This window comes from Oreochromis niloticus, linkage group LG19, assembly GCF_001858045.2.
Source record: "Oreochromis niloticus isolate F11D_XX linkage group LG19, O_niloticus_UMD_NMBU, whole genome shotgun sequence".
NCBI classification, from domain to species: domain Eukaryota; kingdom Metazoa; phylum Chordata; class Actinopteri; order Cichliformes; family Cichlidae; genus Oreochromis; species Oreochromis niloticus.
Window position 1 is genome coordinate 14,800,679 of NC_031983.2, and position 72,089 is coordinate 14,872,767.

The window sequence follows — 72,089 nt, forward strand, 5'->3', positions numbered from 1 at the left end:
ACCCAAAAAGCAAACAAGAATATAATGAAATAACAAAACTCAAAGAACCAAAACATAACCCACTGGGTCGATGACCCAGGGATCCTAACAGAAAAGTTCTGGAAAAATTCTCTCTTATGTTGTTTTACTTACAAGCACCATTCTGTTAATGCCAGTTATATTTTTCATTAAAAGAAACTGTTCATCCCTTGTTTACCCTCCAGAGAGATGGCTTAGAGACCCTGGCTTATTTGAACAAAGTTTGATATATTGATCTTACAATGACATATTCACTTTAGCTCTGCTAAAGGCATATTTATAATTATGTATTGTCTTCAAGGCATATATCAAAATCTAACTGCAGCTTCAGTGGAAATGGTACAACTCATAGATAGGGATGGCAGTTGAGAACAGGTTCTCTACTAGAACCGGTTCCCAGTAGACCAATTCCTTGGTATTATTAGTCTGCTTGACTGTCGATCTCACTTATCGGTTCTTGTGCTTGTGCTACATTCAGTTCAGGTGCCAGAGCAGGAAATTAGCAGTGCAGTCTACAGCGTTGATATGGAGATTAGTTTAACTTTTAGTGCACAAAGGGATGAGACTGCAATGGTAAAGTACAAATCTGCAACCAGAACACAACTTCGGCTCTTTGCGAGCATCTGCACAAATGACAATGAAGACAGCATGCCAACGCTAAGCTAGCCAAGAAGCCAGACTGATGTTAAAGCTGAGTGAATGCTAACCCCAGTCCGGCAGCCACACTGAACTTCAGCAGGTAACTAAAGCAGTGATGAATAGGCAGGCTGCAGCCTCCATTTGTTCCTGTTCATGTAGAATCATTGTGGTTATCAGCTTTGTGTTCATACCTAAATACTATGAGAAAGATCATATGTGTGTCTTTATTAGGATAGGGATTTGTGTTGGTATGTGGGGCTGTAGCCTATAGGTTTATATTGTTAAATAGTTATTATGTGACAATGGGTTTTAGGACATTTTACAGAGTAACATGGATGTAATTTAACAAGTTTTATAATTAATATTTCCTGGGAGTTATTAAGTAACATATTCCATTACTTTTAAGATAACTGTTCTGTGTATAATAAGTAATACATTTTTTTTTTTGTGACGACCCCAACACTGACCACAATAAAGAGGGGATATACCTCCAACATGTCCAAACATTTGACCGTGGTGACTCTTAAAGCTGAGCCAGTGAGAACCCAATGAGAATCAATACACACAAATTATACACTCTTTAATCTGTGTGTCATGACTGGGGCAGCAGTCGTGTGATGTAGTGAAGGAGGACCCAAGTTGCAGACAAAGGCGGTGGTGCGAGTGAGTTTATTTACAGTGAACGAGAATGAACAGAAGTGAGGACAAAACTAAGGTACAAAACTAAAAACTGGGAAAAACTAGTGAACAAACCTGAAATCATACCAAAATATGGGAAAAGGGCACAGAGAATAGGCCTGAGAGACACAGACATCCACAGACAAACCGACGATAAGCACAGACTGACACACACTACATACACATACACAAGGTAATTAGGAAATGACACACAGGAGGGAAGCACAGCTGATCCTAATCACAAGATGACGGGGAAACACAAGCTAAACACAGTTAAGTCACACACGGATCTACAAAATAAAACAGGAAGTTCCCAGACAGAATACAAAATCAGAATAAAACTAGAACACGAGAAAATAATCAAAACAAAACCACTGAGTCTGCAGACTCAGGACCATGACACTTTGTGCTTTTCCTGCTAGACCTCAATACAGCAATCAATACTGTGGACCATAATTTTTTACTACAAAGATCTCAGCTAGAGCTGGACTATTGTAATTCATCAGGATGTCCTAAAAACTGTCTGTAAAGCCTTTAGTTGATTCAAAATTTTGCAGTGAGAGTACTGACAGGGAAGAGAGTGTGTTCTAGTGGGAGGGTACATTATTGGCTAACAGGCAAATTTAAAATCCTTTCCCTTACATCCAAAGTCTTGAATAATCAGGAGCTATCTTATCTTATAGACCTCATAGTGCCTTATCACCCCAATAGAGGATTTTGCTTTCAGACTGCTAGCTTATTTGTAGTTCCCAGATTATAAAGTGTAAAAGTAAAATGAGAGGCAGAGCCTTCCAACGGATCTATCTCCCATTATGGATGTGGGAGACAGACACCCTCTGTACTTTAACGATTAAGGTTAAAACCTTCTTTTTTGACAAAGCTTACAGTTAGGGCTGGATCAGGTGAATTGTCCATTAATTATGACTAGGCCCACAGCAGCCTGGGCCTTCCCATGATGAACTGAAACATTTCTTCTTCACTTAGTGCTTCTCTTACCGCATTTAATGATTAGTTGGTATTCATCTCTGTCTCTCTTCCACAGTGTGTCTTTATCCTATCTTCCTCCCCTCACCCCCAACCAGTCATAGCAGATAGTCTTCCTCTCAGCAGGTGGAGATGACTTAAACCCTTTTTGTAGAGTGCATTTGTGTTCGTGGACCAGTCCAGTTTGCTATTGAGGTGAACACCCAGGTATTTGTACTCCTCCACCGTTTCAGTGTCCAAACCCTGGATGTTCACTGGTGTAATAGGGGGTGGCTTCTTGCTGAAGTCAATCACCAGCTCCTTCGTCTTGCTGACATTGATGCGAAGATGGTTCTGTTTAAACCAGCTGACAAAGTCATTGATGACCCACCTGTATTCCAGGACATTTCCCTCCGACACCCGGCCCACAACGGCGGTATCGTCTGAGAACTTCTGGAGATGGCAAGTGTTCATGTTATAACTGAAGTCCGCAGTGTACAGGGTGAAGAGGAAAGGGGCGAATACTGTTCCTTGTGGGGCCCCCGTGCTACAGACTATCACCTCGGACACACAGTCCCGCAGCCTCACATACTGGGGTCTACTGGTGACAGCTGATGGTCCACTCGCGCTCCCTGCAGCTTATAGTTAATAAGAACAGCTTGTTAACTCTGTTGTGTTCCAATTTGGGTTTGCATATGAATAAAAAAAAGTATTTCACTGGAATTTTTCTTCATTCACATGAACTGAAGTTTTTGTAGTTCTCTCACTGTGTTTGTGAAAGAAAAAAGGTAAAACATCAATTTTAACTTGGCACCATCTTTATAATGTCAAATAGCCCTATGTGCTGCAATGTTTGCTGGTGTTTTTTATTTTCCTTTTAACTGGTATAGGGAGAACGAGAAGAAACAATGGAAAGCAAGGGTTTTGGAAGGTCACTGGAGGCTAGAAACCCATGTAACATGAGGTTTTCTTTTTTTTAAAAGCACTTTCTAAGCTTCATTTGCTAGGCACAGGGAAGAAAGGACAGGAAAGTGGGAGCAGAGAGGGAAGGGAGAAGACATGCGGCAAAGGCCAGTGGGTCAGATTCAAACCCAGGACAGCCGCTCTCAGCCGTTTGGCATGTGGTTGCCTGCTCAATGCACTGAGCTAAACCGGTGCCCATGAAAGAGCATTTTAAAATACTACAGTGATGGCTTTTACATCTTATGGCAACTCGGGTGTCAACATTTAGACTAAGTATACTTCAGCAAAAGAAAAGAAGAAGCTGAGGACAGATCCACCAACCTTAAATTTGGAAATCAACTAAATTAAAATTTAGTTTTATTAACCACAAAAATACCAACTTCCACAAAATGACTAGCTTAAGCAAGCCAAAATACCTTGCATAAACAAGATTGATGAAATGCTATTTTTTATGAAATAGCATTAATGAAATGTTATTTCATTAGCCTTAAACACACTGGCTTCCTCAAATGCCTTGCTTGTGTATGGGCAGAACTTTGTGGCATCAGAAACTGAATTTGAATAAGTTGAATTTGAATTGCTCAGATTAAATCTGAATTGCTCAAAGTGAATAAAAGCTTCTAAAACTGAATTTGAATTAGCCTAATTTGAAATCCAATGTACTGGTTTGAAAATGATCATCACTAAATTGAAACTGAATTTTATATTTTGAAAATGAATGTATTCCATCCTTTAAATTTAGCTCTTGAATGCCTTCAGTTTCACTGCTTACCATTCAATTTCAGTTCTACAATTCAGTTTTGGGGTCATACATCCGGGTCCTTTGTGAAAGCTGCAGAGTAATCGAGTGCCGTTTAATAGAGCTACGTTGTACCTGCGAACCCAGTGTTACTGAGCAGACCTACAGCATCTTGAGCTGGAGCGGGGCACAGATTAAGTATTCAGAAGTCATTCTTCATGTCAAATGACCGGCGAATATACTCTCAGGTTGGTAATAAATGTATTACCTGTATGTAACCCAGCTGGAGAAACGGGTTAAAATAAGATAAGCTTTGTAAGTGATTTGTTTAGTTATGGATTGTTCTTTTATTTGTTTTATTTTATTGTCACAAGAAGTGATGATGTAAAAAAATGTGTTTTAGTTCAACACTTCCCCTGCTGTGGAAGGTTTACCAGAAGTTGTATGTTAACATGGTGTGTTGTGTAGGAATGTTTAGCTTATTTTAGAGTTTAGGAATGTGTTAGATAGGATAGAACTATTGTAGAGACACTGACACTGCCCTGGATGTAATAAAGGCCTGACTGTGTCACAAACTTAGGAGTAGATTTTAGGAGACCCTCCCCCAGTTGAACTGTGAATGTAAGACCAAGAAGAGTTAATGCTGAGTGGAAATTCACCAGGAGATACCTGAGTGGGGGTCTCAATATTGTAACTGGATAACTGTGGTCTGGAAGGGAGATGGACTTTTATGACCCCCAGGAAGTCACGTATACAGAGACACACAAACAGTGCTTTAACTGTTACGCACCCACACCCACATGCACATTCACTCACGTGCACACACATACACACAGGTATGCGCACATGTAGGCATTCACGTGCTCGCACACACAAACATGTAAACATGGTGCTTAGTTTTATGGCACCTCGTAGAGGGATTAGAAGGGGGGTCACTTATACAAAACTGCATGTAACAGACAAAGGAGTTGAGATCTGCAGAGAAAGTCCGGGGTTCTGTACATCTCCCTTCTAGAAGGTATAAACAATAAGTGTGTATTAATAAAGGTATTGTTAATTGACTACTGAGTCCCGGTGTTCTTTCTGGTAGCCTGACGAATATACGAACCAGGGTGAAACTGCTTTTGCAACAGTTGTTACCAGCCATTCGAAGGAAAAAGAAAAAGCAGACACTATCTTGATTAGCAGCAGAAACTGCCTCGGTTATGGAAGCAAAGCTTCGTAAAAGTGTCATAATCCGGCTGTGTGGCAGGCAGGAATTGGACCCAATCGCAAACTCACAGGAAACAGGACTGAACTCAAAATACAGCTTTATTGTTGAAAGAAAGAAAAGGCGATACAAAGTAATGCAAAACTAAACTGGGAGATTCTAAAGGAACTAACTCACTAGGAAACACACGGAGGGGCACACAGTCATGAGGGAGGATGCGACACAGAACTGAGGGAGACGCGGACATAAATACACAGAAGCATAATGAGAGATGTGGGAGCACACAGGAAACACAGCTGATACTAATAATTATAACAAGACAGGGCAGGAGCAACACAACGTGATGTACACTTACGGGAGACTATCAAAGTAAAACAGGAAGTACACAGAGATGTGGACAGGAGAGAGAGAGAGAACACGGGGAGAGCACAGACATAACTGGCTGGGGAAAACATGGAATAAAACACAAGGAGGAGAAACGAGGCATGGGAACTCACAGATACACGGAGAGGGACACAGGGGGTAAATACACGAGGGGAAATCTAATAAACTAAACTGAATAACCTAGGAACCATGGAGTAAATAATGAACAAAATACAAAAACACGAGAGAAGTAAGAACACTGGGTCAAAATGACCCAGGACCATGACAAAAAGTTGTTAAAAAGCTGCCGAAATCAGCAGAGGTTCCACGTGTCTCGGTCAGGCCTTTTAGTGAGCTATAAGCGCCATGAGGAAAGACCAGTGATTCCAATTGTTGGCAAGCCTCCCAGTGTGATCTTCAGGATCCAGATCTACACAACCAGTCAGACGGCCAATGGTTTATCTGATTTCTGGTAGGATTCCACCAGTCATCCCGACTGGCAACAGTGAACCGACAAAAAGAGTGCATTCTAGACTATAAATACACCAGGCGTGAAACTTCACTAGACTTGTGAGCAGAGATGGGCAGTATACAAGTAACACGTTACTGTAATCTGATTACTTTTTTCAAGTAACGAGTAAAGCAAGGGATTACTATTGCAAAAAAGGTAATTAGATTACTGTTACTTTCCCGTAAGCATGCTGCGTTACCACGTTACTAAAACCGTGATTTTTTTGCGAGAGTGTCTCATGACAATGACGTAAGCGAGTGCGACGTTGGTGGCAACAGGTGTGGGCAGATCAACAATGGATAATATATTGAGTGCGGGAGAGCATATGACCGTGCAGCGTTTAAAGTGTGGAAGTACTGACCTTACTTTGAGTTTGATTCCGTAAAAAGTGATAAAAAATTAGCGTCCGCTGTTCACTGCGTGGGAAGAAAACTTCTTTTTACTGCGAAAAAAACCCCAAAACTTCTGAGCAAGCACCGAGTACGCTGCCACGGGAATGTGAAATTCACACAGAAACTCCCGGATCCTTCCAATGACATGACGGCTGCGACACACCTTCACCAGGGTAAACCTCCACCTGCCCCACTCCTGCTATACAGGTGAAAATAGAGCAACAGGACCGCTGAGTCTTTGATTTTATTTATTTTCTGCTGTGTTTTACTTGCATCTATTTGAAAGAGTGAGTGTAAACACAAACACTATTTTATTTTATATGCTGGAATGTGCAGAAAATAGGTTTAAATGTTAAACAAATTTCTTCCAGTCAGAGAATGTTGCAAATAATTTAATCTTTGCTTGATGCATTAAGTTAAAAGATTAAAAAAAATGAAACAAGTTTTAAAAAGAGACTTTTTCATTTGATTAAATTTTATATGATGGATTATGCAGAAAAAGTAGAATTGGGCTGAAAGATCTATTGCTTTATTACCTATTCAGGTTGTAAATCGTGTTTTAAAAAGTAACTAAGTAACTAATTACTTAGTTACTTTGAAAATCAGTCATCACGGGATTGCTTTTTGGGGGAAGTAATCAGTAATTAGTTACTGATTACTTTTTTCAAGTTACTTGACCAACACTGCTTGTGAGTTGCTGACTGACAGATCATTACAGATCATTCCCTCACCTGATCTGTGCTTTGACTTGACTGACCCTCTACTCTAGAAAACTCAGAACAAAGGAACTAGGAACAAACTAAAATATAAGGTTTGCAATCTAACAAAATACCTTCAAAGGGACAATTCCAATAATTAAGGACAATGCATTTTATTTTATTTCATTTTATTTTGTAAAGGGCCCTGGTTGTTATTTTTGTTTTGAAACTGTTAACTGTTTAAAACTAAAGTCACAATTAACTGAAATTTCTGTGTGTTATGATTATTTGCACTCATGTCCAGCTCCTCCCTAGAGGGAGGTGTACTTACCCAGGAGTGGGTTACATGTATGAGAAAAAGCATCATGTAAATAAATGATAGCCTAACAGTAACTGTTGTGCTAATTGTAGCTGTTAGCTGAAAACGCTAATTTAGCTTAGTTTGCCCTGGGTTCAGCTTTGACAAACAAATATGATCGACTCTTTCTAGTAGTATTTCACAGTTGTCATCTTGTACTCTCTCAGAGCCACATATGCTTGCAGACACCCCTACAGTAGGGAAATGTGCAAAAGCATGTCCAAACCATTGTATTTTAGCTTTATTTATGTCTTACACAGCATCCCAACTCTTTAGCTAACTTAATAACTTTAGCTAAATTTAATAGTCTAATTCATTAGTGCAGCATTACTGGATCGCCTCTGTTTGAAATTATATGATATTAGCATTTTTAGCTAACAATAAGCATAAGAGTTATTATTAGGGTATCATTTGTTTACATGCTGCTTTTTCTTATACAGGTAATACATTTATTGCCAACCTAAAAGTTGATCTGCCCGTCATTTGACATGATGAATGACATCTAAATACTTAATCTGTTCCCTGCTCCAGCTCAAGATGCTGTAGGTCCGCAGGTACAACGTATCTCTATTAACCGGCACTCGATTACTCTGCGGCTTTCACGAAGGACCCAGATGTATGAACCAAAAACTGAACTGTTGAACTGAAATTGAAAAGTGAGCAGTGAAACTGAAAGCATTCAAAAGCTAAATTTAAAAAAGGATGGAATACAATTTCAAATCAAATCAATTCATTTTCAAAATATAAAATTCAGTTTTAATTTAGTGATGATAATTTTCAAACAAATACATTGAATTTCAAATTAGGCTAATTCAAATTCAGTTTTAGAAGTTTTTATTCAACTTGAGCAATTCAAATTCAAATTTAATTCAGTTTCTGATGGCACAAAGTTCTGGATCATTATTATTATCATTATTATTATTATTTTTATTTATAAGCAGAGTGAATGTGGCATATATTTAAAGCACTTTCGTTATAATTCGTTCGTAATAATAATAATAATAATAATAATAATAATAATAATAATAATAATAAATGGTCATTCACATTCAGTGCATTTATTTGGGTCTTGTTAGAGCTAATGAAAAACCAGACAGCACACCAACAAACTAGTTGTGTAAAAATTTGGGCACCCTTGTAATTTTTAGGATTTGAATGCATGTAACTGTTTCATACTGATTACTTGCGAGGAACATGAGAAAGGCAAAGTACCAGAAACCAAAATCCTAGGACTAAATATATTACAAGCGGAACCAAAACCCATGAATAACAATAATCGTAGATTATAAATAAAACACACAAAAACCCTGGGTCGCAGACCCGCTACCATGACAGTGGGGCTGTGTTGCTAGTTCAGGGACCTGGGCCCTTGTTAGTGTCGAGGGTCAGATCAATTCAACCCAATATCAACAAATTCTTCAGGATAATATTCAAGCATCAGTCACAAAGTTGACGTTATGCAGGGATTGGATATTCCAACAAGACAGTGACCCAAAAAACTAGTGCTGTCAATAGATTTTAAAAAAATTAGCTAATTAATCGCACAATTTTCTGTAACTAATCTTGATTCGCAATTACTTGATCAATAGCCTGGTTGCAATGACATTTTATCAACTTTATATTTAAGCTTGTAACTGACATTTATGTAATATAATGAAGAAAATGCAGAATAAACACAAAGAATGTATGTTTAATTTCAAAGAGAATTTGATTAGTTTTCTTCAACATACACTAATATATAATATATATTAGTGCTGTCAAACAATTAAAATGTTTAATCTGATTCATCACAGGGTTACTGTGGATTAATTTCGATTAATCACGATTAAATGTCATTCATTTTTATTCAGTAATTTCATTTTGCATGAGCAAACAGACTCGAGAAAAAAGGGAAAATATACACACTTAACATGTTTATTGAACATCTTAAACATTCATGTTAACAAAAAAACTGTTTGTTACAAACATTTATCCACTCTCTCTCTCTCTGTCACACTTGGGGAGGCACTTCAAGTCATTGAAACGAGGAACCAAAGCTATGTAAAGCGCGTGTTCTCAACGATACTAATAGGTCTGCAGTTTGTTGCAATCCACTTGGCAATTGTGTCAGTGAATATTTCCCAGGTAGACTTACTGACTCCCCGATGCTCCGTGAGTGGTTTGTCGCAAGCTGGGTGACGTGTTAGCCAAGGTCCTAGCAGCATCCCGGACTAACCTATGCTTCGTGTCAATGTGATATTTTAAGCTGGAAGCGCTTCGGTGAAAATTCCTTCTTGCACAATGTGCATAATATTTTATGTTCGTCAACTGTTCCGTTTTGTTATATTTTTAATACTCAAATTTCCTATCGAGAGGGCCAATGTGCGTTTATCATCTTCCATATTGAGTTGATTGGTTCAGCTGCCCGTCACTACCAGAGCAACTGCCCATTTGCGCATGTGCGAAGGTAACTCTACTTGGACAAACTGCCCGAAATGCATTGACAGAAACATTTCAGGGATTTTGAGTCATTCTGCACTCCAGATGCTTTAATTGCATTAAAAAATGTAATCGCCTTGACCGTGATGGCGGATTAATTTGCGTTAACACGTTAATTTTGACAGCACTACCCAAAACACAATTCAAAGTCTACAAAGGCATTCATGCAGAGAGAGAAGTACAATGTTATGAAATCACTATCACAGTCCCCTGACTTGAATATAATTGAAAATCTATGGGATGATTTGAAGCTGGCCTTCGATGCTCCACAGCCAGCTTGACTGAACTGGAGAGATTTTGTATAGAAGAATGGTCAAACATACCTCCATCCAGACACTCATGAAATGCTATAGGAGGCATCTAGAGGCTCTTATATTTGTAAAAGGAGGCTCAACTAAGTATTGATGTAAAATCTCTGTTTGGGTGCTCAAATGTATGCTCCTGTCCAATTATGTTATAATGCATATTTCATATTTTCTGTTAATCCAAAAAACCTCATGTCTCTGCTGAAATAATACTATTTCCATAAGTCATGACATATATTAAAAGGTTTTAATATATATTTTGTTTAGCGAATGATTAACAAAAATTAAGAGAAGTTCACAAACGTTTTCATATGACTATACATATGTATGTAATTTATAAATACAGATGTAAATATTTATTCTTAATAATATAATTCATAAAATGTTCATGGTATCATTTATAAAGTCTAAGTAAGTAGATATCAAAGTTGGAGCTGCAGCTCAGCTTATTTAGAAAGTGTTATGAATCACTAAAGCGTATGTAGTGGTGTACAGTATTGCAAGATCACTGATCAGCAATCCTGTGGATACTGGACTTTGTGACCAACAGGACTCTGAAAGTTGGGATCAACAACTCCCTTTCCGGTCTCCGTTCCACCTCCACTTGCTGTGTGCTCTCCTCCCTGCTCTTCATCCTCTACACCGATGACTGCAGATCCACACAGCCCAACTGTGTTCTCCTGTCAGTGCTGTCAGGCCCTTCACAACACCACGGGCCAGCTCTTCAGGAGTTTGTTAGAGTGGTGTGACAGCTCCAATCTTGAACTGAACGTGAGCAAATCCAAAGAGTAGTGATGGGATTTCCGGCTCTTTTTAGAGAACCGGCTCTTTCGGCTCGGCTCACTAAAAAGAGCCGGCTCTTTCGGCTCCGAACCGGCTCTTCAGTTTGTTTTGTTGCTTTAATTAATTTATTATTAACAATAATATAAAATTATGCACAAAAGGAATTACTAATGTAAAGAAAAAGTGGTTTTATTTATATATTTTCATATATAAATATATGTGGTGACCCCTATAGAGACAAAGCACGTACAAACTCCAAAAAGCACGTCCAAATTCCAAAGCATGTAAAAACTCCAAAACACATTTCTAGCGTTAACTGAACTTCCAAAACAGAGCTACCTAGATCACTTAAATTACACAATTGAAAGCATATGTGTATGGTTTGTGTATTTATACTAGAGATGGACCGATCCGATATTACGTATCGGTATCAGTCCGATACTGACCTAAATTACTGGATCGGATATCGGCGAGAAATAAAAAATGTAATCCGATCCATTAAATATCAAAAAAACACCTCACAAAACTTGCAACACAGCGTAACTCGGCTCATAACCATAGCACGTAGGAGCAGTGTGCGTCACGTGATAGAGCGCTGCCTGTATTTGTAGCCTCGCTACCAAACCAGCATTTCATCTCCGAGGAAGTTATCCCAGAGAGAAGTAAAGCAAGTGTGTAAGTTCATCTCTGAATGTTTGTAAAGCATTCCCATGTTAAGCTTAACAACCGATACATGGAGCGACTGCCTCTCTCTCTCCCTCACCTTCCTGCTGCTACTTCAATCGTGAAACTGCTTAATGATCAGCTGATCGGCTTTTCTGTCGCGAGTCCGTCTCTTTTCTTTGTTTTTGGCCCACATTGCACCAGAAAGAGGAAACCAGCGGCTGAACAACAGCAGCACGTTTAAGCTTGATAAGCTGTTGTTAGAATTTATTTAATATTACTTTCTAGACCAGGATCCTTTTCTACGTAGCTGACGGCTGGTAACTGTGCAGGGGCGGATCTAGCAAAGTTTAGCCAGGGGGGCCGATAGGGCATGAACAGGGAAAAGGGGGCACAAAGACATACTTTTCTTTCTTATTCTCATTTAAAATATCTAGCTTTTAATAAATAATTATCTGAATCTTACACCCAAAGTTTTAATCTGATGTAAAATGTATAGAAGTCCATTACTGTATATAGTAACTGTTAAGTCTAATATACCCTAGTAAGCTATAGTACTTTTTCCTTTGGGAAAGTACCATCTGTGAATTCTGAAATTCTGTTGAAGAAAGATGTTGAATGTACTTAATTATTCTTGAAAAATAATTTATTTCTGTGCATTTGTTTTCACCCTGCATCAAATTAAAGTTGATTACATAGATTAAGCATCATGAGGTGGAGGGTGGGGGGTGGTTCCCTACTTTTTTTTTTTTTTGCTGGGAGTTGGCAACCCTATTAGTTAGGTTGCTTAATATTTCTGCTAAGTACTCTTTAAAATACCAGAATAGGGAGGATGGAGTAGGTTTAAGTTTATTAGATTGATCAGCGTTGCTAAACTATGAAATATTTTGGGTGCAGTGTATTTTTTACATACAGGTATAACAGAATAGCTTTAGTGTTGTTGTTTATTTAAACTTGAGTATGAACTTATACAAAATGCAGCAAGATATTAAAAAAACAGTTTTATTGATTAAAAAACACTATATCGGATTCATATCGGTATCGGCAGATATCCAAATTTATGATATCGGTATCGGACATAAAAAAGTGGTATCGTGCCATCTCTAATTTATACACAAGATTTCATATATATTCAAATAATTTTACAAAAATGTTCATTTACCTGTTACTACCACACACCAAATCCGGTCGTTGGTACTGGCTTGTGTAGCCACTAGGTAACAAAAGCTCAACACTGCACCTAGCATTCTGGAGCACTTCTGTTGTGTTTTGCACGTGCTTTGGAGTTTTTACGTGCTTCTCCATTTTTACGTGTTTTGGAGTTTGTACGTGCTTCGGGGTTTCTACGTGCTTCGGAGTTTGTACGTGCTATGGAGTTTTTATGTGTTTTGGAGTTTTTACGTGTTTTGGAGTTTGTACGTGCTTCAGGGTTTGTACGTGGTTTGTCTCAAGGGGCCACCGTAAATATACTGTGGCGAGCTCAGTCACGGAGGAGACAAAGGTTTCTTTGGGAGCACCCGTTTATTTACCCGGCCCAGAACACTGCCGCTATCCCCCTCCTCAGCGCTGCAACCAAAACATAAACAACAAAAACAAGGCGCTCTCTCACCGGAAAAACAGTCGCCGAGAGAGCGCGTCACTCATCACCATGACAACAGTAAACAGAACTATAATAACAAAAACCCCAGAACAGCCCTGACCCGCTACATAGCCCCCACCTAAGGGGTCAGTCGTCCCCGACAGCCCCATTACCCCACACAAAGTCCTGTAAGTGTCCGGGTGCCTTCTTCTGGCGCACCGGCCGGTCTCGACCGGCGGGGGAAAAGTCACTCGGATCAGAACCTGGGGTGTCACCAGCATCTCCTGCCCTGGCGTCTGCCGGAGCGTGCGGTCGATACAGTGAAAGCCTGTCTCGGTGCAACACCACCATGCGCCCCGGGCCCGGCGTGCGGATACGGTACACCACTTCCGTTAGCCGCTCCACGACCTCCGCCGGCCCTTGCCAGTGACTGCACAGTTTGGGGGACACTCCTCTCTTGCGAACCGGGCAGTACACCCAAACCTTGTTGCCAGGCACAAAAGCCTCCCCCGGCACTTGGTGTCGTAGGCTCTTTTCTGTCGTACTCCGGCGCTGGCCTGGGCCTGGCGGGTGTAGTCGTGAACCACCTGCAGCCGCTCCCTCAGCCTCCTGTAGTAGTCCATCTCTGGCCCACCGTCAATCTCCGGCTCGGGGGGGACCCAAACACCAGATCCACAGGCGTCCGGAGCTCCCGCCCAAACATCAAAGCGGCAGGCATGCACTGGCTGGACTCCTGAACCGCAGTCCGATACGACCAAAGGACCAGGGCAGATGTCGGTCCCAATCCCGCTGCTGGTGGCGGCTGGTGAGAATGGCGAGCTGAGTAGCCAGTGTGCGGTTGAAACGCTCAACCAAGCCGTCGCTTTGCGGGTGGAGCGGTGTGGTTCTTGTCTTCTCCACCCCCAGCCGCTGGCAAATCTCCCCGAAGACCTTCGATTCGAAGTTGCGCCCCTGGTCACTGTGGAGCTCGGCCGGGACCCCAAAACGGGCGAACATCTCCTCCACCAGCCTCTCTGCCATCGTCGTCGCACTCTGGTCCGGCACCGCGTAGGCCTCCGCCCACTTTGTGAAATAGTCCATCGCCACCAGCACGTACCGGTTCCCTGACTCCGTAACGGGGAAAGGCCCTAGGACGTCCACTCCCACTCGCTCCATCGGGGCCCCCACCAAGTACTGCTGAAGGGGGCAGTGGAGCGTTGAGTGGGCCCTTCTGCGCCGTGCAGGTGTCACAGCAGTGCACGTGAAGTTCCACATCCCGTCGACAGCCAGGCCAGTAGAACCGTCCCCTGAGGCGGCGGAGAGTTTTGGCGGTCCCATAGTGGCCTGCCCCCACTGAGCCGTGGACAAGCTCAAGCACCTGCGACCGCGTTGCCATGCTGCCGACCTGCCCGATGCTGGATCTCAAAGTCGTAGCCCTGAAGGACCTCCAGCCAGCGGGCCACCTGACCTTCTGGGTGTTTGAAGTTCAGGAGCCAGGTCAGAGATGCATGGTCAGTGCGCAGGAGGAACCGGCAACCGTGCAGGTATGGCCGGAAGTGCCGCACCGCTAGCACTACGGCCAGCAGCTCCCGCCGCGTCACTCAGTAGTTCCTCTCGGCTCGCCCCAGAGCACGGCTGAAGTATGCCACCACTCGTTCTCCGGCCTCGCCCTGCTGGGAAAGGACCGCCCCGACTCCTACATTGCTAGCGTCAGTGTCCACAATGAAAGGTTGGCGGGCATCGGGGTAGGCCAGAACTGGGGCTCTGGTGAGGGCCTCCTTCAGCTGTGCAAAAGCCGCAGCGCAGGCATCACCCCAGCCAAACGGCTGGCCCTTGTCAGTCAGGCGGTGGAGGGGGCTGGCTATCGTCGCGAACCCCTTGATGAACCGACGGTAGTAGGAGGCTAGGCCCAGGAAGCTCCGCAGTTCTTTGACGTTCGAGGGAGTCGGCCAGTCCCGGACCGCAGACACCTTTGCGGAATCGGTGGCAATACCTTGAGCGCTGATCACATGGCCCAAGAACGTAGTCTCTCTCGCCAACAGCCGGCACTTCGCAGGGTTGAGCCGCAGCCCAGCTCGACGGATGGCGCTGAAGACCTCGCTCAGGTGAGACAGTGCACTGTCGAAGTCGCCACCGTGCACCAACAGGTCATCCAGGTACACAACACAGCGGCTACGAGGGATGTTCACGAGCACCCTCTCCATCAGCCTCTCAAACGTCGCTGGCTTTTCCTCTGATACCTGCCGTTTGGAGAGGGGCAGCCGGCGTGGGCGCAGACGGATGGGTTGAGCAGAGCCGGTGTCGATGGTGTGCTGGACCAGCCCCGTCTGCCTGCAGTCTTTGTCACTGGCGGCAAAGATGTCCACATTCTCGTCCAGGAGGCACCTCAACCGCTGGCGCTGGTCAACGTTGAGACCTACGCTGCTGCGCTGCCACAGGTCACCAACAGCCTCGGTTGTCTCGGTCGAGGGAGATGTGTCGGGCTGAGAGGCCGAGGCTGAGGTGAGTAGAGATGACCCGGAGCCACCGGCACCCGAAATCTGCTGAGCGGCAGCCGCCCGACGCCTGTCTCGTCTGGCTCGGGTTCCCTCCGCTCCCTGCTTCTGACCGCACTGGAGAGCAAGAGTCTCTGTGCCAAGAGTGATAGCCCACTTTGCGGTGTCGACGCAGGCCCCCCAGCGGGTCAGCAGATCAAGGCCGATGATGCACTGGTCTTGAATGTCAGCAAGCCAGAAGTCGTGCACCAGCTCCAGATCCTTCACTCGGACCTGCAACAGTTTCTTCCCCCGCATATCAGCCCTCTCACCCGTCACCGTCATCAGCTGGGTGTCGGTGGGTGACCAACCCTTCACCAATGGCCCGGACATTCCAGAGAGCACGCCAGGTCGTATCAGGGAAATGGTGGACCCCGTGTCCACCAGGGCCTGGCATGGCAGGTCCTCAACACAGCAGTTCAGGTAGAGTCCCTTGAGGTGCCCAACTCGGCCCACCACCGTGCATCGTCCTTGGAGGGGGGCAGGAAGCTGGAGCGGTGGTCCCCTCACTACACCGCTCCCTCCCCGTTTCCCTGAGGCTGCGTAGTCCTGGTCTTCGGGGCAGGTGCTGGGCAGTCACGCGCCACGTGGCCAGGCTCATCGCACCGGTAGCAGCGGTCGGTCGGTCGACGGAGACGCCTCCGGGGCACCGAGGGTTGCAGCTGGCATATCTCGGCAACCTCCCCTCCCTGTCGCAGTCTGCGACTCTGATTTGGGGGCAGTTTGGGGGGGGGCACCTGCTGGTTAGGTTGCGAGGTGAACACCAGCTCGGCCCTCTCAGCCTCAAGGAGCGCCTCACGGAGAGTTTGAGGCATGGCCAGGCAGACGTGTTGACGTAGTCGTTCTGGAAAAAGTCCTCGCAGAAAAGCATGCAGGCTAAGCTCCTCACGGGCTGCTGCTGGGAACTCCGGGTAGCCACGACGAGCATGCAGCAACATGTCCGCTGCAAAGGTGCCCAGGCTCTCCCCCGGCCGATGGCTCCGGTTGGTCAGCTGCTCTCTGCTCTGATCAGTGGAGTGCCGCTGCCCGAATCGCCTCTCGAGTGCTATGGTGAAGGTCTGGAGCTCATGCTGCTCTGACGGGGCTAGGTCAAGGAGTACCTGCAGTGCATCTCCTTCCAATGCTAGCGCTAAGTGTGTAGCAGCCTCTTCGTCGCTCCAGCCATTATGCCTCGCGGCTAACCGTACTTGTGAGAGGTAGGGCTCTAGCGGGGTTAGCCCGTTGTATTTCGGTACCTTAGCTGGCGTTGCAGGCGTCACTGCTCGCTGTCGGGGGCTCGGTGTGTCGGTCGACAGAGGCAGCCCATGAAGCATTGCCCTAGCGTCTCGCGACGGGCCGCCGCCGCGGTGCACTCGCGCCGTCGGGACCCGTCGGGGGACTTACATGGCCGCTCACTTCCTCTCTCCTCGATCGCCAGCTTCCCAAGCAGCGGATGTTCTCCTCGACAGCTTGCTCCAGCCTCCGAATGTCTCTCTCCATTATGGCGAGGTTGAGCAATCCCACTTCTGACACCAATGTGGCGAGCTCAGTCACGGAGGAGACAAAGGTTTCTTTGGGAGCACCCGTTTATTTACCCGGCCCAGAACACTGCCGCTATCCCCCTCCTCAGCGCTGCAACCAAAACATAAACAACAAAAAAAAGGCGCTCTCTCACCAGAAAAACAGTCGCCGAGAGAGCGCGTCACTCATCACCATGACAACAGTAAACAGAACTATAATAACAAAAACCCCAGAACAGCCCTGACCCACTACAATACTTTTATTTATTCAGTCCACATAAAATGTAATAAATAAATCATATAATACAAAAATCAACTATTCACAGTTCAACTTTTAACTATTTAAATTTTCAGCTTTTTCCTTTTAAACATATTTAAAGTGTAACAACACAAAACACTGCAAACCACAACACAATTAAATATAAATTAAAATATGAAAACAAAAAGAACGGCATATTCTCTGTCATATGGGCCTGCATGAATAAACTTTATGAATCCTTTATCATCCACAGCTGAAAATAGTTGTGGATGATTACTATACCTTTCTAATGTGACGTTGTTGTCCCTGGCTCTCTTTCTCTCTCTCTCTCCCTCTGCTCCTGTGCTACTGCGTGTGTAACTACCGCCCCTCCCCCCTTCTTCCCAGCGCAAAGCACAAGGCTTGCGTTCAGAGTGAAGCGGAATAAAAGTGCGAGAGAGAGAAGGTGAGAGAAAGAAAAAAAAAAAAACCTTATGAAATATGAAATCCATGAAGTGCTACAGAGAAAATTACATTTTATTTATGTATTTAACACATTTTGAACTCTTAAAGAAATATAACAAAAGGAAAGACACCCAGCTGAACTAAAATGATCCCTGTAGCAAACAAAAACTGTTGTCAGCCGCCACCCTTATATCGCCTATGGGCTTTTGGAGCATTGACCTGACTTTTAAAAAAAAATTGGAAAAAAAGCTCTATGCTGCTTGTGACAAAGTGGGTGAGAACACCACTTGTCTATATTCTTAGTTAACATTCTTGTTTTGATTTAACCATATTTCACATGTAATCTGCAATAGGCAAACATCTACTATCCCGGGTTTGTTTATGTTTTGCACTTTTACAGATTATATAATATAACATCTTGGTTTATGTCAATTCCTACAAGTTTGTTAAGTTAACATGTTCTTTACTTCAACTGTTAATTTGTATTGTTTAGAGCTTACCTTACCTACCTGTCTTCCAGAAGCAAAAGGAGGAAATGTAGTTTTACTTCCTGCTTTATACCTTCTGGGTTCATCTGAGGTAACAGGAAGAGACCAAGTGCAGGAGGGGAAGAACTCTTGTAATTTAATAAAGTTGATTTTAGAGTGTTTATGGATAAATAGATTTATTGTTGTAGTATGTATTGATTACACCATAGAGTTTATGTTGCCAGTAAAGAGTAGTAGAGGTTTGAATATAATTATGTTCATCTTACCTACCTACTGAATGGAATAGTCCAGAGGAGAAATTGTTTGGTTAAGTGGACTATTTAAACAGAAGAACTCAGGTGTTTGAAAAGAAAGGTTCAGGTCAGTGTAGCTGTGTGCAGTTTGACCTTAATTTCCGTTGATTTAAGTTCAGTTATGTTTATTTGAATGGAGTTAATTTGGAGTTGATTTTCTAATTTGTTTCTTTGTAAATATTGTTTGGGTCACACAATGGTGAATAAATCACGTGCTACACTGGACAGCATCAGTCTCCTGCACTTCTTTGACCGCTTAAGTCAAGTCCTACCACACTGCTGAAAAATGAAAAATAGATATTAGCAAAATTCTGCCTAAATATGTATTTTACCTGGTTAATGTGTGTGGCGGGGCGTGGTCTGCAGCGCCGCAGGGGAGGCGGACACCTGAGCGGCACCCGCAATCACGCGTTAACGTCTGTGCTATCTATGCTGTTGTGTTGTTGTTGGTATATGTCGGGCTGTGAGCTGAAAAGCTACAGCCGGCTGTATGCATACAGCAACCGTGTGTGAAAAGTGGTCAATAAAGAGATGCTGAAAAGCATGTTCATGTAAACATCGTTGGGTCTGCCGTGGTATGTTTACAATGGGACTTATGCTCCTGAACCTCTGTGCACAGGGTCTGCAAATCGGGGCTGTACGAAGTCACTTTTATCTTTACACAGGACTGTTAGCTGTCATCTGTGAGGCGTGAGCGGTGTTTGTTTTTAACATAGTTCACGGTCGAGAATAGCTGCTGACATAATGTGGATCCGAAGATCCATAATTGGCCTACCTGGGGTTGAAAGTCTTGATAAATGGATGGCGTTTCGGCGGGTATACTGGCTTCCACGAGTTTGACTCTTAGTTTGAGCGATGAAAAAATAATAGAATATAATTTTATTTTTATATTTCAATATCACAATAATCTTCCAATTTAGAACTACAAGTTAAAAAAGAACTAACATAAATAAAATACACTTCAGCTAAATACTTCTAATTTACTTTCCCAAACCCTGCGGAGCCGCACTATAAGGACTAAAGAGCCGCATGCAGGTTGCCGACCCCTGCACTAGACTGTTAGACTGTATTATGACATTTCTAACTTTAGTGTTTGGAAGATCAAATGAACAACAAGAGAAAATGGCTTTTATGTCACATCATTGCACATATCATGACCCTAATTTAATGTAATGGATTTCAACACGCTGCAATAAAGCATAACCAATGAAACGTGTTATTTGTCTGGCTGGCTTTGGTCTTGCTTTAGATTTCACACTATACAACACTAGGCATACTCGTCATCCAACCACCCATCCAACTATTAACATTATTGTATTAACAACATTAAAAAAAAAGAAAAATTTTAAACTTTAGTTTAAGCAGTGGTTTAAGTGGCGTCTCTCCCATTAGTTTTCATGGGCCTGCCAATGTTGAAGCTGACTCATGTGCACACACCACCACCATAAAACCCAGACATTAGAACAGTTATTTTCTACTACTCAAACTTCATTTCTTATTTATATATTGATCAGACGTATACTTTGATTTATCTTTGATTAAGAACAAAAGTGCTTTCTGTGCACATCATTTTCACTGCTATGCAGAACTTTACCTATAAAGCCAAATAACACAGACCACTTTGTTGAACAGCAGGAAAGTCTTAGAGACATAAAGACCTGAATGACCTCCAATTTCCTTCTTCTAAATTCAGATAAAACTGAGGTTACTGTACTCAGTTACACTGTAAAAAGCCTGCCACAATGCAGCACATAACACTTCAACATCTCCAGTGTTAAGATATCAATATTATGTTGCACATACAACTTGACTCTTCTGCTTGCAAACTGGGCATGTAATCATACAGAAACCAGTTAACTTTGCCAGGCTTGCTTGTTCAGCCATCATAAAGCAGTTCAACGAAAGAACTGAAATCAACTCTTCGTCTCTGTGGTTGGACGAGGTAGAGCTCATCTATCTTTAAAATCAAATGCAAACATTTATTTTCACAGAAATGTAAAAGTTACATTGAAAGTAAATAATCAATGTCACATTAAAAATAGACTTAAAGAATTATAAATATGACCAAATGACATTGGGTATTGAGTAATTACAAACTGAAACATTTTACTGAAACATTTTTTGAACTTGACAGCACTGATCAGCAGTCAATAGAGATGAGCGGCTAACTGTCAGTTTGGAAGACAAAGACAACATTTCCTTCACTTGCTCTGAGCTCTGCTAAGCACATTTGTCTTTTATCACATTTTGATCCTTTATTAGGGAGGGACTCTAAAAAAACTTCATGACAAAAAAAAACTCCCCTAATGTTACCTGTGTAACATTGTAGTTTTATATTATGTTATGTTTACTATTTTTCTGTGTTTTTAAACTACAGTAATTATAAAACTAAGTCTCACAGCAAAATCGACAGTTGTGTTTGGCTCACTGTTTTACTGGTATTTAATGGCATTTGCTTTATTTATAAACTATTGTTATAAATTAAATACTGCTACACTGTGCATTCTTTTACAGCACTTAATTAAGTAAAGTCATTAAGTTAATATAATTGTTTTTTGTTAGAAAAGGATAGCTTTTGGCCAAAGCACAATTAAGCACATCAAAAATCAATATGTCATTAAAGGATTAATATATTAAGCTTTGCTCACACCACCTCTAAACCACATCCCAAGGGTGGAAACAAGCAGTGAAAAATCCTTTTTACTAAAAAGGCAAATGTGAGATTAGTGGCATTAACAAAATGGTGTTCGTAAGTAGACACACAGGAGAAATTTGTCCCACACCCTTTCAAACCCACAAGGTTACATAATCATTGTTGCGTTATGCAAGTCTGTGGCATGGAAATGTACAGGAGGAATCATCCTCACAAAATAAATCAGTGCTTAATATGAAATTTATAAATAATAATAAATAAATTGTACTTATTTTAATGATTTCATGTATTTTAATTATTTTTAAAGATTACAGATTAAGCATGCGCTTCAAGAAGTAGCTTCATTTACCCACTCTCATTCATAGCTTGTTTATTTAACACAGAATTTTGCTCGGCCTGAAACAGGCTTCATAAATGTTATAAATAAACTTTATTTATTACAGTCATTTTTTCATAGACATCAAGTTAAAGAATATTGCTTCAAAAAAGTTGAGCTTTTCTGGGTAATGTGAGTGAGAGCAGAATTTATCCTCATATTATTAGGGGCTTAATACCTAGAATTTTTTATTTTACTATCTGGACTGACAAAAACTAGTTTGTAAAGGTTTATGTAAGATTTTTATTAGATGTTAGCTAACTATCACAGCTTTGCAGATGACACACAAATATATATCACAATGTCACCAGGAGACCGAGACCCTGTACAGGCTCTTGGTAAATGCGTTGAGGAAATTAATGAATTTTCTCCAGCTAAAAAAAAACAAAACTGAAGTAACAGTCTTTGGAGCCAAAGAAAAATGATTACAGGTCATTAGAGAACTTCAATCTATACACCTAAAAACCACCAACCAGGCGAGAAATTTGGGTGTAGTGATGAACGCAGACCTAAACTTCACCTCAAGAATATTTCAAGGAGAAAAGATCTGATGTCTCAACAGGACCTGGAAAAACTAGTCCATGCATTCATCTTTAGTAGGCTTGATTACTGAAACAGCATCTTTACAGGTCTACCTAAAAAATCAGTCAGACAAGTACAGCTCATTCAGAACTCTGCTGCTCGAGTCCTCACTAAGACCAAAAAAATTGGACCACATCAGTCCAGCTCTGAGGTCTTTACACTGGCTGCCTGTCCGTCAGAGGATAGACTTTAAAGTTCTGTTGCTGGTCTATAAAGCTCTGAATGGTTTAGGACCAAAATACATCAGTGACCTCCTGACCCAGTATGAACCTTCCAGATCCCTCAGGTCATCTGGATCTTGTTTTTTATCAGTTCCCAGAGTCAGAACCAGACATGGAGAAGCTGCATTCAGCTTTCATACTCCATATATCTGGAACAAACTCCCAGAAAACCTCAGATCAGCTGAAACACTCAGTTTATTTAAATCCAGGTTGAAGACTCACCTGTTCTCAGCTGCATTTGAATAAAGCACCAAATCCGCACTGTTTTACTTTTAAACTTATATTCCAAAACTTACATTTTAACTACTGATTTTATCTACTGTTCCTTTCTTTTTTTCCATTTTAAATCATGCTTTTTATTTGTTTTTGTTTTTTAATGTCTCTGTAAAGCACTTTGAATCACTTTGCTGTTGAATTGTGCTATATAAATAAACTTGCCTTGCCTTGCCTTACTGCTCACCATTTGTCTGCAGGCTTTAGTAAATGGAAACTTCCACAACAACATACAATAACACAATAATGTTTCACCAGTTTTCAACTGTGAAGTGTTAAAGTCATATCATCATATTCGTGCATATCTTAACAAGCCTGGACTTGCTGAGGATTGCTTATCTGCTTCTCTCACACTGTCTAACATCAGCTCATTTCTCAACTCATACTCAAATGGGACAATCTTCCCAGAGATCTGCAAAAAATCTGAGGTGCAGTGGTGAGGTGAGACTAAAAAAGTCCAAGTAATACTATCTGTTTTTAATGTTTCTCCACCTGACCTCAACTCAAATGAACAACTGTGTGACATGGTTAAAGGCAAGCATTCAAGAAAATGTCCAAAAGCTCTTCGGAACTCTATTAAATCCTACAACAAACTGCAGAGGAACTAATCATGTCCTCAAAAGAAATTTAACTTTAAAGTAATTATCTATTACACTTAGATTTATTGTTTTTTTGTGGCTCCATAAAATATTTCGTTAGAAAAAAAACAGTGTCTTGTAATTCTCCTCTTTCTTTGTTGCTCCATCTTTTGTTTTTTATGACATTGTTTCTCTTCGTTTATGAGCAGGTACCCGATTGGAGTGTAGCAATCAGTCCTGAAGTAGCTATATAAGAGCTCCTCTCTAACACAGACCTACAGGGAGTGCAGAATTATTAGGCAAGTTGTATTTTTGAGGAATAATTTTATTATTGAACAACAACCATGTTCTCAATGAACCCAAAAAAAACATTAATATCAAAGCTGAATGTTTTTGGAAGTAGTTTTTAGTTTTAGCTATTTTAGGGGGATATCTGTGTGTGCAGGTGACTATTACTGTGCATAATTATTAGGCAACTTAACAAAAAACAAATATATACCCATTTCAATTATTTATTTTTACCAGTGAAACCAATATAACATCTCCACATTCACAAATATACATTTCTGACATTCAAAAACAAAACAAAAACAAATCAGCGACCAATATAGCCACCTTTCTTTGCAAGGACACTCAAAAGCCTGCCATCCATGGATTCTGTCAGTGTTTTGATCTGTTCACCATCAACATTGCGTGCAGCAGCAACCACAGCCTCCCAGACACTGTTCAGAGAGGTGTACTGTTTTCCCTCCTTGTAAATCTCACATTTGATGATGGACCACAGGTTCTCAATGGGGTTCAGATAAGATAAGATAAGATAAGATAAGATAAGACTTTATTGATCCCACGACGGGGAAATTTTTGCGTCACCTCAGCTCAGGTACAGATATCAGAAAGAAATACAAAAAAAAAATACAAATAAGTACAATCAATGAAAAAAGTAAGATAATACACTATATACAATGGTAGCACACACAGTATAATACACTATATACAATGGTAGCATACACAGTATGTGATTATGGATATGGTTGGAAATATGGAAGACATAAACTATATCGCTTGATATAGCTATTGTACCACTACTACTATTCCTATTTATAGACATGTACACACACACATGTACACACTAAATATACATATGTATACATATACATACATATATACCTGCACATGTCCATACACATGGAAGGTCCATTATGCATGAAGTGGTGACCGTGGATGTTCACAGTGTCCAGTGACTTATGACATTGTGATTGAGGAGTTATAGAGTCTAACTGCTGTTGGGATGAATGATCTGCGAAAACGCTCCTTCCTGCACCGAGGGTGTTTCAGTATCTGACTAAAGGAGCTGCTCAGCCCACTCACATACTCATGCAGTGGGTGATGTGGGTTGTTCATGATGGATGTCAGCTTTACTAACATCCTCCTCTCGCCAACCACCCCCACAGACTCCAGGGGACATCCCAGCACGGAGCTAGACCTCCGCACCAGTTTGTCAATCCTGCTCCTGTCCCTGTCCGTGCATCCATTCCCCCAGCAGGCCACTGCATAGAAAAGGGCAGATGCTACCACAGTGTCATATAGAATGTCCTTAACAGAGTCCTGCAGACTCCGAAGGACCTCAGTCTCCTTAGCAGGTGGAGTCGACTCTGGCCCTTCTTATACAGGATGTCTGTATTTGTAGTCCAGTCCAGTTTATTGTTGTGGTGAACACCCAGGTACTTATAAGAGTCCACTATCTCAATGTCTTTCCCTTGGATGCTCACCGGTGTTGTAGGTTGTGACTTCCTCCTGAAGTCTATGATCATCTCCTTTGTCTTGCCGGATCAGGTGAACAAGGAGGCCATGTCATTAGTTTTTCTTCTTTTATACCCTTTCTTGCCAGCCACGCTGTGGAGTACTTGGACGCGTGTGATGGAGTATTGTCCTGCATGAAAATCATGTTTTTCTTGAAGGATGCAGACTTCTTCCTGTACCACTGCTTGAAGAAGGTGTCTTCCAGAAACTGGCAGTAGGACTGGGAGTTGAACTTGACTCCATCCTCAACCCGAAAAGGCCCCACAAGCTCATCTTTGATGATACCAGCCCAAACCAGTACTCCACCTCCACCTTGCTGGCGTCTGAGTCGGACTGGAGCTCTCTGCCCTTTACCAATCCAGCCACGGGCCCATCCATCTGGCCCATCAAGACTCACTCTCATTTCATCAGTCCATAAAACCTTAGAAAAATCAGTCTTGAGATATTTCTTGGTCCAGTCTTGACGTTTCAGCTTGTGTGTCTTGTTCAGTGGTGGTCGTCTTTCAGCCTTTCTTACCTTGGCCATGTCTCTGAGTATTGCACACCTTGTGCTTTTGGGCACTCCAGTGATGTTGCAGCTCTGAAATATGGCCAAACTGGTGGCAAGTGGCATCTTGGCAGCTGCACGCTTGACTTTTCTCAGTTCATGGGCAGTTATTTTGCGCCTTGGTTTTTCCACACGCTTCTTGCGACCCTGTTGACTATTGTGAATGAAACGCTTGATTGTTCGATGATCACGCTTCAGAAGCTTTGCAGTTTTAAGACTGCTGCATCCCTCTGCAAGATATCTCACTATTTTTGACTTTTCTGAGCCTGTCAAGTCCTTCTTTTGACCCATTTTGCCAAAGGAAAGGAAGTTGCCTAATAATTATGCACACCTGATATAGGGTGTTGGTGTCATTAGACCACACCCCTTCTCATTACAGAGATGCACATCACCTAATATGCTTAATTGGTAGTAGGCTTTCGAGCCTATACAGCTTGGAGTAAGACAACATGCATGAAGAGGATGATGTGGACAAAATACTCATTTGCCTAATAATTCTGCACTCCCTGTATTTGTTTTTTGTTAAGTTGCCTAATAATTATGCACAGTAATAGTCACCTGCACACAGATATCCCCCTAAAATAGCTAAAACTGAAAACAAACTAAAAACTACTTCCAAAAACATTCAGCTTTGATATTGATGAGTTTTTGGGTTCATTGAGAACATGGTTGTTGTTCAATAATAAAACTATTCCTCAAAAATACAACTTGCCTAATAATTCTGCACTCCCTGTAAATAAAACCACTCTTTTTTTACATTAGTAATTCTTTTTGTGCATAATTTTATATTGTTGTTAATAATAAATTAATTAAAGCAACAAAGCAACCTAAAGAGGCGGTTCGGAGCTGAAAGAGCCGGCTCTTTTTAGTGAGCCGAGCCAAAAGAGCTGGAAATCCCATCACTACTTCTTATGGAAGGAAGCAGTAGCCGTTTCAAAACACTGTTTCTGCATTGTGGCTGAATTTTTGAGAATTAAATAATGACTTGGTGTAATATGTCATGCTTTGTAGTTTATGCAAAGGTTTTATTTACCTAATTTTAAGCCCTTTTTAAAACCTTAGAATTTAAAGTGGGTATTCTTCCTGTTTTAATATGACTGTAAAGAACGAGTTTATGTTTGTCATAATGTGAAATGCCTTCAACAACAAGGTGAAGTTCAATGATTTTGTGTTGTTCAAAGTTTACATGAAAATCCCAGGCAGTTAATTGCAGTGACCCATGATCACTTGGTCACTTTTCAATCCACTGGCATGAGTGATGCTGGTGTTGCTCTTGTCAGAAATGATCACAGTCTGTACAAACAATCTGACAAGCACCCACGATGTAACATGAGAAGGAAAAATTAAATAATAAAGTCCACAGTGACACAGCACTACAACAACCTAAACAACTGACAACCAATTCACAAAAAAAATGTGTATAATGTAATTAAAAATGTAGAAATAATGAACAAAAAGCTACCAGTGATATGAATAAGATAAGAGTCCATGAGACAGATATATGTAGATGTAGACATTCGAGGTTACTGCACATAGTGAGTCCCTGGTGTTTGTGTATTTGTATGAGAAAGGTCTTTAGTGTGTGGCAGAGTTTGCTTCTGGGAAGACAGACTTGTTGTCAGGAGTTGTAGTGGGGGGAAATGGAACTGCCAACCACAGTCCTCCGTGTCCCCAGCAAGCCTGAAAGGGGAAAAAACACTTTTGTTTGTATTTTTATGTATTTCTAAATAATAAAAAAAATAACTACATTACCTGAATAAATTGGCAGAGGACCTTGGATGCTGGTTTCACCACTTACAAATGATGGGGAAAATGTTTGTCCACCTCTTTATTGGACTCCTCTTTACAGCACAATTAATTTGTTCAATGAAGGTGGCTGTTAATGTGAAGTTTGACCTATATATTTCTTTATCTATCATTATGATTCAGGAATGAATGGCATCAAATGTATTTAGGTAAAAGGTAGTTAGATTCTCAAAATCTCACATCTCAAAAGAGGAAAAGTCATTTTCACTGTAAAATTCTAATTTTAGAGTAGTGATATTAAGAGAGTGTTTGTAAGTAGACCAACAGGAGAAATATACCACAGCCTTTCAAGATGTTGGTCATAATATATTTAAGTCTAGGACTGTTTTGTCACTTAGCCCAGAAACACCTGCAAAAACTACTTCAGACCAAAAAAGACCAGAGAATGCTGACTGTCATGAAGGTTCCTCCACCTAATCACTTCAGTGAACAACTGTGAGAGGTGTAAAAAAGCCAGACATTCTGTGAAATCTTAACATTTTTAAATCCTGCAACAAACTGCCGAGAAGCTGATCATGCCCTCCTGATGATTCATGACACTTAAGTTCCTTGTTCTTGCTGAGGCTGCATAAAACGCTTCCTTGAATGAGCGGCGTCGTGCGATCCTCCTCTTGATGTATAGCTCCACCTTTTTCTATTTCAGTGCCTGGCATTCCTTATCTTCCTTCAAGAGAGAATTTGGTGGACTCTGTGTCTATCTCTCTCTATTTTTTTAAATGACTAAAGATGCAAAAGCATACCTGTTAAAAAAAAGCTGGAAAAGCTGTTAATAATAACAAACACTCCAATCTGTGGTTAAAGTAGAAATGCGGAGTACAAGTCATGCGCAAAGCAAACATCGTGACATTATTTTGGGTTCATAAGCTAGTTTCAGTCAACATAAATAATTCTAAATAAACCATTTATGTTGTTCAAAAGTCTGATGTTTCAGAAGCAGTCTCAAATACTTCCTGCTTCTATGGCCTTTGGTTTGCAAACATCAGATGAAAGATATAAACGGAAACCTTTTGTAGATGAATGTCTCCTCTCTGGATTCTCCTGTCTGAATTTAAAGTTGTGTGCTTTTATCCTTCAGTTACAGTTTTACTTCCTTCAGCATGTTGTGGTTTGAATTAATTTTTTTTACATTCATTGATCAAATGCAGGAAAGGACAGAGACGTAAAAATGAAAGGTGATGTGGACATATAACACCGTGATGGAGGCTACGTCTGGCTGACTGTTATGTAAAAAAGACAATACAAATTTAAAGCAGCCAACTGTCAAGTGTGCAAAGTCAAATAGTCATAATCAAGCATAGTTTGATGAGCCTGGGCTTGTCGAGCACAGCTAATATGCTCACATGCCATCTGTCATCGACTCATCCTCGACCAGGATTTTTTGCAGGTTTTCTATTCTTTAGTTTTGACGTTATTGGGGATTTGGGACTTTGAAGCTTAACCCATCTTAAAAATACAAGTGTCTCAGTCAGCTTCGGGTTTTGTTAGTCTTATGTTTCTAAAGGTTTTCTTGTTCGCCTAGGTCAGGTTTGGCAAACTCCAGGCCTCGAGGGCCTGTGTACTGCAGGTTTTAGATCTCACCCTGGGTCTACACACCTGAATCAAATGATTAGTTCATTACCAGGCCTCTGGAGAACTTCAAGACATGTTGAGGAGGTAATTTAGTCATTTAAATCAGCTGTGCTGGATCAAGGACACATCTAAAACCTGCAGGACACCGGCCCTCGAGGCCTGGAGTTGGACACCACTGGCCTAGGTTATGCATTCTTGTGTTAGGTTCCTTTTGTGTCTCCTGTGAGAGTCTGTGTATGTTCCTTAAGTTTTGTCCGTGTCTCCCTTTTCTGTTCCCATGTTTCATTCCATGTCTCCCCCGTCTGAGTTGTGCATGTTCTCCCCAGCCCGTCATCTCCCTCTCCCTCTGTGTCCCTCACTCCGCGTCCCAGTCATGTCATTGTTTTCCTCTCCCAGTTCCGTTTCCATGTCTGTTTCTTGGTCCCAGTGTCAAGTCTATGTGTCTTAGTCTGCATGTTTCCTGTTTTATTTTGACAGCCTCTCATCTTGTGTTCAGTGTATTCTGTTTTGATTTCTCTGTCTCGTCACGCCTTAACTCGTTCCAGCTGTTTTCCCAGTGTGTTTCCATTTCCCTCATCACCTTAATGTGTACTTATTGTGTGAGTTTCCCTTTGTTCATTGTCAGATCGTCGGTTATCGTCGGTTAACCTTCCCTGTGTTTCTATGTTCCATGTGTTTGGGGATTTCATGTTTCATGCACTTTATTTTCCCAGTTCAAGTTTTATGTTAGTTTCTTCCTTCCTTTTTCCTTCCTTTTGGTTTATGCTTTCATTTTCAGCTACAAGAAATGCTCGGTTTTCGTTAAAGTTTAATTCTGCCTCGCTCATCTGCATCTGGTTACACACACCACAACCTCCACACAGTCTGCAGCCTGGATTGTGACACTATCATAGTGTTTTTTATTAACATTTATTTCCAAAAAGCGGAACAGGACAGAGACATTTATTTTCTTTCTTCATACATGTTGGTTGATTAGAAATTCAATGACAGTGTAATTCTGGGAATTGAGAAGGGAAAGAAATGGATGACAGTAACGGCAAAAACAGTCTTTACAGTAAAACATGTTTGACAAGCTGCACTGGTTTAATCACAAGTTAAATTTTCCGTTAAAGTTCAGCCGCTTCTTTTCTTCCTCTGCTCCTGCTTCATCTTTAAAATCACTCAGTTATATGGACATAATAAATGTTATGAGTAATCAAAGTGATCACGGTTCAGCGGTTATCGGTTATCGGTTTGGTTATGTTTTCTTTAGTGTCTAAAACCTTTAATTTGATTCTCTTTACAAATCAGTCTGACCTTTGCTCATCATCATTGCAGGTACACATAAACTTAAAGTGATATAGTTTGTCTTTTTCAAATTTCTTTTTTCAAAAACAGTTGAAGAAAAAACTTCCCCCACTACAACAGCTTCTTCTCCTTAACCTTTGACACACATTCTTAAAGAGATTTTCCAAGCTAAGGTGACAAGTTAAGTTAAATTACTAACAGGACCTGTGGATTCAAAAATATGTCATTAGTAACAATTTACTCATCACATATTAACTTCATTAGAATCTACAGTCCATAATGGTTTATGAATTATAAATCAAATAAAATGTTGGATGAGTAGATATTCTGTCCAACTAAAAATGTCACGGTTCTGGGTCACTGCGACCCAGCATTTTGAGTTCTTGTGTTTTGGTATTATTTTATATTATGGTTTTTGTTCTGAGTCCTTGGTTGTGCTCTTTTGATTATTGTGATTTCTAGTGTTTAGGTTTAGTTCTGTCCTTGTGTTTATTGTCTTGTTCCCCAGTCAGTCATGTCTCATGTAACTCTGGTCCCTGTACTCTGTGTTCCCTCCGTTCTCTGTCAGTGTTATGTCTCTGAGTTCTGTCAGTTTATGTTTCCTGTTTTACTTTGAAGGTCTTGTCTCATGTTAGTTTATTCTGTTTTACATCCTTGTCTTGTCTTGCCCAATTACTCCCTGCTGTGTTCTCCCTCTGTGTTTCATTCCCTCGTTATCCCTCCAAGTATTTAAGCCTTGTGTTTGCCTCTGTTAGTTGCTGGTTTGTCTCTTCCCCTGTATTTCTGCTGTGTGTCTCTCCGTGTTCCAGGTTCCACGTCTCAGGTTTTCATGTTTCAGGTTTCTCGTCACAGGCTTTTTTTGTTCTTTGTATTATTATTTTGTAGCTCTTCCCAGTTTAGGTTTTTGTTAGGGCAGTTCCTTGCGATGCTCTGCTTTGGTTTGTATTTTGCCATTCATTATTAATAAACTTTCTCACAGCTACGCTGTTGTCCGCGCTTGCGTTTGGGTCCAAATCCTTCATCTCCCGACAGTCTGCATTGCAGACCGTGAGAAAAAAAAATATGAATCCTTACTGACCTTTGACTTGTGCTACCTTTTGGTATGTGACTGTATCATTTTGTGACAATTATTAAAATCTTGTCAGCTTATTTGATTGCTAAAAAATATTATAGATTGATATGTATGTTGGAAGGAAGAGGGTCTGTCTTTAACTGTGTCATGAGTGTTGATGATACAGAGTTTGTCCACCAGAGGGCACTATGCAGCTTACCTGTTGGCAACACTGGAATGCCACAAACACAACAACGAACTGATCCAAGCAGAGTCAAGTAGAGCATTAATGAGTGAAATAAATACACAAACGTTAGAGAAATCTGCTTATGTTTCAGGCTTCTGAAAGGAAAAGGTATTGACATCTATGTATGATTTTTAAATCACCAATTCTCAGAATCGGTCTTTAAACTCTCCCGTTATTCAGGCTCAGTATGTAAGGACACTCTCCATGCACACTTGTAAAAGGCCAGCATGCTTGAGTTTACTTAACAAGTACATGAGGCTGCTGGAGGTTGCGGTCCAGGTGAGTTTGTTGTTGATGTAGACCTCCAGGTACCTGAAAACGGAAATGACCTTGACAGCTGTTCTCTCGATGTGGAGCAGGGCAGGAGGACTCGCAGCAGCTTTCCTAAAGTCCACAGTCATTTCTTTTGTTTTCTTCACAAGGATGCAGGAGTTGTTTGCTCTGAACCATGACTCCAGATGTTCTACTATTAGTCTCTACTCCGTCTAATCCTCAGGGAAATTAGTCAAGAGTATGACTGAGCAGTCATAGGTTAGCAGAATGTACAGCAGCCGGTTCAAATACATTTAATTCTCAGCACCTGACTGAGGAATACACCCTAAAGGCTTCCAATGGAAGGAAACAGTAGCTTTTTTCACAAACTGTTTCTGCATTTTCTCTTAATTTTTGTGAATTAAATGATGATTTGATGTAATACGTCATGTTTTGTAGTTTATTTGAGTTTTTATTTATGTCATTTTAAGACCATTTTAAACCTTAGAATTTAAAGTGGGTATACTTCCTTTTTAAATATGACTGTAGAGAACCTATTTATGTTTGTCATAACATAAAATGCCTTCCACAACAAAGTGAGGTTCAATAATTTTGTGTTGTTCAAAGATTAGATGAAAATCCTGGACAGTTAATTGCAGTGACCTGTGGTCATTTGGCCACTTTTCAATCCACTGGGATGGTTCCACAGTTGTTCCCCTTGTTACAAATGTTCACAGTTTGTAGATTAAACAATCTGACAAACAATTCAAGGGGACATCACTATAGGGCGCCAGAGGTGGCTCAACAGATATCACCAGTTGTATGGCATTATTTTTGTGACTCCCGCTCAAAATGATTTTCTCCTCAAAAATGCAACATTTGCACTTGCAAATTTTTTTTTTTACGTGCGCTCAGAATAGAGGAACAAAAACAACGACATAGGACTGGGTCAAAACAGGCCAAAAGTGAATATGACACTGAAGGATTAATGCATCAAGCAGAGGTATCTATGCTATATCTCCAGAGGGGAAAAGTAATTTTCACTTGAAAAATTCTAATTTCAGAGTGGTGGCATTAGGAGAATAGTGTTTGTAAGTAGACCAAAGGAGAAATATACCACAGCCTTTTTTGCCAATATGACTAGATGGTGGTCACAATATATATAAGTCTAGAACTGTTTTGTCACTGAGCCCAGAAACACCTGCAAAACAAAGAAGACTAGAAAATGCTGACTGTCATGAAGGGTCCTCCACCTAATCACCTCCTCAATACTTCAGTGAACAACTGTGAGAGGTGTAAAAAAAACAGACATTCTGTGAAATCTTAACATTGTCAAATCCTGCAACAAACTGCTGAGAAGCTGATCATGTCCTCCTGATGAATTATGACACTTAAGTTCCTTGTTTTTGCTGAGGCTGCATAAAACATATTCTTAAATGTGCATTATGCAATCCTCCTCTTAATGTATAGCTCCACCTTTTTCTATTTCAGTGCCTGGCATTCTTTCTCATCTTTCAAGAGCTGCTGAAACACACCTGACTGACTGGTATGAAGTGATAATAACAGGTAGTCAGGTAAATAACACCTCCTCTCTGACACAGAGCTGTATCTCATACAGGTGGTTATTCTTCAGTCTTCACAACAGACAAAGACAACGAGACAGGTAAGTGGCTACAACACAGATGACAACACATAGACATGTCCAAATACAATTTCAGAAATGCAAAGATTCATTATTTCGAGAAAGAATTACAGGAAGAAATTAAACAGAAACTCAAAGAAACTGAGACATAGAGCACATAGTATGGTAATATGAAAATGACATCCAGCATCATGACAGAAAATATTTTAAAGCTGATGTGAAAAACATCATAAACTGCCCGTGTGGTTTCCTGTAAGTCACAAATCATTTCTGTCTTTTTCTGCTTGTGTTCAGTCAATATGAAGTTGCTGCTTGTTGTTGCTGCTGTTCTGGCTGTATCCAGCTGTGCCAGCATCTCTCTGGAAGATCTGGAGTTTCATGCCTGGAGGCTCAAGTTTGGTGAGACAGCAGACTCTTTCTGTAGTTTCTCATTTTTCCTTTTTGTCAGAAGCTGCTGATCATGTTTGTGGTCTTTAAAATAATGTCTCAAATGAAAGAAAACCTTTTAGCTTAAATTAAAATTTTATTCATTAATGATTCATTACACATGATTTTCTTTTATTCTGTTTCTGATATTTCACTTTTCCGACTTACAGGAAAATCCTACGACTCTCCATCAGAGGAGAGTCACCGTAAGCAGATCTGGCTCACCAACCGCAAACATGTGCTAATGCACAACATCTTGGCCGATCAGGGCTTCAAATCCTACCGCCTTGGTATGACCTACTTTGCTGACATGGTATGTGTAGAAAAAGAAACCAATCAGGTTTCAGAATGACACATCAAAATTCATTACTTGAATAGTCAGCAGCAGTTTTGGTTACAATTTGCATATAACAGCTTTTAAAATTACACTTAAACCCCAATAATTTTGTTCTTCTTCATCAGGAAAATGAAGAGTATAAAAAGCTGGTTTCCCGGGGCTGCCTTGGCTCCTTCAATGCTTCTCTGCCTCGCCGTGGTTCTACCTTCCTCCGGCTGCCTGAAGGTATTGATCTGCCCGACGCTGTTGACTGGAGGGAACAGGGATATGTCACTGGTGTCAAGGATCAGAAGCAGTGTGGCTCCTGCTGGGCCTTCAGTGCAGTGAGTATATTGGAATCAGTCTTCCTTACTGTTATAAAGCGGGAAACTTTGCTCGACTGTTGCCTTTTTAAAACTGACTCATTCTTGTTACAGACTGGTGCACTGGAGGGACAGCACTTCAGGAAGACAGGTATACTGGTGTCTCTGAGTGAGCAGCAGTTGGTCGACTGCTCTGGCGCTTATGGAAACGAGGGTTGCAATGGAGGCTGGATGGACTCTGCTTTCCGGTACATCGAAGCCAATGGAGGAATTGACACTGAGGCATCCTACCCTTATGAGGCTGAGGTAAATAGAAAGCAGTATGTCAAAAACATAACACACCAAATCTCTTGTCGATCTAAATAATTTCTCAATTAGGACTGGTTATGTCGCTACAACCCTGCAAGTGTTGGAGCCACGTGCAGTGGCTATGTTGATGTGAATAAATATGATGAAGAAGCCCTGAAGGAGGCTGTGGCCACCATCGGACCGGTTTCTGTAGCCATTGATGCTTCCCATGCATCCTTCCAGTTCTATACATCAGGTGCAGACATTGAAACATTGTTTCGAAAGATTTCTTCAAATAGTATAAGAAATGTGAAGTGTTTTATTTGTTCTTTACACCTGTCGGTCTAATTCACCTGTATTTAAAGGAGTGTATGATGAACCTGGGTGCAGCAGCATAGAATTGGACCATGGTGTGCTGGCTGTGGGTTATGGTACTGAGAATGGACATGACTACTGGCTGGTCAAGAACAGGTAAATACCCACAGGTGATGGTCATATTTGAATTCATGCACTCCTCCTATCATTTTTTGAGTGCTGAAGCACAGCTGCATATAAAGGCATCTTATTTGTGGTTTCACAACGTAATACATATCATTATGTCGCTGCATGCTGTTCAACTATTAGTGTGAACATAACTGAGTTTTACCTGCTAAATGTTGTTATTTTCTGTCTTTCTGTAGCTGGGGTCGTGGATGGGGAGAGATGGGATACATTAAGATGAGCAGGAACAAACACAACCAGTGTGGGATTGCTAGTGCAGCAAGCTACCCTCTGGTCTGAAGAGGTGGAAACAAACTCAGCTACATTTGTTTTTCCATTTGAACAAAATGTACACATGTTAATCTTAAACATTTGTTTACTTAAACATTTAAGATTTATCCAATTCAGGTTAGTTTTAGTTTAGGATTTTCCTCAATGTGGTCGAAATGTATAATTATACGTACAAAAAGAAAATAAAAGTTGTGTTGGAAATACATTTTCTTCTGGTGTTTAACTGAATCACCTTTATATATGCAGGTAACAAACACATGTAAAGAAATAAAATTTCACACTGTGTGTTTCATTTTGTTTTTCGTGTGTAGCTTAATAAGTAGATAAATTTACTGTGAGAACAGATTTTATGTTTCCAAGAGAATAAAGATGACTGAGTAACCCCCAGCTTATCCTTTAAATGGATAATATTTTTGTTTCATTGAGAAACATTTTGACAATAGTTATACCATACCAGCTTTATACAGAAAGCACTTTAACATAAAACCAGGGTTCACAAAGGGCTGTATATATACAAATAGCATAAACACAGTAAAATACAATAAGATAAAATAAAATAAATAACTAAATCGATAAAATAAAGCAAAACATGTTAAAACAAGTTGACAAGCATTAAGAGATTTAAAAACAAATTAAAGAACTGCAGCACAACCTGCAGACACCTAATGGATGCATGACATAATTGCCATTGAATGATGCAAAACATTAAAATGATTAAAAGATGCAAAACATTAAGTAAAGCACATTTGGCTCTTCCTTTTCGGAATAAAAGTTAGTACATGTCAAAGGTCAGTCATGACAGGATTTCTATTCATTCTTTGTCATTTGGAAAGATAATTATGACAATTTTCACTATTGGGTCACATTATATATATCCAATAATTTACTTTAATTAAAATAAACATTACATATATTTATTCATACTTTTTTGTCACTTTTCCTGAGAAATCACATGTGCTAAGAATATGGCTTATAGGCAGGCTAAGGTATTATAGATTACATATTTCTGTTAGCACATCATAGCATAGTTTGACAAGCCTTGTTAAGCGAACTGTTTGCCCACATGTCATCTAACATAAACTCTCCCTGAACCAGGATGGTTTTTACAATCCACCTCAGAGCTCTGCAAAAATGACTTGATAGCAAAGAAGACCTTCCACCTGACCTCACATGTTCACAACATGGCATCATTTGTATGAAACATTGTGTACTAATTTGAAAATAAATTTATATTATAAATTTTGTCTCAGTTATTTGACAACACTTATTAATGAAAGAGTTTTGAGAATGCAGTTTGCACTAGGTTAAGTCCATATTTGCTTTTGTCATTTTTGTTTTTCAAAAACACTCTTTACATTAAAACATGTTTGACAGGCTCCACTGGTTTAATAACAAGCTAAAGTTTCAGTTTATGAACTTTACATAGTTCATCTGCTTCTTTTCTTCCTCTGCTCATGCTTCATGTTTAAAATCACTCAGTTATGTGGGCATAATTAACGGTAACCTTTAATTTGATTCTCTTTACAAATCGGTCTGAACTTTGCTTATCATCACTACAGGTACACATAAAATTGTATTTTATAGATTGTTCTCTTTTTTAAAAGATAAATGAAGACATTAAGACACAAATTAAGACAAAAAAAAAAACTTCTTCTCTTTAACCTTTGTCACACATTCTTGATGAGATTTTCCAAGATAAGGTGATGAGTTAGTTTTAAGAACAAGCAGGGGCCTGTGGATTCCTGGTGGTAGTGATTGATGACCTGACAGCTTTTTTCTGTTATGCTCTGTTTACATTGAGTACGTTTGAGCAGAAGTGAAGACTGAAAAGCCTAAAACCAACTGACACATATAGGTGGTTTAACACTCACGCAGACACTTTGTGTGGCAATCATAGAGTGCTTACTGCAGTCTCAATAATTAATTGTTATTTGGCATTTGCACAAAAGAAAACGTTACAGTTCTTGGCTTAAAATTTTGAAAGCAAGTCTTTGAAATCACAATCATCAATGTCAAGAAGCATCACTGCATGTGACTACAGGCTTACGTCACAGCAACATTGAATGTGAAAAATGATTCTCATTATATTTGTACCCAGTTAATTGTGTTATTTTATTTCTAATCTATTTCTTCACCCACAAGGGTTACTGTTTTCCTGAAGAGAGGGAGTGTATTCGTTTCTCTTTGTTTGTTAGCAGTTCACAGTGTTCAAGCTATCATTTTAGAATATTGTGTGATGGTAGATACAATTAACAGCTCGAGCTGATTTAATTTAGGTAAAAACTGGATCAAGGTTACATTGAATTTGAAAATCAGGAAATATTTTACGTTACCCACAACTTTTTGTGGATTGCTGTTAGACTTCACAACAGTATGCTTGGTTTTATGGGACATGAACACTTACTGTAGGTTTGTAACTGTTTGACCTTCACTGTTAGCGTTGAAGGTCAAAGTTGATCTTGAATCTCTCGGAGAGAGCTGCACAAACACCATTTCTTGTTTTTCAGTACCGTGCCCTACAATGTAAAATAAAGCCATAATAAGCTGACGTCAGCATGCTGTAATGAAAACATCGACATTTTATTATATTGTTGTCTTTTGTTTTGTTTTGTTTTTTTGATGATAGAATTGACAATAGGATTTTTCCCAGTGTTGTTTAACACAGCAAAATGCTGCACGTCAACAGAAAGAAACAATCATTTAAGCTCATGCCAGCATGCATCAGAGATGACACAATGTGCCTTCAGTGTCACCCCCACACATACCTGACTGCTTAGAATTCACTGAATGTATATTCCCATCACCTGGCAGGAAGAACATTGACAACAAAAACTGTCTTTACTGGATCACATGTTTGACAGGCAGCACTGGTTGAAGTTAGAGGTTCACTTTCGGTTTTCAGTTTGCTTATCTGAGGTGCATAATCACTCACTTTCACTGATAAATACATAATATGAACAATGATAAGGTGACACAGTTAAGACTTGCTTATGTTGGTGTGCAGATCATTTTCTTAAGTTCTTTACATCTTCTTTGTGAATAAAACTTAATTTCACTTTGCAGATCAGTCTGACCTTTGCTCCTCATCACTACAGGCACATATAAAATAATGTTACACTGTTTTTTTTTCTTTTGTTTATTTCTTTTTTCTTTTTAACCTTTACTTTCAAAACCAGAACAAAAGTAGAACAAAACCCAATAAAGACCAGACGTGTTTTGTTTAGATGGATGGATTTTTCACTTTTTCAACATTTGGAGATGGTGGCACTGGTGCAGTGACAGCATGACGATGCAGAGGTTTTCACTGGGAGTGGAGACAAAGTTGGAGAGGCAAGGGTGAGATAGCTTGGACATGAGCAGAAGAGGGATAGTTAATATACTGGACAAAGGGTTTTGAAAATGGAGCTGCCAGGCAGGAGGAAAAGAAGAACATCACAGAGAAAAATCATGGATGTAGTGAAGGAGTCCATGCAGAGGACTGGGTTAACAGTGATGCATGGGATAGGGTGAGATTGAGGCAGATAACCCGCCGTAGTGACCAGCAGAAATAATAACAAGAAGAAGAAGAAGACAAATTCTTCATCATTCCTTTAGTTGCACATCCTGGATCCCAGATTGAATCAAGTTAAGCACATTCACACAACAATCCTTCATATATAGTACATACCTCACACAGGCTGTCTGTGTAGGTTCCCAGGTGTCACAGTCATAGTAATCTAAAGACCTTGGAGAGACAAGTGACTACACTTCTTTAAGTTTCTTGAAGACGTTCACTTCTTATAAAAAAAAAGCCTTTTCAGCTATAAAACCAAATGGCAGAGAGTCCCATATTCTTAACCCTAGTGGGAGTTGTCCCTTAAAAGGGTCCTTGACCCACTATTGACCATGTGCTTCATCACATGAGCCAAGGTGTGAAAAAGAGTATGGGTCATTATCAGCAGAGGTCTCGGGTAAAACCATTGTGAGAGCCTGCCTCACCCTGAGATCAACTTCTGAAGCCATCTTGAGAGAAATAGAATGACAAATCGAACAACATGAGATCAGGTGATGAGAAGAAACTTAAAGAACTCCACTCGATTAGAAAAACTCTTAAAGTCCTTTCTAAACATCCATAAACGGTCTGTTCTGTTACATATTATAAAACATGAGCTCTATCAAATGCCCCCTTTTCTTGAATCAGAAAATGTTTTTCAAGTTTTGTCTTGTGTCAAAATATCAAAAATCTTTACTTAGTGTATATGCACACAGGTCAGCACAAAGTATGAGACCGGGCTAAAGAAAATCATGTTCAGTGTAATAAAAACATTGGAAAATTCATGTCCAGAAACACAAATCAATAAAACTCTGATTTTATGGTCCACAAGTCTGTCTCAGCATTTTGCATTTGGGTCTTAACTTCTTTACATCTCAACACATAGAGTTTCTCCTGGGGGCCTCAATCGCTGCACCAACAGACCCTATTTCAGATGATCAAATAGGGATCTGATGGCGCAACTGCATGATAACGACACAATCATTTGAATCAAATGTATTAGCAGGGAAAAACCTAAAACAAGCAGTCGCCCAGGGTTGAAGCACTATTTTGCATTATTGGATTTGGAAAAAAAAAAAAGTGAAACTGCGTACTGCTTTGCCCTGAGGCAACGAATGAAAGTGTGCTGTTTTAATTAAATGAAGAATCTGTCAAAATCTGTTGTTAAACAATCGGACATAACTTTTAGGTATTCACCTACATGCACATTTTATTAATAAAGTTATTTCATTTTAAACTAACAATAATACTTATCTCACCAGATGCTGTTGCTGCTCTACATGTGGCTTTGGTTTCTGCAACGACTGCTGCACAACCATGTTAAAGATAAAACGTTCTTCTCCTCATCAATATATATGATGGTGACATATCTTGTGTCACTATTTTTATTAAAAAACAAAATGTAAAAGGATAGTGTAATAATCAAAAATGTGGTTTCTTGCCTGAGGGCAACAACATGCTATGGAGGGCTAAATCAACACCGTGGTGTCTGCCAACAGGAAGAAACAGTACTTATCAGCATGTCAGTGAAGACACAATGCACACTGTGTGCACAAGTTCTATACATCAAAAGAGTCACAAACAGTTGTTGCTTAGACTATCGCTCAACTTTGTGAAGTGCAGAGAGAAGAAACATGCTTGACAGGCAGCACTGGTTTAATCACAAGATAAAGTTTCAGTTTGTGCTATGAGCTAGTCTGTGCAACGTTCAACAGCTTCCTGGGTTTTTTGCTCATTTCATTTGCATAAACACACAGTATCCGTGTGTGATGTGGTGCATATTATTTTCCTTTCTTGATGTATAAAACCTTTTACTCCGCTCTGAACTTTGCTTCTCATCAAGGCCCTAAAACTACAGGCTTAGGATAATATCAGTACATAAAAGCTTAAATGTGTTTTTTTAAAGTTACCTGCATATATAAAATTCCATGAAGCTAGTCCTAAAAACACGTAGACATTCTTTTCATCCTTACATTTAAGGCCACAGAGCACTCAAAAAATGTTGATGCTATTTTCCACAGTAATCACTGGGAAGCAGATTTGTTGTGTTATTCCCTTATCTCAAACATAACAGCAACTCCAGGAAAAGGTTAGCTCTGCAGCATAAGCTATGGCCCTGCAACCCTGTGAGGGGTGAACCTTCTTCATAACGATGCAAAGTTAAACCTAAAGTTAACTCTCTAAGCCCCAAATCCTGCTTTGGTGCAGGTCTCAAGAAATAGGTCAAATTGCATACACTTTAAATGGCAGCATGCACATGCATTTACAGGGAACTCCTTGCATCTCGCCTGCATGCATCCTTTTTTTACTGCCATCTTGTGGCTGCAGTTGGCTATTGATGCTGACTGTTATATGCTCAAGGCTTTTAATTCAGCTGCATTTTTCCAATTTATATATTTTAACATACTTTTTAAATCAAAGTGAACCCCCGTTTTTCTGAGCTTGATAAAAGTGATAAGTGGATCTCACTAGAGAGCCACACTACAAACACACAACTTTAAACAGATTATAAAGTTTTTGAAAATACAACATCTGGAGAGGGAATACTGATCCATGTCTGACCGGGGAACATTTTTCTGTAGAAAAAAAGTTTTTAACTTTGATACTTTATGTACTATTTACCAATAACACACAGTTGGATATACAATATTACTGTATTGTATATCCTTTAAAAAGGATAAATCGCCAAGGTTAGAAGACATTTTGTCCACACACGTGTGGGGTATTTTCTTGTCATAGTCTGTAAGGTGCATGCACTTGGAAAGGAAAGGCATCTTCACCCCTGTGGAGGCATTTTCAACAACCGTCTGGAAACAACAAGACACAATTTATATCAACAAGTCAAGAGTAAGGCACTGATCACAGCTATGATTCAGAGCACTCACTCTATTTTGGCTAGTTACATCTACAATGGTCACCAGCTTGCCAGCATGTGGTCCAGAAGAGTTGTAAGCAGCATGGCTTATCTCAACAAAGCACTTGAACATTTGGAGAGAAAAAAACAGAGAACAGCACATCAGCAGTGATACAAGTCTGAAAAAGTCTGAGCTTTTATATCTGGGATAACCAAGAAGGAGCCTAGACTACCCAGTTTGTAGCATTGCAATGTATAGCACCAGTTCATTAATGTCAACTAGTCTCTGTTTCTGTGATCAATGTTATGCACTGAACACAATAGGGGGTGCATTTAATAGTGCTCTTAAAAGTAAAACAACACTGAAAGTGTGTGACTGTTATATAAATAAAGCTTATGATCAGTGTGTGCTTCCACTCTCACTCCCTCGCTGCCTGATAGACCGTGTTGTGGTGTGGATACCAGACATCATCTATAAAATGTTACATTTAAAATGTGACTTTGTGACACATGACTTTACAAACACTTCACAGATTGTGAATGAGGGCTTTAACAATACATGTGGTCAAGTATTTCTAGAACAATAACACATTTTCAAAGAAAAAATTATTTCAACATGCTAACACTCTCATGGCAAACTTCCGCCTGGCGCACATACAGCTTCCAGTTCTTCAGCGCACATGCACAGTCTGTCTTGCTCATTGTGCCAGCCATCTGTCACACATTCACTTGAAATCTAATTTACTAATTTTGCTTTGTCAAGTGCATGTCTTGGAGTGTCCTGAGGGGAGTGGTTTGAGAAGATAGGGTATTGGGAGAGTTATTCTGGACTCTAGTATGAGTGTGAAGAGTTTGGTGGTTTGCTGGCAAAGTCATGCTGGATCCCAGAGGGTGATGGACTTTGCCAGGGATGCACTTTGTCACTGATTGATAGATTCAGCTAAGAGGTTGGTTTTAGTAGCTTCTGAATATCTTCTCTGTTTTTTGCAGATGATGTGGTTTTGTCGACTTCATCGAGCAATGACCTCTGGCTGACACTGTAGTGGTTTTCAGCCAACTGTGAAGCACCTACGATGAAAGTAAGTATCTCCAGTTCTGAGGCCACGATTCTCAGCTGGAAAAGGGATGAGTTTCTCCCCAAATATCTCAGGATGTTGTTCACAAGTGAAAGAACAGAAGAGCACAGCAGGAGATTGATGGATTTTACATCCATAACCTCAGCTGTGCCCGCGAGTTGTGGGTAGTAAGCAAAAGAATGAGATCACAACAGGAGAAATGAGCTTTTGTCCAGACATCATAGAGTATGGGCTCTCCCACAGCAATAGGGAGAGGAGCTTGGTCATTCTTGAGGGGCTAAGAGGAGTGCTGCTACCACTACAGCTCAGGTGGTTTGGAGATTTGACTAGGATACTTGCTTGACTGTACAACTGGAAGGAGGCCCCAGACTCCATGCTGGGGAGATTATGTCTCTCAGCTTGATTGGGAATGCCTCAATGTCCTCCCAGAAGAGCTGGAGGAGGTGGCTGAAGAGAAGGAGGCAATTCTGCTTAGAATATATGTATATACATGCAGTGTTCTTGTTACCTTTTCAGATACTAATCCTGGTTGCGATGAATTTGCAATAACCACATCATATGTGTGAAATAATCCCATAATGGAATGCAGCCTTCTTTCTGCAGTAATTTGTAATGCTTAAGGGTTTTGCATGTAATCCAACTAAATAGCAGTACTTAAGTCATTATTCTTACATCTCTGCTGAACCTTGGGCAGTGGAAGGTTGCTTTAGCCCTCTAAAGAATATGAAGTCGGCTATAAATAAATTTATAATGCTTGGAATTATTTTGTTAATTTGTCATGGGCTATTCAGCTTAACTGCATTTAAATTTTCTGCATCCAGTGAAGCTAAAAATAAGAGTTCTTTCAGAGGGAAAATAGATTTTTCTTAGTTGAACACAAAATCTGATGTGGTTTGAGACATTTTATAATTTCCTGACCAGAACATTAAAAAAAAATCTAAAAATGACTTTGACAATAATTATTACTAGTGAGAAATTTAGTTCTCCCTTTTCCCCTGACATCTGTTTTAATCATGCCCAATAGTTACCCCACTGTAATTAATGATATCATAATAAGTGCCTGTAATTTGCCCATTTTAAATGTCACATTGGGTCAGGCTGTGATAATATCTGACGGAAGAACGAGAAAAACTGAGGCAGCGATACCGTAAAAGGGAGAATTTATTAGGGATTTAATCAGCTTGTGTGACAAAATTTGACCTTGACGTCTTACTTTTTCCACCCTCACCTGAAGCAGCAGCAGCAGTAATGCACAAGCAAGGTAATTCAAAGGGACTTAAATTTTCTTTTGTCAGGCGAGTCTTTTAACGGCAGACAGACAGTAGAAAAATATCTCTGCCTTTTTATTGGAACCCAGTGTGACAGTATTCATCCAATTAGGCATGAATGATTGTTATCCAGCGACATTATCGTCATCATATTTTTTGGGAGTATGAAAAAGGGCATTAAAAAGTGGAAAACGCAAACGATGAAAAAGCTCCCAGGCTGAGACAAAGGGAGACAGAAGGAGGGCACATAAGAGGTGAGGCAAATTAATTGGTTTTGCTAAATCCTCCTCAAACAGCAGAAGCCAATGTGGTTCCACAAAAGGCCATTACCGGTAATCAATTTAAATCTGTTTTACCCTTCCCAAGGAAACCAATTAGGCAATTTAATTTAGCTTTTTTGATTCACAGCATAACCACTGCACAGGACAGGACATCCAATTCACTTCCTGCAGAGGGGGACAAGTGAAAACACTGGGAGGTGTAACTGGAACAAACAAAGCTATTGATCTGAGTAGGCTAAGAGATTCAGGGAGGAGTGAGAAGGAGAGACAGGAAGCATAGCAGCATGAATAAATCTGGATTTTGTTAAGAAGAAGAAAACATCCCGCTGCGTCAATTCAAAACTGCCTCATTAATTAAAGTTTATTGCAAGTTTAGCTCAATTTTCTTGTGCCTGGACTATCATTTTTCATTTGGAGCTGCATTTTTCTGTCACTAGATGGCAGCACTTGACTACTGATGATTATCTCAGCAGTTGTGGGTGCTGTGGCCTGGCTTGACTTATGCAAAGCTTTGGTTCAAAGTCAGGTGTATTCCTTTGATAATTATGGTCTCATTTCCTTGTGATGCACGTGTAGCATGAACACAACCAATGCAAACACGCATGCATACACACCTACACACTGCACTGCTGAACTCACTGTAATAACGCACACACCGCACACTGCTTAATCAACAGTGTAGCTGCACAATTTCATCACACTGGCTGTTGGGTTGGTATAGAGGGAAGTGTCAGTCAGCCGTGTCACCCATCATAGCGAACAAACAGACCCTCCACAGGGGCCGTGTTTCTGCACCGATGTGTTATCAATCTCCCATCATGCATTTCTGTGCAAATGCTAGTGTGCTACCTCTTCCATGGGTGGTACATTTATGTGTGTATGTCAACTGGTTTATCATGGTAATGGGGAACATGTGTGATTGTGACAGACAGGAGTTCTGCATGACCGCACACAATCCTGTATGTGTGCCTGCTGCTGCAGACACACGCACACAGGCACACACAACCATATATTTGTGTGGCTGTCTCTGTGGGGACATTCATTTTTATAGTGCATTCCCTGGCACTCGTATCCTACCCTAATTTGTCTCTTAACCCTTTAGCCCTTTAAAGAAGTTTTTAAAAGGTTAAAGAGTGAGAACCAAGGTGTTGGACATTAGTACAGACATGAGTTTATTAGACATAAATGCAGAGCTAATACAGCCAATAACGATACCAGTACTTAAACTTATAAACACAGCTTACGTAGGAGAAAGGAGTGTGTAATGATTTATGAGATGAATTATCATCAATTTGCAAATTCGTAACACATTGTAATGACCACTAAATCACTGTGATTTTTTACTACCCACAATAATTAGTTAACACAACAAAACCCACCTTTCAGCTTTTCATCTATTTTGAAATCGTGGTTTGTTTGTTTTTTGGAGATCTGGAATTTAAATGTGCCTGTCTCTACAGCACTTCAACTTCATTTGTTCAAATGTGCTATGGGCTAAAAAATAAAAAATAAAATTGATGTCACAGTCAACACTTTTCATAGAGCTTGTTGGAGGAATATTTGTTCATTTCCCCCCAAAAACAAACTCTTTTACAAATTTCAGTGGGCTACATGCTGAACTGGGATAGAAACAAAGTATCGATCCTATCGCACTAGTAATGGCCTGATACCAATATAGTTGGTATCAGGTATCAATATTTGGATCGATCTATTCATTTTTGTTGGACATCTAACATACACACACACAAACTGGAAAAAGGAGAACCTTGTGAAAAATGTTAAGGGTTTACACGTCTAATAGCTCACAGATAAAACCAACAGACCATAAAACTCTTCTGGATTATCCTCATTCAAATCTTTCCTTCTGTATGTTTTTTTTCCTTATTGTTTCCTGTCTTGCTCCTCCTTTTGCCAGCTGCATTTCTTGGAAGAGGATCTTGGCCAGTGGTCTGAGAGAGGCAACTGCAGCTAACCATTTGAGGAAAAACAGCCCTGGCAAGGCCAATTACACGCAGACAAAGCACTTTGCATGTTATTGTGTTAGGGATTCATGCTTGATTGACTGAATGGGTTCTAATGAGGCTGGGGAACAACGCGCAGGAATGGAAGAAACACTCTTCCATTTCCCTGATGGATTGATTCATCCGCGCCCTCATGTACACAAACTAGGAACACACACACTTGCTGGTAAGACCCACAGAGCAAAGATGGACAATCTCATTGGCATGCACATGGAGGAGCACATACAGTAGAGACAAAACAACAAAACAGCTAAAGTGTGCCTGTGAGTGTGTGTAGTGGGAGGCAGATTAAGAGGAGATATTATAATGGAAAGGTACCTTGCCGTATTGCCTCTGCAGATGCTTCTATGCAAAAGCTTCACTCCCACTGGCATCCTTTTATAGTATCACTTGACTAGGCAGAGTTGGATATAGCAACAGATGGATTGGTAAAGCCTTCAGCAGTGATAAAAAAAAATGTCAGCTTGGCCTGTGTAACAGATGTTGGTTTTATTTCTGTGTTGTGTTGCGCGCTGGACCTCAACTCCACTAAGTTTCACATCTTTGAAGTTCTTTTTGTTCTCCGTCTCGCTGGAATGAAATTTGAAACGGATAATACTAGCCGAGGGGTAGAGAAAGTAACAAATGGCAGCTATGATGTTTGCAAGATCACTGTCAACAACTTACAAATTGAAAATGAAATTAGCTAGCACCCCAGGTTCAGGCTATGAATTTTAAAAGGCAGGTATGAGCCACATGTATGCAAGATGCAGGGTAAGAGACATGGAGGTACACAAGCACACAAACGACAAATGCTAAACTTGCAAATGTGCATGGCTTGCATGCAAACAAGTGAGACACTGAAGTCGTTAATTTATCACAATGTACAGTATGCTTTTCATTTGAAGTCTTGAGAGTCCTCAGAAGAATATTTTATCCTTTCTGCAATTCCTCCTCCAGCTGCCGATTTCTTTCTCCTCAGCTTCCACTCATTCATCATTTCTTACTGCCCCTCCTTTTCCTCTCAGCTTTCTCCTCTACCTCGTCCATCTCCCCTGCCGTACTGAGGTCAGGGTGAGGGGTCAATTGCCTGGGTGCGCCACAGAGCCTGTTCTTGAAGGAGCAGTCATGTTTCCGAGCTGCGTCTTATCTTTGTCTTTTATTTCACCTGACAACACTTTCCCACCGGAGACCGCCTCATTTTTGCTTGCAGTAACCAACTCTTTGCACAGCTATGTGCATACAGACGCTTTCTGTGTGCTTTATGTGGTCTGACTGTACATTAGTGAGTCCGTATGTGTGGGTGGATGCTTCTGTCTGTGCTCCAATCCTCTCCCTGCCCCTTTTGCCCACCCTTGTTTATTTGCCCTGCTAAGTTTCCTCCTCTCCAGCTGTCTTGCATTCGTGACCTTTTTCTCTCACTGCCTTCCCTCCTCCATCGATAGCCTGAGCTAATAAGGCAATTAAAGCCTAATTAAAGGAGTCTTCAGAGAGAAGGAAGGTCTCAGGCAACTTCATAAGTGTAAGGGAGCAGTGTGCTTATTCAGGCCTCTCGTGAGCTCCCTCTCACTCCCTCCTGTCCACCACAACAAAGAAAATGAAAGGCCAGAGAAACTGTATACGCAATCCCATTTCTCTTTTTATTAGTCTTCAGTTTTGATATTTTTAGGTGTATCCAGAAATGGGTAATGCCAGGTAACTAGCTAATTTGTTCAGCTGTAGTGTATTTATCCAGCGTCAGCCCACTCATTGTTGTCAAATTTGCCAGCGCAGATCAAAGAGCCCTGTGCAGTGTGTCAGCCAGGTTGCCTCTACTTGGCACTCTGAATCTAAAGTCAGGGATTAAGAGGGGAACCAGGAAAGAGGTGGTTCAAGGTTCATTTTAGCTTGTGAGTTTCTTGTCACAACAATCTGCAATGCTGTGTATGTTATTGGGTTTTTTTCCACATTAATACCAAAGCTTCCCTCACATGCCGATGCATACGATCATTGGGTGCACTTGTAGTCTGAAACAAAATCTTTACCCCTGATTTAGAAGGCACTTACAATGCATTAGCCTTGTGGTAATTACTAGAAACTCAATTAGAAGAAACCGCTGAAGACCAAGACCAAACTTGAGGGCTTAAGCTGCAACCCTGGTAAATGGATTTGGAGTTAATTTAGTGAGTCAGAGGGTGAAACAGCCATCAGTGATGTTTTAAGCTGCAGCAAGCATCCTGAGCACTCAAAGCTCTCTACCTTAGGCTGCGCTCTTCTGTAGTTTGCTCTCAGTTAGCAATCAGCTTTACTTTAGCTCAAATCTTGCAATTAAAATGCTGTGGGAATTTATTTTTCCTGTCTGTGCGCACAAGCCTTGCATGCTCGTGCTTTTGGCGCCCTGCATTCAACTTGTTTTTTTGCTCCCCTCACCCCATTCATTATTTCTCTGTAATGTTTACATGTGTACATGTTACCGGGCTATGTCCCAGATTCTGTTCAGAGTGAGGTGGTATGTTTTATTTATGTCTCTGTCAATGTTCTCTAACATGCCTCGGGGCTTTTTTCTGACCTTAAGTACTGCCTGTCTGTTTTCAGTAAAGGTCTGTATTTGACACACTCCTTATATAATTCTCTGTATTATAAAGAAAAATATGTAAACATTAACATTTTTAAAAAAAAACCAAAAAAACATTTTTTATCAAGAGCACTTTAATCTTCTTGCAACAACTGAATGATTGGGATATTTGTGGAATAAAAATTAGCCTTCCAGTGCTCCCTTGTGGACAGTTATTTTAATGGCAAATTGTTTCTAAAATAATTCAAGCAAATCTTTTCTGTATTGCTAATATCAAAATAATATGCAACCGGATGATTCTATCAGCCATTATGATGTATCAGTCAGGCTCTAGTGGTTAATACCTACCTCAGACACCTGGGCCTGGTGGGGCTGTAATATACACCAAGCTGGTAAGTTGTATCACATATTGGACTCTGCCATCTAAATCTATGGAGAGAGCAGATGGACTGCACCTTGGAAAAACTGTGGGTGGAAAAGCCTGCCTGTCTCTGTGTGCGTGTGAATGCTCCTATTGGTGCCAGCATGTGTGTTGGCGTGTGTGTGTGTTCAACTAGGTGCTGCAGCAAGATCTTGGCTTTGGCCTTGGAGTAAAGTTTGTGTGTGTGTGCGTGTGCGTGTGTGTGTGTGTGTGTGTGGGCTTGTGAGTGGGCGTATATCGTGCGACCACTGCTGTGCCTCCTTCTTCTGGGGACCAGATGGTGACGAAGCCGGTTGCTCCACTTGACTGTTTCTAACATCATCGCTCACAAACAAAGGGAGAAACGGAGGCAGAATTAGACAGAACCTTTGAAAGGAATGTCTGCTTAGACCACTTTTTAAATTAAGCTGACCAATCAATTTTGTCAAGATTTTTCACTTAACAACCTTTTTTTCTGATGAAAAATAGATGATGAATATATAAAAACTAATGATGAAACTAATGAAATGTGGGAGGAGTTTGGAAGTGATCCAATCAGAAATAAGCTACATTTGATCTGCCCCCGGGTGAGAGTTGAGCTAGCTCCCAGGAAGGTGTGACAAAATGTTAGGAATAGAAGAGTAGACGAGGAAAATAAGATGCTTTGTAAACCAAGGTGAACAACTCTCACCGGTAAAAACACAACAAACGTTTACATTTTATGCCTTTAATCAATGCAATCAACTTTAGATTTACTCTAGATTTAATCTTATGATATAAATATATGGACTAAAACAAACAAATTAAGACTAAAAACAAATTATATTTTAGTCAAAAGACTATGAGTAAAACGAAATTTAAATTTGCTGTCTGGAGTCCACTTTCCTAAACTTTGATCGGTCATCTCACCTGTGAAATAAGCTACATGCTTGCGTTTGTGCAAGATTAGCAGTTCCACATTGTACAAAATATCTTGTATTACAACCTGAAGTTAAGTTATAGTGTATACAAATACAACCGATATTCAGTCCAGACAAGTAAACACAAACATGCAAATCATATGCAATAACAGTACCTGACTAAAAGAGCTATTCTTTTGCTATTTTAAATGAACTTGAACTCCCCCACCAGTTCTTACAATTTCAGCTCCTTCTGTAAATTATTCCAGGAAATGGGGGCAGTTTATTTAAAAGCCTTTTTTTCCTAATTAGGGACAAACATTTGCATAATATTTCGAGAGTGTAGGCTGTACTGGTTGTAGTTTTTACACATATACACACACAGTTAAGGAGGAACAACAAACAGAGAGTTATACATAAAAAAACAATCAATGGGAAAGTCTGCTGGTGTACAGAGATGACCACTTAGTAGCAGCGTACGGAGGACAGTAATGTACATGATTTCCACAGCCAGTAACAAATGTAAAGCACAAACACAGACAGTGTCCTATTCATAAAGAGAAGCAGTAAAGGCTAAAAAAAAAAAAAGGTTGCAGAAAATTTCAATTTCAATTTAAACTGATCTTAGGAAGCAAAGACAACAACAACAACAACAATAATTCAACAATTTTTCAAAAATTACCAATAAAATAGACCTGAACATGATAGGCTTGATTATCTATAATGAGTATTTTTTTTTTTTGGTTTAATGTATCACAGTGAGGTGCTCTTCCAATGTAAAACTCATTTTGAAGATATAATTTGCAATGCTGTTGAATTATATCAGCCTAAATTCATTCATTAAACCTTTACACTTGAGAGATCACTAAAAAGTAACACTGAGTCAGTTTAATAGTATAGGAAAAGGCTCAGAGGTCTCCTAACATTTGGTCTACCCTAATTGATAAAAATGAGGGGAACCCGAGTAAGTGTGAAAAAGGAAATTAGCATACACTTTATTTCTTGACAATATTTCTAGACAAAAAGAAGAGGAGGTGAAACACATGCGGCTGAAAATCTAATAACTCTTCCTGACCCGATCCATCACATATTCTAGCAGTAACAAGCTCCAACCAATTATGTTAAATTAGGAATTATAACTCAATATTATGCTTTCCCTTGTGTTCTCAGCATTAACGATTAATTATAGATTACAGCAAATGCTTCTCTTTATTCTCGGTGCAGTTATAGCTGTTTCATCTCACAAAATTTCCCTTTTATTTATTTTTGGGGGTAAACACATTTCAGAAAGTTACGATGCTAGGATGATTTCAGTGCACAAGTGTGTGGTCTGTGACGCGATAAGGACTGGTGTGCACATTGTGCATGGACAGCTAATCACCAACCACGCTCAGCTGACAGGCTGACGCCGCCTTACGATGCTCTGCCTCCACTTTTTCTCTCAAGAGACTGTCTAATTACGCGTGATAGTGCGAAGGAAATATGCTGAATGACAACACATTATGGACCATGAATTACAGAATGTGTAAGCCCACTCATGCTTATTTTACATCTGACACCATGGTGATTACATGTGATTAATTTGTTAAATGGAATAAAACAGCCACTTCTTCTTTGGCGGCAGAAAATGAAGCACATCAGCAAACCGACGGCAGTATTTATGCTGCACCTCTGTGTTTTTATTTGTTCTTTTAAAGGTGTAAAATACACCTACTGAGGCTTATTGTTAAGATTTAAGTCTGCAAATGTAGCTCTTGGTGTAGTAACTGAAGGCATTAGAAATACTAAAGTAGTTTCAGTCTCCTATAGTATTCCCAGAATCCCTTAGGTCCAAAATTAAAACCGGTCCTCAGTGGATTGAGGCTCGGCTCATATACATAAAAAGGTCATGTGTGACTATTAATGAATATCTTTGTTCCTGTCTTTGTCTCAGGAGCTTGCTAATTGAACTAGCCTCTCTTTCCCTACATCCCTTGGATGTACTACATGACGACACAGGAAGAGGCATTTGACAAAAAAGTCTTTTTTTTCATCCAGTGCTGCTAACTGTGATGGTGTAGCTAAATGAGGCCTGTGATGAACGCCATGCCAGACAGAGGCTTCCAAGCCCACTACTTCCCCTTCTCTCACTGCCTGGTGCGCAGTGCAACGGCCAATCAACTGCTCACACAAAGGAGGAATTAGCATATTCCCTGGCACAAAATCGCTCCCTTAATTGCAGCTGCATTGAGTCCATGTTCTCCACACATCCTCTTCTCTCTCTCTCTCTGGTTTTATATTTTTTCCACTAGCCTCGTCACCAGCTTCTCAAAAAGTGTTTTGCCTTTTTTTGTGTGTAATTCTTTCACGTTTCACTTCGTTCCTCCTCCAATCATTCAGTCTTCATCAGACGGCTATTGTGTGAGCTCAGGGGGAGAACACAGAAGGAGAACGATGGGGGCTGGGAATGTGTTTGGCATGCTGTACTATAGCAACAAGGTTGTCAGTCTCAAATGATGCTCTCATAATCAGCACATTGGAGCTGGGCTGCTGCATAGAATGACAATATCAGCCTGATGCTATGTACATTGCTGTGGTCTCCCTTTTGGCTTGCCAATCTTTCTTTATCTCTCTCTGTTTGCGTTGCTCCTCACTGCTTTCCTTTCTGCACCAGCATTTTTGTCTGCTTCTTTTACACTTCCCATCCTTGCATTGTTTTCTGAGATTCTTTGCTCTTCTCGTGCAACTTTCTTTTGTTTCTTGCTTTGTCTCCAGTGTAACATTTATTGTTGCTGTTTGCATCCACCCTTGCTTGCCATCTCCTCTGTTAATCCATTTCCTCATCTACCTTTTGTTTAGATTTTCTTTTTGCTTGTGTTTAATTACAAGAACCTCAAAAGGTTTCTTTAATGCTAGTTATTTTTCTAAGGTGGGTCCTGCTAAAGAAGCATTTGACCACAAGTCATTATTGAGTAAGGTGAAGTTTTAAAACTTTAAAACATCTCCAGCTGCACAGATTAAAGTTGCATTAGGTTGGTTAAGTTAGTATACACTATATATGGTAATTATTCTTAGATGTGATGACTATGCTGTGAAGTACCCCAAGGAAGTTGTCTACAGTCACTTTTCAACTTCCATCCATCAATTTTCTTCTGCTTATCTAATTTGGGTCACAGGGGAGCTGGAGCCTATCCCTGCTGCGATACGGCAGGAGGCAAGGAAAGCCTGAAGAGGTCGCCAATCTGTTGTAGGGCTAACACAGAGAGACAGACAATCATCCCTTTTTTTGTGAGGCAATAGTGCTAACCACCAGGACACTGTGCTGCCCAATTTCTACTTTTTGTCCACCTATACTCTTCTGCCTATCATTATTAGGATTTTTTGGGGGGAGGGCTATTCCAGTTACCACAGTCCATGTGGCGCGGTACACCATGGACAGGTCACCAATCTGACACAGGGCTAACTTTACTTTGTACTTTTTGTACATATTTAAAGTTTTTAATCTTGTTCTTAACTATGAGTCCATTTTAATGTGTGCAAAGAGACTTAAGAATTAATGGGATATTAGAAGGATTCATAGAGTTTTAATGCCAAGAAAACATGGTGTGGTATTTGGTTCGAAATGTGAATTAAATAACACACATAATTTAAACCTAAATACAGAAGATGCTGACATTTAACATGTGTGAAAAGTTGTTGTAAATGACTGCTGAAATTAAAGCAAAAACAAAGAAAAAAAACCCCAGCTCATCTTGGCATCTTGGCTTTTTGCGGATGATGTGATTTTGTTGGCTGGTGGTTTTGTGTGAAGCAGCTGGGATGTGAATTAGCACCTCCTCACACTCTAGGTGAGGAACGAGTTGCTGACCCAAGTTGAGGAGTTTAATATTTTCAGCGTCTTGAAGGGAGAGTGGAGCAGGAGACTGACTGGTGGACTGTTGTGGTGACGAGAGAGCTGAGCAGTTCCTATCCTCACCTATGGCCACAAGCTTTGGGTAGTGACCAAAAGAATGAGATCATCAATACAAGAGGCGTGGAAGAGTTTCCTCTGAAGGGAATCTAGGTCTTGCTTGGAAATGGGGTGAGGAGAGCTGGTAAGGAGAAGTTCTGGACATGTCTTACTGGAATGTGGCCCGAAGGCAGAATGAGACAGACTGGAGAGATCTTGGCTAGCTTAGGAATGCCTTGGTGTCCATCTAGATGCACTCTGCTTAGACTACTGCCCATGCTACACAGACCCAGATTAGAAGCAGACGATGGATGAATGAATGTTTGAAGTACTAACATGGTTGCAGAGCCCTACGTGATCCATTTTTTGTTGATAAAATTTCTATGTAGATACAGCACATGTATTAGACTTTCTTTGATTTGTGTCTAGGCTGTGGTTAAGTTATGTAATTAGCTGCTCCTGTGAGAAAGAATGTGATGAATGTATATTGCTTTATTGATGTAATTGCTGGTAATCAAGAATTGTTAAAATATTAATTGATACACTGCTAACAGTGGCTACTGTTACAATACGGTAGCTAATGGGGATCTAAATAAACAAAACAACAGAGCTCCTTTGGGCTCTAAACACCATTTAAATATTGTCATTGTGTGCCTCTGCAGATCATTACTCCATCCTCCTTCACCATTATAATGCTGGGAACAGTACCACCACAGTATAATACAAACCCTATTATGATTATAGTCCCAGTAAGCCTTTCAGTCACAGTGTCACTGCCTCCACCAACTATCATCTTTCAAAGTCTCTCTGGCCAGATCTTCTCCTATACTGTCATATTCATCTGAATTTTCTCTTATATTATTACACTTGTATATCTGCCTCCTAACTTTGTTATCATTCCTGGGCTTGCACACCGATGTCTGCTTACACTGTCACAGTTTTATCTTTCCTTCCGTATACTGTCACAGTTGTGGTGTGTCTGTCTACCTCTGTTGTTACTTGTAGTTTGTCTCCCAGCATGGCTGTTGTGGTAACAGTGTTTATTCTGCCAGTCAAAGATGAGGCAGAGGCAGCATCGCTCATCCAAGTGCTGTGGAGAGAAGCTGTGGCGAGGAGAGAGAGAGGGGGAGAGTGAGAAAGTGGGGGAGAGAGACAGCAATCAAATTTTAGACTGTAAAGAGTCCCAGGCGGTTTATACACTTGTATGTCTGAGATAAGCTCAGGTCTTGACTGCTGTTATGCAGAATTTCCATACAGTTGGTATACCTGTGTCGTGACGCAGGCAAAGCTCGAGTGGTTTCTCATCCAACAAAAATGGCACAAAGCACATGGCTCAAGCAGACAGCAACCTCTTCACAGAGCCTCTTCACCTGTACGTTTTTCCTCTTTGCAATTACTTCTATAGAATATTTGAAAAACTGTATATTTGGACACTAAAGCTCAGATTTTTTTTCTTACACTGGGGTGCAGTAAAAGGGCTGATATGTTCTAGAGGAAAAGGCTATTTTATATCAACAGAGCAGTACAATGTAAATTTCTTGAGAAGCTATAATATGATTTTGGCAAATGCAGAAAATTAAATACGTGAGAAATTACTTCTATCATTGATCCAGAAAAGCATAAAAATGCAGTGGTGCAATAAAGCAGTCCTGTTCACTGATTTGCCATATTGCTCACAAGGACCCAGAACAGACAGATATATTGAAGAGATACAGCAAGCAGCAACTATGATATAAATGCTACATTTTTTGTATGTGTAGAAATTTACACCTTTTGAATGCATGACAGGACTACCTAAAATTACACAGCTTTCAACTGTTGTGCTAAATTTAGACAATTTTAACATCCGAAGTTGTAAGTAAACAGTTGACTGTGCGAATGACTCATGACCTTGAATGGGTGACTAAGTGGAGCAGGAAGTTTAAGCATTTCTGTAGTGAAAGCTACCTCATAGCTTTCAGACACTTTATGGCCATGGACACTCTGTACTGTAGCACTCGTCTGGTAATTTTCTGTATGCTTCATGCTATTTATGTTAGCTTAGCAATCAAAAGAAAAAGATTTTTTTAAACATACATTTAACATACAGTATGTAGATTCTCCCTCTTTACCTGCAAAAGTAGCGAGACTTACATGTATTTTTAATCTGGATGGGTCAGTAGTAGGTCTTCTGCCATTTGGGAGGTGAAGGACAAGACGTTTATCACTGTAAATGAAAAACTTAGCTAGTGCTAATAAGCTAATACTAGGCCTCAGTCACACAGGCCTAGAGACCTTTCACTGTCCTTCTGACAACCACCACCTGCTAGGGAAAAATTAGAGGTTACTTACTGTCACAAGGTGAAACTGATACCAAAAAAGTATGTGATGCTTCAATAAAAACCCAGCAAATAGCTGTACTTGCCCCCAAAGGGGCTAAACAACAGAGTGCTACCTAAACACACCAAGGCCATGGATAGTCATTGGAAGTTTTGACTGGTAAGAGAAACAAGCTTACCTCCAAATCCAGCTTGACCTGGTGCTCTTAGCAATTTCTTGGCCAATGACTGAGCCAACTCCTTTGGCTCTTGGTTAACAATTCTTCTTTAGACAGATTACACAAATTAAATTACGTCTTCAAGAATAAGAAGTTGGCTTCATACACAGCTCCTAACATGTTGACAATCACTTCCTGCCATTCACTTCATTCTTACTTTGTAGTGGCAGCCCTAAACCTGAGTCAACAACCCATCACATCAAACTGAATTGTCGTTACTGAAAATGGTGTCACTCGTTTAAGAAAATGCAGCAAAACAACACATGATCAGGGTAGCACAGTGGTAGCATTTGCATTAGCATTGTCACGTCACTGCAACGAAGTCCGGGGTTTAAATCCACCAGCCGGCTGAAGTATTTCTGTGTGGAGTTTACATGTTGTCTCTGTGTACTCTGCACTGTATGCATTGATGATTCCGCAGTTGTCTGTTTGTATGTGTTAGCCATGCAATAGACTGGTGACCTGTCCAGGATGTACCTCGCCTCTTACCCCGTGACAGCTGGGATAGGCTTCAGCCGCACTAGGTCCCTGAATTGAATAAGTGGGGAAAAAAATGAATGGATAGATGGATAGAGTGCATGATCACTCACTGCAATTATGATGTGATTTTTGTTTATGTAGCAGAAGTTGGGATGGATTACTTGCCAAAGCGTTTCAAATACTCTGCATTGAACTTCAACCCTAATCTTAATAGTTTCCTCTTGAGTTCAGGAATTGAGATAATTAGGAATTATGAATGTGAATAGGAAGTCGTTTTGTGTCTGAAACTAAGCACAGTATAGCATAGTAATGTCACATTATAAAACTGTATTTTTAATTGTGATTTTAACAGCCTATTTTCGTCATGTCACCTGCTACAGGCACACCTGTTGTGTAAAGTGAGTGTAAATCTGAGGTATTCAAGAAATGTCTTTGTTCACTGGAAGCTGCTTTGTTGCATTGTACTGCTATAGTTGGAAATTATACAGCTCTGGTTATCACTGTGAGAGGTTCTTGTGTTTGCCACATGTTCACTTGTCTTTGTGCGAGGCTGTTAATCTCTCAGTTCATCATAAGAATTATTTTCAGCTCGTCAAATTCTCTGCTGGCGTTAAAACTTTTAATAACCAATTCCATACATGGTGAAACTTTTCACTTGAGCACCTGCATTATTCTTAAAATATAATCCCTTAATTAATTAAGACTTTGCCAAGTTACAATGTTGCTGTCGTTTCATTGGGGATTTTCAGTTAATCTGCTTTCAGATTGATGTATTAAACTCCTTCTTGCCCTGTTTGTCATCTCTTGAGGTTGCTTGTATGCAATATTCATCATTTAGACATGAGATGATGAGATGAATTCATGAATTCAAAGTTGAGTTACTGACACTTTCACAGGACTGACAAGAACTAGTCCTGTGGTGTCGGTGGTGGTAATACTGGAGTAATGGTATTTTAAATCATTTTCAAAGCTTCCCTTCCGGCACACTGAGGGCAGCCTCTATGTCTGTATTCATCCACCGTCTCTTTGATCAATTCGGGGCTCAGAGAAATCCTACACCAATTACTGTAAAACTAACCTGTCACAAATTGCTTCTGTTATTAGCATATCAAGACCGTTATGATTACAGTGCAAGACTACAGCACGGAGAATTGAATCCTAAATATATTCTCATCTTCGCCACGTAAAGAAGTAATTCCACGTGTCTTTGCTTTTCCTTCTTTCTACTGACAGTTTAATAGTGTGATACAATGGTTTGGGAAAATGTGGGTAATCTGATAGTAATTGGAAAAAAAAATAGGCCGGGGGCGTATTTTGAACACATTCTTCTGCTTATTAGAATGTGACAATCATTGCCTCGAAAACCTAAAAAGATACAACAACAAAATAAAAAAGAGGTTGCATTCATGGGTTTTTTAAAAGTGACCTTTTTCTTTTTCACCTTCCTGTAATCTGATTTCACAATGCAACCTTGTTTATTATCCTTGCAGATAAATCTTAATAAGCATGGTTCTGTGGTATCAACACTGTTTAAAGTGAAAGGCCTGCACAAATAACCTCTTTATTAATAATGCTTGACAGCGTTTCTAGTCGGAAGCTAAAGGCTCATTACAACGCACTAACTAGTCCCTAGTAGCAGAGACGCATGGCTGCTGCTGGTCTCTAATAAAGAAGAGACTAATTGGCTAATTACATTCAAAGACAAAGCTCATGAGTACCTTGCTCGTGGTCCTCATTTCAAAGGGCCGGTATTTAAAATGCGTGGTGTAAAACTGAGGTCACTCTTTAGGAAACTAGCTGTATAATGAGCACCCGACCACACATTGCAATGCACTTGTAACGTATGCAGATATTCATAGACTCGCACAGACTCTCACACACAAATATACACCAAGTGTTGGCGGGAAAAAAGGGAGCAGTGACTTAACATCGTGCAGCTCATTAAGGAAACTGACTTCATTAACATGCTTTGTATTTAACCTCATTGTAGACTGAATATAGAAATAGAGAACTGCTTTGAAAATGTTGCTCTGTGTGATGTGAGAAAACACAGAAGTGGCATAAAATGTTCTGCGGCTTCTTGGAAGTTATCAGGTTGACAACCCATACCTGGGAAATTTCACACTTTGCTCCAACTTTTGAAATAGGTCCCAGCAGTGAGCTAAATAAAGGAGAAATGGGAAAGCTGCGGGATGAAGATGAAGAGCTGGATAAAAAGAAAGGGGTAGAGAGTGGGGAAAGAGTACAGCTGACCTGACAGGAAGTCTTTGACAGGGACCCACATGGCAGGTAGCAGAGGTGCAGGACTCTGACACTGAAACTGAGCGCAGAGTCATCCATCACCGTGGCAACTCTGCCTGTCAGTACAGCAAGCCGGGGGATGCGGAGGCTGTGCCGGGGCAGATGGGAAGGGAAAATGAGGCCTGGAGTCTTCCACCAGAGCAACCGTGGTCAAAGACAGAGGCAGGACAGCAGCCAGGATGTACATTAACACACACACACACACAAACACACAAACACACAAACACACACACAGCCTGGACAAGCACACACAATTTAAGATAGGGGCTAAAGCGTGCTTTGACCAATGGCCTTCCCTGTCCCTTTGTCCGCTCTGCAGACCAGCTGTCTGGAGGAAGTAGATACAAGCCATCCATCATCACACTCCTCCTGTCTCTGAGACCTCTAGCCAGGCTGCCGGTACAGTGCAAATGTGTGTGTTTAAGCATGCGTGTGTGTGCATTTCGTGATAGCTATGTGTTATTTTTTGCAGCTATGCGCTCTACATGTTTTCCATGATCAGCTGCCGCTATGTGGTGACAAAAAAGAAGGCCGAGAACAAGAATCCATTTAACCTTATCTCCTTGTTGTTTTGTTAGCAGGTGCTAACAAGTATTGGAGTGCATGAGAACATTTATATAAGCGCTGTTTACTTCTCAAGTGCTCACGGGGAGGGGAATGATTAGCATTTCCTCTGACATGATTGAGTTTCGTGTAGCTCTATGTGTGCTTTTGTTTTGTGTATCACCATGCTACAAAAATCTCTCACAACACAATCAAGCAATGCTTCAAGCCAATCAATGACAATCAGAGTTATTCAGATGTGGCCTGAGCTGTAGCTCTTCTGGTCTTAATTTTAAAATCACACCAAATTCACAATTACAGCTGATTACCATCATCACCGGCTTGTTATCAGAGGATTACAGGAACACAAACAAACTGTTAGTGGTCAGATTAACAAGTATGAGCAAACAAGCGGGCTGCCATTATGATATTATACTCAGTTTAAAAATGGTTTGTCTGTGATAAAAAGCTGCTCTGGACAAGTTCAGTCCCTCGGGAACAGCTACAGTAGGGTTGAATTATGAGATTGTCTACCGTCGTTTGATGTTGCACAACCAGACTGTTGCCAGGCTATATGGGCTACAGCCAGCTTGATGCCACTGCTTATAGAGCACATTGTATCGATAATTACATTTCTTTTATGCGCTAGAACAACAACAACACAGCACACAAAACGCAATTTTAATTTCCCCACAATTACTCCTCTGCCAGATCCGTTTCCCTGTGTCATTTTTGTGGGAGCAGACCACTTCATTTCATTTAGATACTGTAAGTCATGGTGCTTAGATTCAGTGGAAGATTAAAATGTAACTCAGTTAAGAGTCTCTAAGGGAAAAGGCAATCGTCAGAGTATCTTGTATCTAGTTAAATTCCACGAGAGGCAGATGTAGTACAAACTATGATATTGATATTGCTTTATATTAGACCAACAGTCACATAATCCTCCGCGATAATGACTGATACTCAAGGCGCTGCAGTCGAGGAGCTCTTCTGCAGTGAAGTCTCTAGAGACCCCGAGACCAGATTAAACCCCAACTCATAACAACAGAGGCGAAATCACGTCAGTGGACACAAGACACAAAAGAACATGGCGCAGTGTGAAAAGAGATGATTTACTTCTGTGATTTGCTTTTCAACACATAATTTAGTTCTTTTTTGTACTGATTTGATTGCTGTATGTGAGGTGAGAATGCTATAGACTAAAGGTCAGGCCTTTTGAAAAGTAAAGGTTAAATCTTTCCAATGACAAAAAAAAATGACCCTTAAAGCATTCTGAATAAAGTCTGGACAGTCAGAATCCTTTGCTCAGCAGACTATCATCTGAAAGTGGAGGGAATCTTTAACTGCAGGCATTTATTGCTTGTATCAGAATATTGGAAGATGGATAGATTATTCAGGACCTTCAGTAAAAAGAACGGGAAGGGTGGCGCTTGTCTGATCGATCCACCTCATCAATATTGAATTTGCTGCACAAGTAGACTACACAAGGCAGAGGCTGGAGGGGAAAGGAAAGCTGAAGAAATACATGAGGGGAAAAGGGAAAAAAAAAGACTACATTTCCAAAAGTGGAATGTACTGAAGAGGTGGATTGTGAAGTTTAACAAGACACAAAGGGATCTGAGTTACTAATGCAACCCTGGGGAGAGCTACGGAGTACTATCTATAACAGAGATCGACTAAAGGTAAACTAAATCACTAGCTATGGCTTCTTTATAAAAATGCACTTAAACTGTCTCCAGCTCCAGCAGTAATGTGATTGTAGCCTTCAGACAACACAATAATGGTGCCTTTAAAGCACTCTAAAATGTTTGTGTGTAACACAAGTAGTAATCAGCACTTGAGGCTCCTCTGTATGTAAGTGTTCATAGTGGTCACTAGAGCCTGTACTACTCCCTGCAGGTGTGACCGGAGTGCTTAGACATATGCAGCGAGACTCACCACCCTCATTTGCATGTTTAAAAATGCAAAACTTCACATTTCTATAGGTTACAACACTTAGGAGATTTATCTAATTGGCCCAGATCGCGCATGTGTGTGTGTGTGTGTGTATGTGTGTGTGTGTGTGTGTGTGTGTGAGAGAGAGAGCATGTGAGTACTTCTACAAAATAGAGCAGCAGAGACCACTCACATCTGTGGTTCGCCAGTCCATTAAAGCTCTTAAAAAATCAACTCAACAGGCATCACCGTGGCCGGCTTCATTGCTGGAGTACAACGAGAATACAGATAGATCACAGTAATCGCCTCCTGTTGCTCTTCAGTAGTTTGAGTGATGGTCCCTTGAGGTTACTGTACGTGCAAGTGTGTGTAGTGGATGAGGGGTATTAGATGGCAAAGTATGAGAATGCATGCAAAGTGTGTGCAGGTACTTTTTGCGTTCTCTGTCGTTCATGCATGTCTGAAAACAGGGGCGTCAAAGCACGATCATAAAAACACAAATCGCTATGACTGTCAAAATTGTAGTCAGTCAAGTTGGTAGTGTATTTAAATGCATCAGAAGAAAATTGGTGTATGCAAAGCTGTATGATGCAACAGCCAAGCCAAACACTAAACAAAATACTAAGCAGGTGTCACACGAAGAACAGCATAGAGGGAAAGCTTAGAGGGAGCAAAATATGGAAGGTAACAGGGAAGAGAAATGATAGAGAGAAAAAAAGAAAAAAGCTAATTAATATGATGTCACTAATTTATGCTATGTGCAGGTAGCTCAGCTTAATGCATTATATTTGTAACTTCTTGCATTTGGTGGTAGATATATATCCTTATCTAGCTTTTAGAATTACAAGTATCTTAAATTAGGGTATTTGTCTATTTAGAGGAAAGTGTTACAGTGCTAACCTTTAATTTAAAACACTATCTGCTTTTGTGAGATCATATCTTACCTAGAAGACAATTGTGATTCAATACAGTATCAACTTAAACTCCTGAGATAGCAGCCAATAAAGACGAGACTTCTATTTAGCAAGTGAGGCCTTCAAAGTAAAAGCGGTGCCTTTCCACTACAAACATGTTTTAAAAGACACCGCTTTTACTTTGAAAATGAATGCCCCCTTCCAGTTTGTGCCTCATTTTTCACAGTTACACCAGCACTCTACAAGTAGTTGGCATGTGTTTGCACGTGGGTTCATGTTGGTTTTTGATACAGCACGGTAAACCTCTGTAATCAGATTTGTTCAGCAATCTCCAGCAACCAGTCGCCAACCAGAAACCTGTCAACCACAGGGGGGTCATCAGCCAGACTCTAAGCTGGTGAGAGTGCTGCCTTAAGCAGAACGTATGGTTCAACAGGGGGAGGCTGTTGACAGTCCACTGGCAGTCCAACATGACCTGTGTACCTGCAGAGAGCAGTGTTGTAGATGGAGAAGGTTTACAAAGAACTGTATGTGGTGCTACCGGTGTGTGGGCCACTCTTTATTGTTCTGTTGTTGGTCTGTCAGCTCGCTGCAGAAAAGACCAAAGTTATTACATACAGAGCTGTCATGAAGCCGAGTGTTAAAAACAATGAAACGTGTCCACTTCAGCCACTGTCTGTGCTTTTCATGCTTTATTTTTTGATCTTTGAAGTTTCCTGGTGAACTGATTTTGTAGGGCTTTATGGGAGCACATTTACTGCAGATGAAAACCCCTCACAGCTCACTGTCAGAACAGACACATGTATGCGCACTGACATATTTGCAGGACCATAAATTACGCTTAAGTTAATGATGATGCAGATGAAAGTTTTCTGCCGGTGTTGTCACATAACTGATGACCAAGGAAATCTTGATGCAGATTGTAAACAAGTAGTTTACTGCCTAAACCAACAGATAGAGGCAAAATCAGAAAAAAAGCCTCGCCTTCGCATTCAGGTTTGTGTGATTGAGTCATTCACCATCCAATCTGAATCCTAACAGCAAATTTTATCAATTTTTGTCATTTGTGTGTTGAAAAGTCACACTACGATGGACCCCACTAGGATAAGATAGGGCATAAAAAGGTTCCACACCGAGCATCAGGATGTAACAAGTCAGAAATGAGAATATGTTGTTCTTATTTCAGAAGCAAACAGATTTTCAGATTTACAGTTTGTGTTTTGTCATATGAGCTTGCTGTGCACATTTGTACATAAAACAAGTGTTGAATTACCGTCAGCTACAGTACCTGTTGTTCTCCTTAACAAGGACTTGTATTTTGTCATTTCTATACAAAATTAAAGCCATCCTCAGGAAACAGCATAGTTATCATCCCCATGACGAATAATCTCATTTATATGTCCTATATGGAATTTAATAGGAAGCCATCTGTGAGCAGGCATTTTCATAGCTATGCAATAACTTAAATAAGCACTGACACTAAATGAGGAACACGGCAATAAATGCTGTATGCAATGCAGAGAAAGGAGGAGGGCTACTTGACAAAGAAGCTAATGAGATTGATTGATTGGATGCTCTTGTTCCTAATTGCCTTAATGAAGAATTAATATCATCACTGAATATTTGTGAGAGTGATTACATTATGTTAACGTTTCATGATTGTACCGAAGGAAATATGAATGCACTGTTGTCAGCCGTACCTGCTGTAGATGGAATAGCTGCAAACAAAATATCCTCTATTAGTATGGAAGTCACACTTTTGGATACACAGCTAATTAGTCCCAACCTCAGTATGGGCACGGCTTCAATTATTAGTCAGTGTGCCCTTTTCAGTGCACAACAGTCATTCTCATGGCTGCTGTGTGAGTGTTGCCTTGTCTGAGTGGCAATGACAGGGCAGCCAGAGGTGGACCATCAGCTGAGAGGTGATGGATGGTTCGTGCTGGGTTAAGCTGGAGCAGCTCCAGTCTGTCTCTAGCTCTGGTGAAGTTTCAGACACTGAGATTTACACAGTTTGCTTTGCACAGAACCGTACATACTGAAAACACTTTGAATATTCTCTGAGATTCTGGTTCACATTGACATGACAATATCACACAGTTGCTGCAGATTTTTCAGCTGCACATTCTTGATGTCAGTCACCCATTTAATTACATCTCAGAGGTGCTCTACAGTGAACTCATGTTCAAGAAACCAGTTGGAGATGGTTTGAACTTTGTGACATGGAGCATTATCCTGCAGGAAGGAGCCACCAGGCAGCATTTTTTCAATCTTCCATTGTTCAATTTTAGTGAGCCTGGGTAAATTATATTCTCAGTTTTCAGTTCTTAGCTCACAGGAGTGGCACCAGGTGTTGTCTTCTGCTGCTGTACAACATGTCCATACCTTGGTTGCAATGAGTGGTTATTTAAGTTACTTCCAAAAAGTTTTCTTTCTATAAGCTTGACGCAGTCGGGGCATTCTCCTCTGACCTCTGACATCCTAGCAAATGAGTAGTTTCTAAAATATTCACACTAGTCTGCCTGGCACCAACAAACATATAGTACCATGTTAAAGTCAGTTAGATCACCTTTTTTCCCAATTCTGATGTTCAGTTTAGACTTCAGGTCATTGTGGTCATTTTGGCCATGAAGTAGTACAGGTCATCTATTAGTCATCTATTAATCAGAAGGTTGGTGGGTCAATACCCCGGTGGCCCAGTCTGCATGCCAAACATCTCTGGACAAGATACTAACCCTAAGTTGTTCTCCGATGCATCCATCGAAGTATGGAAATCTATGAATGCTAGATAGATAGAAAGCACTTAGGCATAAAAAAGTGTATGTGTGAATGGGTGAATGAGGTAAGTGCTTTGAATGCTCAGGTAAACTAGAAAACCCATTTACCATTTTACCATGTCTACATGCCTAAAAAACACTGAGTTGCTGGCATGTGATTGAAGTGTCTGTGAGAGTATATTGTGTAGACCGTGGGAGCATTTTTTTTCCAGACATGGGATTCATCAGAATAATTTTTGTCACTTAAGACCACTTAAAATTTTCCTTCTAAAGTGACATCCCTGCTGACATGAGAGTAATGAGTGTCTTCTCAAGTGTATAGCAACGACAGCGGTACTACTTGCCAGTAGGAGTGAGGATGTATAGTTATACAAAGCCTCACAAAGCACATTGCGACAGATGTGAGTGTCTATAACACTTGAAGATGTAGCTCTTATACCAACAGCTGACAACAGTTTCTTTCAAGAGTGACCAATTTTTTGGGCCTTCAGGTGAAAAATAAAGCAGATGAATAATGCACGAGTTATTTCTGGAGCTCTGAAAAATTGTATTGTGGAAGAAAGTGAGAAGCTACCCATTTTTTTTGGCATGAACTACAGTAGACTAAATCACTTAGAGTTGTACAGAAAGTGGACACTCTAACTGTGATCTGCACTTAACCTTAATTAAATGGATTTTAGCTTCCGAAACATAAAGAAAAAAGAAAAAATGACCAAGGCTGTATTTTCTCAGACATGCATGAACAGACAAAAAGCAGCCACAAGCATTAATAAACACACTGACCCCCCATCCTGCATCACGTGTGACACAAACCACTGAGATTTAAAAGCCAAAGGTTTGTTTTCCCCTCTTTTCTCTTCTCTTTTCCTTCGTAGGTCAACTCATTCATCATGAGTCGTGCTGAAACGTCAGAGCAGGGTACGGCTCAATCGATCAGGAAGTCTAACTGCCCTTTGTATGTGTGTGTTTTCTTCATGCCTATGTGTACATGCAAGAAGTCTGACTGGAGCGCTTTATTAGCGGCCACAGAGAAAAGTGGCCTTTGCCTCTCGCATCGTTTTCTGACCTTTTACCCTTTCCTTCCTACAGCACCTATATCTCCTTCTATATCCTCTTTCCTCTACTTATTTTGTCCTGCTTGCTTTCACTCCTCCAACCTCCTAATTCTACACAATCCCAACACCTGTTCATCGTCCTTCCAGCGCTCTTCACTTTTACTGACCTCTACAGCTAATCCACGTCATCTCCCTTTCTTCCAATCCTCCTCCTCTCTTGCCACAAGTGAAACAGTTGACAGCTTTACGGATTTATCTACTGTCCGTTTACCTTTCATTTTCTGTACTGACACATAATTAGCCACTTGTCATGAGAGAAGGCTGGTTGATAGAAGGAAGACCAGCGTGGCGGGATTATTTTACTGATAACAGGGACTAGTTGTTGGGGATGCAACGAAAAGGCCGAGGCAGAGTGAGGGATATGACGACTGGAGCAGGAGAGAAGTGAAGTAAGAATAACAGAGGGATTAAGGTGTGGAAGGGGTGGGCGGGGAGAAATGGAGGCAGGGTGATTTGAAGAAGCTGAAATGGGACTGGAAGACGGATGAGAGGGAATGAGAAGGAACAAAGAAGTTCAGGATCCACAATGTCACAGTTGAGTTCTCAGGTGAGATTCTTGACGGTCCCTGAGCAGGAGCTAATAAAATATGTCATCACCTCGGTGTCAGAGAGGCAGCCTCAAATAGATTCCTGCACACACACACACACACACACACACACCCCTCACGCACACAGGCTTAGCGTGCTATACTATGTGATCTGTGAGAAAGCGTGGGAATAACAAATACAGATGAGTGATACTGGCACAAGATCACTTAAAATATGTAAAATACGCACCAAAAAAATCACCATCGTGTTTCTGAGTGTCATTTCTCTGCAGTGTGCATGCAATATTAATCTTTGTATGTGTGTGCGTGCATGCACTGCTATATTTGCATGCATATGAGAATACAGCCACCTGGTAGCAGCTGCTTCCCACAACTTCTCATTGATAAAGGATGAATGACAGTAATTAGGCAAGCGGAGGTAGCTAATAGCTAGTGTGGGCAGAGGACATACTGTACATGAATTGGATTCTCCATCTGAAAGTGATTGAAGACATTTGAGTTGAAGTGTCAGCTACATAAATACACTAATTAGAAAGTGGTTGTGTCAGCTTTACTTTCTTCCTCATGTTGATTGGACGTTTCAGTATTAATGGTGCATGCCTGGTCTCTAAGTAAAAAACATTTTTAAATAGCTTGCCACGTCCAGTACCCCAAACAGGTATATTTTTTTTTTTAATGCAGATATGGAAAGAGAGGAACAAACTGTCACACTCGAGAAGCTGAATCCAAAATAAGTAGAGTTGATTTTCAGTTTTTCCTTATTTGCCTCTTAGAATTTAGTACACTGATCATAACCCTAAAAAACTTTCACTATATGGTGTAAGTTGATGTTTTACAGGTAGATGAGCTGTTTGGTATCGGGCCGCTATGAGGCTCTGGTGTGGAATTTATGGTTTTCAGGGTTTTTATCGTTATTTTTTATCATTTTTATCATTAACTCGGTTTCCCTGGGTCTTTTCCCATTGTTATGAATAACTCTTCTTTTTTTAGGTACCTGTACTGGTTTTATTTTGTATTTATCCGCGACACCTTAAAGGCCGGTCTGGAAAATATTGTTGGACATAAACCGGTCCATGGCGCAAAAAAGGTTGGTGACCGCTGTTCTAGAAGAGTTTTACTTATTTATTGATCGCCTTAAGTCCATAATACATCTGCTTACTACATAATATATATAGCTGCACTTTCTTGTAAGCCCTTGCATTACTTGGATATTACCCATTAAGACTGATGTGGTGTGTTTTTATTGTAATGCATTTGTCCTCTGTGATTTTTTAAAAGGGTAATTATAAAAAGCACAAGAATAGTAACTAATTAAGGATGAGTCATCACCTCAGCTGCCATTCCAGTCATAAATTCAGTCTAAAGTGTTTCCAAACCACCCCCTGGACTTTTGATGTAGATCATCTAAGACTCAGCAAGGGAAAGCAATATTATTTTTTTAAAAGCAGCGTTTCATTTTATTTTCTGCCAGCATCTGTGAAAAATGTTTCCACAAATCTCTTTCCCTCCACAGGAAGACTCTCCAAGTTTGCTGTCCAGGGCTAGATAGAGGACGTGTGGTCTCCATCAAGTGTCAAGTGGATCATCAGCAATGTCTGCTTTAAAACCCTCAAGAAAATGCTTTGAACATGGAAACACATTATACGTAACATGAAGTGGCCCACAGGGACTGCATGGCTATGAGACAGAGAGAACGAAAGAGCCTGTGTGTTTGAATCGTTCTCTAGGCAGTCATTAATCTTGTAAATTCCATAAATGCTGCATTCAGACATAAAGGAATCATTAAACACTGCATGGGACAGCAGCCATTAGCACATGTGATACCATTAGACCAATCAATGCCCAATAAACTCCAAGCACGTCTCACTGTTTTAACATAAAAGTCCGACCTGCACGAGATCAATAAAAAAAAATGTTTTTTTCACAGCCCACTCAGTTCCTTTGAAGAAGCTGAAATGATGGGACATAGAGATTTACACAGAATGATTAGTGTTCCTGTGTCTATACACAGTCACCAGCCTCTTTATTAGGTACAGCTACTGGCAGTGGTGTGGGGTATATTGCCTTGGAACACACTGGGCCACTTAGTACCAGCTGAGCATTGTTGCTGATCATGTGCATCACTTTATAACCACAAAGCTCAAATCATATTAGAATGGTTTCTTGAACATGATGCTGAGTTTTGTACTCAAATGGCCTCCACAGTCTCAATCCAAGCAGCACCTTTAAGATGTTGTGGAATGGAAGAATCATATGACAGATTTGCAGCAACTGTGTGAAGCTATCATGTCAAGATGGACCAAAATCTCTGAGGAATGTTTCTATTACCTTTTTAAAGCTCTGCCTCATAGGATTAAATCAGCTCCAACTGGGTACTAGTGAGGTGTAGCTAATATTTTCCCCGTGTTTCTCCGTGTTTGAGACACACAAGTTAATAATCAAGCTTTTCTGAGGAGCCACTTTTGGGGTTTTGATGTGTCCATCTCCATCTCCTTGGAGATGGACTAGAAAACCATGTTGGATTGTGTGTTTTTCTGGGAGGAGGTTGCTTAAGATAGTGTTCAGCTGACCAGGAAGCACTTTGGCTGGAGCCTACTGATCAACCCCAATTTACATCATCCAGTTAAGGAAATCCCAAAGAGTTGATTCTGTTCATCTGGATGTAGCATTTTCAGTGGGAGAAACGTTTTGTCACTTATCCAAGAGACTTGTTCTTTAACCTCCTAAGACCCGAACTCTTCCATCGCATGCACTTTTAATTTCTCTTTGATATTTGGGCTGATTGGGGCCCGATGACTGTAAAAACAAAGAATTACCAGATTTTTTTTTTACCTTATTTTTGTTTTTAAGAAAAATTAGAGCCATATGAGAATATTCGTTTAAAATTTTGATAGAACAGTTGCAGTTTAATGTCCTCATAAGTGGATATCAGGCCCATGTAGAGCAAAATTGAGTATTTTGGTCTAAATAACCCAAAATGTGATGTCCACATATGTGGACGCAGGGTCCTAGGAGGTTAAGTTTTTAAACTTGTGCCCTGCCCTGACCCAAATGCAGAACAGATACATTTAGCGCCAGGGCAACATGGGAATGCAACACAGTGGTGATAAAAAATAAACAAGTACAAAGAAGAACAAGGAAAACCTAAAAAGGTTTGCTCGAATGCTTATTGCAATGAATAGCAAGACAGTCTAGCTGGGATTAAAGGTGGGGCAGTATGCTGGTTTGTGGTTTGGCACTATATAAATAAAACCAAATTAACTTGAATTAGTTCTTCCTTGGAATATCATCAAACAATATGTTGTTTTGTCATATTGATAAAAGTCACATTTACAACAAATGCATATAAATGTATCACTTCAGGACTACCTGAAAAGCATAAATGGGCTAAACTAAGAGTTAAGCCTTGACTATAAAACTTCTTGACAACCACACAGCCCTGAAGAAGATAACCTGTGTTAACACTAATCATTTTCAATATCTAGATTCTCAATGTCTAAAATGCAGTTTAGTTCTCACAAAAACATACAGCTCATGAAACTAATTGTTTTCTCCCCTCGTGTTTTAAATGGCTATCTTGTTCCTGAAAAAGATAAATAATCAGTTCTTTAGAGATCAGTGAAATGTGAAACAGTCCATCTGAGAAATGGACAGAAGTCTGAGGCTCCTCAGCTGTTGATTAATTGACCTTTTCCTTCATGCATTCTGTGCATATTTGTTTGAGCTGTTACATCCGTTTGAATTTAATTGCAGGGCTAATGGTTATGAACTGGAAAATGTTCTCTTATCCCTGTTAAATCACCCTGCGTATTGTTGCTGAGTCTACAAAGTTGAAACCATGTGCGGTGCAAATGATGTGTTTAAAAGATTGATATTAAGAGCCGAGTCGTTGGTTGTCTTGCTTGTAGCTTCTAGTTTGCACTCTGATTCATGTTTGCAAACGTAGGATGGTAGAAAAAGATATCTTCATGACAAATATAGACATAACCGAGTGTTCCTTATATCTTTCCTTTTAACTTGCAGTGAAAATCTCCTTCCTCGTGCCCCTTTCTTCCCTTCTCCTCTTCCCTCTGCCATCGCTCTAGGATGTTATGAATATGGATGGAGGCTGCTGTAGAGGGGAGAGGAATAGGCCAGTGATCCACAACCTCACTCACAGATGCTAAGCAATTTTTTTTTCTTTCTTTGTGCATGTGTCTGCGCCTCTTAATGCCCATTTCCCTCTGCTTGGCTTCATGTGGCAATCATGAAGCCAACCGTCATCCTGCCAGGATGATGAATGAATCATCCTGGCAGGACTATTG

At 40.4% G+C, this 72,089-nt stretch overlaps 1 protein-coding gene and 1 long non-coding RNA gene across 2 annotated transcripts; one reads left to right on the top strand and one right to left on the bottom strand.

The window, feature by feature from the left end:
• The first annotated feature begins 33,590 nt into the window (after positions 1-33,590).
• LOC100705720 (cathepsin L1) lies at positions 33,591-36,121 on the top strand. Its single transcript, XM_003458812.5, has 8 exons — positions 33,591-33,741; positions 34,015-34,119; positions 34,317-34,459; positions 34,609-34,806; positions 34,900-35,091; positions 35,164-35,329; positions 35,439-35,544; positions 35,754-36,121. The coding sequence occupies exons 2-8, from the start codon at positions 34,020-34,022 to the stop codon at positions 35,851-35,853; spliced, it is 1,005 nt and encodes a 334-aa protein (XP_003458860.1). The 5' UTR covers positions 33,591-33,741; positions 34,015-34,019; the 3' UTR covers positions 35,854-36,121.
• A 15,666-nt stretch (positions 36,122-51,787) lies between these two features.
• On the bottom strand, positions 51,788-56,979 carry LOC102076573 (uncharacterized). The gene is made up of 5 exons (XR_001223369.3): positions 56,770-56,979; positions 56,584-56,675; positions 55,903-56,035; positions 55,624-55,739; positions 51,788-54,676 (listed from the first exon to the last, which is right to left on the bottom strand). It is a non-coding gene; the product is annotated as an uncharacterized LOC102076573 (long non-coding RNA).
• Between the last annotated feature and the right edge of the window lie 15,110 nt (positions 56,980-72,089).

Excerpts from the sequence above, each read along its gene's own strand:
- LOC100705720 (XM_003458812.5), top strand. The coding sequence starts at position 34,020 with ATGAAGTTGCTGCTTGTTGTTGCTGCTGTTCTGGCTGTATCCAGCTGT. Across the intron at positions 35,092-35,163 it reads CCTACCCTTATGAGGCTGAG|GACTGGTTATGTCGCTACAA; the intron begins GTAAATAGAAAG and ends TTTCTCAATTAG. Across the intron at positions 35,330-35,438 it reads CTTCCAGTTCTATACATCAG|GAGTGTATGATGAACCTGGG; the intron begins GTGCAGACATTG and ends CTGTATTTAAAG.